This window comes from Oxyura jamaicensis, chromosome 1 (assembly GCF_011077185.1).
Source record: "Oxyura jamaicensis isolate SHBP4307 breed ruddy duck chromosome 1, BPBGC_Ojam_1.0, whole genome shotgun sequence".
Lineage (NCBI taxonomy): Eukaryota > Metazoa > Chordata > Aves > Anseriformes > Anatidae > Oxyura > Oxyura jamaicensis.
Genome location: NC_048893.1, coordinates 91,582,856 through 91,654,944, shown reverse-complemented (window position 1 = coordinate 91,654,944; position 72,089 = coordinate 91,582,856). Strand labels below are relative to the sequence as shown.

Here is a 72,089-nt window from a genome sequence, read left to right as displayed (position 1 = left end):
CTCCTAGTCATGATAGAGCTTACATGCTTTAAATTTACCAAGACAATGACAGTTTTTCATATCCTTAACAAAAGGCAGAACAACAAGTTCTTTCAGAAGAGAAAACCATTGGTACGGAGCACAAGACCCCAGGAGTAATGTCACTGAATTATTTAAGTAATGTGCTTAGAATCAGGACACAATCTAACTATAGCACGAACATAGATGCTACATCAAGGAGTCTCTAGAAGGCTTTAAATTAGCCACCAGCAGTGTCCTCGGGCCACTACTGCTGAGAGAGAACCCCACTCAGCCTATTTCAATCTTAACCTTTTGGGTTTGAAAAAGGTGAGTGATCTTTCATCTACCTGATGCTTCTTCTCCCACATGTACTGTAACGTCACATATTCTACACACTCAACGGAACAAAGTTTGGATCCAAATGCTGAGCGGATCCTGTTGATCAAGAAGAAGTGATGGCCGTCATCCATGGCATAGAAGTGATTGAAATCCAAGAAGATGACTTCCTTGGGGTGCTGGTCAAGAAAGGTGTTAATCTCCATCAGTCCATCCCACACTTTGATGCCAAATAAACCATGTATGAAGTAGATCTCATGGCCTATTTCCCCAGGTTTGGAAGATACGCGAAGATCAAAGTAGCGGATCCCACCTTCCAACTGCTCTTTGAAAGTCAGATTTTGAGTCACCGACCATTTCTTCATAATCTTTTTAACCAAGGAAATTCTGGCCAAGCGTTTGATGGCTGTGGCTTGGTCTGGTCCCACAGGAGATTTTTCATCAACCCAGTAGCTGAAAGAATCGTGTGACCCTGGAAAAAAAGCAAAGAATCATGACTTTTAGAAAAAACTCAGACTCTCCAACACACACACCCCTTGTAAAGTTAAACCGGTCGTAACTGCATGACAAGGCTACAGAAGAACTGTGCTCAACTCTGGGTCTTTCAGACTATCCTTCTGCACTTCAGTTTTCCCTAACTGAACAGAAACAATACTTAAGGTTCTCAGAGTTTGAACTGTGTTCTTGTATGAATAGCAAACAAAAGCGTTACGAAAATCATAACCATAAATACCAGTGATAAAGGTGCACTTGCTTCCAAACTCCCTTCTCCATTTACAAGCTGTCAAGCTGCCTCCAGGGATCTACCAGACTCTGGGAAAGCTTTGGTTTAAGATGTAACCCCGACTTCACTGAAAGAAAGCTGAAATAGATGCTCAGACTTAATTTTCATTCTGCCTAATAAATCCAATCATGACCTAATACAAAATTCTTAAAATAGGTATTCATTCATGTGATCGACAGAGGGGTACATACATGTGCTTCACCATGCCTCAGTTCAGCCCCAAGACAGTAAATGAGTAGTAGTTTGAGTATCCAAGGACTGGCTTAACTTAAAGGTCAAGCGACCGAGTACAAGGTAACACCAATTACTGTGTTGTTTGACACCATACAGGTTGATCAAGCTCATGAACTTCTGTACAACCTGGCAGTGCCTTCCAGTGACCACAGATAGGGTGAATAGAAAATTTATCAAAAAAGGAAAACCAACGATTCAATTTGTCAGTGCCTGGAACACAACCTACAGCCTGGGAAAGAAACTGCACCTGCAGTGTAAAATTTGTGCTTACTAGGAAAACCCTCCAACTCAAAAAATCAATCGTGATTAAAGAACAAAGCTGACGAGTATCAAACCCCTCCAAAATAAGGGCTTCAGAGACTAAGAAACATCCCTAGCTGAGCCAAGTCAGTGACAGAGCAAAGACTGACCAGTTACTCTTTGCCCTGCATCAGGGCAGCCAAAAGCAAATGATGGGCAGAAGCTGAGCTATCCCAGACAGACGATGACCAGGGATTTATAACCATTTAGTCTAGTCACCAGCATTCCTGCCAAGAAGCTGCAACCTGTCCAGCTCTGAGTTTTCTGTGAAGCCCCAGCCAGAAAAAAAATAAAAATAAAAATAAATACAGGAGCCCGAACACCCCTGCTTCCCCTTTTATCTTTAGGACAGCAGCTAACAGCTTTCCCACAGAGCCAAACCCCACCTGCTCCCTGCGTGCCTGCTTGGCTGCAGTGCAGGGAAAGCATCTTCTGCCCCGCTGCCACAAGCGACTCCTCTTCCAGCTGCCTCAGGGCTACAGTAGCACTACACCATGCTGCCTGCAACCTCCTGTCCTGCAGGGACCAGGGCTCTTGTCCCTGCTTCTGTAAGAGTATTTTCCCAGAATTTCTTCCTCTACCTCAGGCTGCAACTCTTGAAAAAATTCTAATGAGATTTTTAGATTAAGACAACAGTTGGTGCCTTCATAGCCTCATTTATCCAAACCTTTTGCTTATGGTACAAGCGTTCACCTGAAGACTGATGCATTTTCTGCCGTGCAAGGTCAGAGCTGTAAATAAGATTATGATCTCAGTTGGATTACCTTGACAGGATTTTTTAATTCAGATGGTGGAAGAGACTAGGGGCAAACCAAACATCAGATCACTACAAGCTGAAATGCACTCTTTCTGCGTGAATTTCAACTAGTTTGAAAGTTCTCAAAAGCAACTGTGAGATATAGTTTCCAGGCTTTACAAATGAATACTTAGAAAGTAATTCCTAATTGACTCCTCATGTATTATTCCCAGTCTTTGTAAAAGCATACTTCTGATGTGGCTTTCCATTCAGTCAGAGAAACAAGTGACAAGTAACAAAAAAGCTGGTTTAAAAAGGTGTCAGCTTAAACTATTTAGCTACCTGTCACAATAAACCACATCAAAAAGCCGCTGTCAGTTTGCAGGTGCCAGTTTTTTCCACCCCCAAATGCGTAACAGAACAAAAACTACACTAATAGAGGAATAGGCATCTAATGAAGACATTTCAGAAGATGCCATATAAAGGCCTGCTTATAGTGGAACCCGCAATTTGCTGATGTTCGTGTTTCATATACCCCCCTGCACAGCAGAGTGAGCCTTTCAATCTTCCGCAGTATTTGAAAAATAGACTTCATTTGCAAGGGGCATAATGCACCTCTGACTCAATCACTTGGCACTTTTATTATTTCGAGTTCTTAATTCATTTTAATTTCTTCCTTTACTTAAGTCCCTGTAGAAGTTTGGTTATTATGTTGCAACAAAAAGAAAGTGTCTCTTACGGCTTTTTTTCCTAAGTGAGACTGTACAACAGCCTCCGGAGGATTCTGGCTGGACAAGTCACTCACTGCTCTGCCCCCTCAGGCACTGTCACCGTCTGATAGATATGCCTTATGAAGGAAAGGAATGACAATTTTATCTGACATCAAATATGTTGTCATCAACTCTTACAGAGTTGTCTAAGCAAATCTAAGCCAAGAAGCAGTCTGTTTTGTGAAGTCTGATCATGTGTTCTTATAGCTACAAAAGCTTCTTTCCGTTGCAGATTGCCACACTTAAGTCACATTTAAAGAAACAAAAAGCAAATTCCTCCTTGCGCTATCACATACCATTCTATTTATATTCTACTTTTAACTGTAAAAAGCAACAAAGAGCCAATTGCACAGTGCAGCTTTTACAACACACACTTTAAGAACTGGGCTCCTCAGTACTGCAGCTATTTGAGAAATTGAACTACGTGACATGCTTCTATTTGAGGAGATGCTTAAATCTTCTGTATTGGAGCTCTTAAAAAAAATAGGACTTCTTTACAGTGAAGTCAAGACACATACATAAATAACCAAGTAGAACCCGAGGTGGAGCATCTAACAAACAAGCTTTCGTTCTGGATAGAGGACCACCTCCTGAGCAGCACAGGGCAACGTCATCTATATTGAGGCTGGGAAGACATGGCAGGAGTTCAGGTTCTTCAGTCACCATTTAGAGAAGGCCAGCCACCAACTGAGAGAAGTATCTAGGCCAAGCACAAAGCATTTTTAGTTCAGTAACAGAAAAACGTGAACTGAAAACCTGAAGCGACAGTACTGGATACTGGTTGGGATGAGAGGTAAGCGGGGATTGTTGTCGTCCACCAGGCCCTTCTTTAATTTAAGATCATTGGGTTATGTTACCAGGTGAGCCACTGGCTTTTAATGTAGCTTAGCTGTGATGTTGAGCTACATGCTAAGCTGATCATATCATGATGTCAAACTAATCCCTGCTCTCCTTCTCTCTACACCTGAGCTCCATGGGAGGGAGACCTAGCTATTCTGTAGCCATGCCATGAGCTAGGCTGGTTGCTGTGGCAGCATTGTTTCTCCTTGAAAAAGTATAACATAAAAACAGCAATCCTACACAATTCCAAAGGCAATGCCTATACCAACACAGAGCACACAAGCTATGTTTTGTAAGGAGCTCAGTTTTGCTAGAGCTGTTAACCACGTCCTCAGCTAAGGTCTACTCCAAAGGTATAACAAGATGCCCCAGTGCTGTAATTTGTACAACATCAAAGGGAATGGCAGTTGCTGTGGCATGCACAGACAACTCTTTTCTATGCATAAGAAGTCTTTTGCATTCAATGTTCCGCCCACATGGTGTGCATCTCTCCAAATTAATACTGACCACTTTCTCAATAAAGCTTGAGAAGTCACATCAAAGCATTTCAGATGATACCCGAGATATTAAATATACATTGCACCCTGTTATTGATTCAATAAATCCATTCCTTAAACCTGCTGATTGTGAACGAAGCAACCAACAAACCCATGCGCTCCCTACTTCCATCTTAGGTCAATAAACCAGAAAACAAAGAAGAATCAAGAAACTTGTCTACAGCTGTCCTTTGGGTGGACAGAGGCCAAACCTGAATTGCCTCAAAGGCCATTTTCTTGCACATGCAGCATGCTGCAGTCACTCAAGTGGAGTCACTGTACGTGGCGATGGATTAGCGTTTGGATTGAAGCTGCTCAGGAAGGTTTGCAGTGATACAGCACCCATCTTGCGCTCACCTTCCAGAAACCAAGCTAGGCACAGGAAGTAAATAAGGGATGATTTCCCATTTTGCTTCTAACAGGCCAAAGATGTGCAGCACACAGATGCAAGCTTACCAACCAATACATTAAATTTAAGCATTAAAGTGTTGGTACATTCAAAACAAGAACAACAAAGAACTGCAAATCCGCTGGCAGCTCCTACAACAGGGCAAGAGATCAGCTGCTCTGTTTGGGTTTAATTTATTCTATCTGACAAAGATTGGAAGCTTCAAGAAGAGCAGTCACATCAGATGCCTATCTATTTAACTGTCAAAGGCTATGAAATTGTTAGAATAGTATTAAAGAGGTATCTTCCAGACACCAGATTGTTAAAATGATGGATAGCCCTCTTGGTTTTATCCTAGCAAGTGCAACTGTGGATTAACTTGTATGCATATCTTTAAATCCCTTTTTATTCTCCTTACCTAATTTCCCAAGTTAATTGTATGTTAAATAGATAGCTACTCAATTCACTTTGTATGTTAAATAGATTGTATTTCAGTGTTCGGGATGACTTTTCTGCTAAAGTGTTTGTGCTAATTGTTAGAAAGCAGCCTTTTATCATCACATCTGTAGCCAAGTCTAACTTCCCAGTATCTATTTGTCACGCTACTTGGCCACAGATAGTCTAATTAACCCATGGTGTACCTCAAACAAATGACATTAATCAACAAGATGTCATTAAGCCTTGAATTTCAACAGTTACTAGCTGTATTTCTACATTATCTTCTCCTATTTCCACATCAGCACTTTCTCCACATACACTTACAGTGCAAGGACAGGATTCAGGAGCACATCACCAACCCATGGCATCCTTTTACAAGCTTGTAAATTTACCTTCAAGGCATGTTACAAGTATGAATACATGACACACAAAATGCAGACACCTTCCAGAAAAGGATACTACTTGCACACTGCCAGTTACGTGAAAACAAGACAGAAAGCCCTGTTTATTTTAAACCATATTGACAGTTTGTAACACTAGTTTCCCTGGTTGCAAGGCTGTGGACTAGTAATGATGCTGCAGTTAAAGACACTTTCTGCAAAAATCCGGCTAGCAAAGAAACAATAATGAAAGCAAAAGAGCAGGAGAATTTAGCACCAGAGTTTAACTGGATCAGGATAATTTGTTTTGATCTCCACATCAATGAAATATTAACATGATGAAAAGTGCCAGAAAACCTCTCATGTAATGTTAAACATTCCTAAGAAGCAAGGTCAACTTACTGTACCAACCCATTAAAAGCATTACAGGGTCATTTATGGGCAAAGAATCACCCTAGCTGTAGCTGACGCCAGACTTCTTAAAGCAAGCTTTGCTCACTCCCTGTACAAAGTACATTCCCCATATATTACAAAACACTGCAGATGACATAGAAAAGCAAACATTACATAGCCAAGACACTTAGAAGCACAGCAATCAAGTTCCAAAAAAATACAGGATGCAAACTCTAGCAAGCTAAGGCCCACAGATGTTCTTATAAACCAGATGTCCTACGTGTGCCAGAATTGAGGGAAAATGGGATGAAGAGAAGTGCCTCACAGAGCCCAGAAGTCCTCAGGATTCAGGTCATTAACAATCCAGATTTTCTAATCAAAAGATTAACATCTTAACAGCTCTTCACTAATGAAAAACAAATTGAACGGTTTGTTTTAACTTGCCCAGCAAAAGGACAAGAGGCAGGAATAACAAGCATCCTATTGATAATTAGTAATCTCACACTACTTAGATAAGTATATTTATATTTGAATAGAATCCTAGAATCCTTTAGATATTAATGTGGTCTCGTTAGAGAGGACAAAGCACAGTACAGACCAAATCCTCTTAAGAAAACTTCCTCTCCCTGTCAAAGGATTACTATGACTTCCTCCAACCCCAGCCCTTTCAGAGTGAGGCAGAGCTGGGCGGGGAGCAGAAGGTGTAAGAGAAACTGCTTCAGGCCATCCCAAAAGCACTATTGCATGTTTGTTTGCTTTTCCTGCAAGCCAGAAAATAATCAGTTTGGCACTCATTTGACTTATCTTCCTTACATTTTCTGCAATTTAGCAATGACTTCCCATTTATCACTGGTAACCTCAACTGTCTGTACTGGGAAAGCAGAAAGGGACAGTACCTCTCTACCACCACAAAGCCTCAATAGAGGCTTCTGCTCTGAAAAGCGCTGAATTAGATTCCTGCACACCTCTTTTGTGACTATGCAGTAATGTGTAGATCAAGGGCTGCCATTCTCCCCAGAGAAGGCTCTTTGGAAATTTGTTCTTGTTTTCATCACGGAGTAATTTTTTCCTCTTTTAAAATCTTTCCTGGAACAGCAGGCAAACTGGAACTTCCACACAATATTGAAAGAGAGCAACAAACATTTATATTGACTTTGAAATTGATCTTCTGTTTGAAATAAAACTTGAGCATGCTCCACATTCATTTGCCAAGCAGCCAAGTCTCCCTCTCTAGGGAATAAATGTCAATAAAAAAAAAAAGAGTTGGCTTATGAAAGAAACAGCCACAAGCTTTATATAGTGTCCGGGGTGATGGTGGTGGGTAAATTTGCAGAACAATTTGGTTTGGGCTAAGCAGACAACCACGGTCCACTAAGAGGAGAAACTGTAAGACCCCAGACTTGCTTTTTAGCAGAACTACTGTATAGGTTCAGGACAGTTATTTCACCATTTGCCACACCAGTTCTTTAACTTGGGATGTGCAAGGGAAGACTTGGTTACTTGAGAATAACAGAAAAACTTCTAACCGATATTCTCATTACTGCAGTTGGAACTAGCTTCTACAACGAAATAAAAGACCAACGTAAGGAAGTCACTCGTCATTTCAGGACAGGTTCATTCTGAAAATCCTATATTTACAAATCATACCCAACATCATATTTATGCAGATGTTTTCTTCGAATGGTTATGTCCTCAATGATGAGTAAGTGCCAATTAAACTGAAAATGAAAATAAAGCTCGGTGAATCAGAACATTAACCTCCCATTTCCTCTTTGAGCTTTAACCCAACATATGGCCAGTTCAGCTGATTCAATGATCCCTTTAATTAGGGCTCCAAAGGAGTACTGTTTGAAAGGGGATGCAGTCTCTAGCTCACCACTGCTTCTCCCTTCGGGAGGCACGTCCACATCACACCAGTATAGGAACAAAGACGCAACATGACCGAAGCATTAGCAAGTTCAGCATCTTGCCTCAGGGTCATGCAGGCAAAGAGAAAAATAAATCATGTCTCCTAAGACGGCCAGTTTTAAATTAGAAAGGGCTGCTGCTGCTTCATTTTCTTCTATGAATCACTAATTCAGCTTGGCCAGCTAAAGGCAGGCTGCCCACAGGACTTTCAGTAACCACTTAGGACAGCAGGGGTGGCCTGAGCCCATGGGTGAGGCAATGGCAACAGCCACACAGGGCCTCGTATGACTCAGGCACTCCTCACATGCGCAGCACACGAGCACAGCCAAGCCCTGGCACCTCCATGGCTATGGCACAACAGGGTCACCCCCAGCAGCTAGTCACCATGGGGAGCAGGCCAGGATGGATCTCATCGGCACACCCACCAGGCAGCCTGTGACCCGCTGGCACTGAGCTGCAGGCTCGGCCTGTCAGGCCACTCGCCATCAAGGCTGCCGGCTGGCTGTGCCCATGAAGCTCCCTTCTCCAGGGCTGATCATTTTGCAGGGCTTTGATCATTCCCATCAAAAACATCAGGTTTCTGCCTCGGGATTCTGGGGTGGCCTTTCAGCAGAAGGCGCAAACAGGCATGTTGTTGTACCAAAAGCTTTGGCCACACTCCGACTGACACACCCGGGAAATAACTATGGAAGTTTATTCAATTAGAAGGTACTAGAAAGGTATTTAATTAAACAAGTGCATGTTGTAGGGAGGATCAAGCAGCTTCACTAGTGCTGCAACTTGGAGCAGCAGACTGAGCTTTACTGTTTCAGGCAGCCAAGGACACATCTCTCTCCAGATATCAGCGAGGAACAAAGACACTTCAAAAATTGTTTCACCTCCCCAGTTAAATCTATTTTAGCTGTATGTTTTACACTCATGGAAATGTAAAACTCAGCTCTTCAGTCAGCTCTACCCACCCACAGCCCAGCATCCTTGGGCCAGTTCTCCACCCATCAGCCAGCCTGGTGCAGGCAGGAACTGAGCCACGCTGTAATTGCTCCACATCGCTCTGAAATGACACCCTGGCTATCCTCTCGCAGGCGTTCACAGGAAGGGCTAATATACCAGCTGGGATCCCTGAGAGAGGACAAAAAAGGCTCTGTGCACTGCCAAAAGCGATTACTGAAGAGCTGCTCTATTTCTCCCCTGAGAGGTGGGCTGCCTGCATGTCCCAGTCCTGCAGCACACCCTGTCTACCATTACGTACAGCTCTGTACAAATTTGTATCTCAAAATCTGACTTTTGGTGGCAAAGTTTTTTTTATATATTTAAGGTTGATTTCAAACATTTTACCTACAACACAGAAACATTTCTATTTCAAGAATGAAGAAATCTTACAGTATAGGACAGAAACATTGGTGTGAACTGACTTTTCCTATCCCACATTTTAAAGTGTGGAAGCATTGTACTTTTCTCTGAAATTCGTTTTTCTCCTCTCTCTCTTTTCCAGAGATTCAATTTGAAATTACTTCAGATTCAAGTAGACTCCAAGGCTTAGTTTTTCCTCAATAGCAGGTGTCTCACCAAAGTTATGTGAAAGAAAACTATCACCTATGCTTTCTAGATACAGCCATTCAACCTGTTCTTCTTTTCCTACTCATGTCTGCAGCACTGTGACGTATCAGGTTCTCCTCATTGCCTCATGACAGCTGCATGCTCCAGCACTTGCCCCAGGGTTTGTCTAACCATAGGAGCAGCTGTCCTGGAAAGCTTTTCTGGCTGGAACCAGGTCTCAAAAAAAAAAAAAAAAAATCAAAAAAAAAAATCCCCCAAACCATCATCACCACCAGTACAGACAAGTTTGCCTTCAGGCTGGCTTTCTGAAGGCACTCTTTCACACTGACTAAGCACATACCAATGAAAAGTAGTAAGCCAAAATCTGTCCTGGTCTTTTTTTCCTCCCCAGGAGGTGGAAGGAACATAAGAATGAAGGCAGGAGACAAGAGAAACATTTAGCTGGCTTGGCTATATTATTGAACAGTCCCCATAATTATTCTGGGTGCTCCTGCAAGAAAGGGCTTGCCTACCCTTGCATACACTAGTAGATCCCCACCATAAGTTTCTTCTAGAAGATAAGGGAAAGAATATCACAGAAAAACCTCACAGCTAACAACCTTGACCAGAATGGGGAATTAATCCAGGGAAACGCTTTGAACAAAAATCCCAAGTATGACATGGCTCTTGATTATCTGAAGACTGAATAAACCAGACAGGATTGAGTAAATACATGACCACCAACGCCTAAAGGAAAATAGGATTGCTACTACTCTGCTCATCACCTTCATTCCAAACATCAAAGCCTGGACTAACAGAAAACTCACTGGTAACATCACCTTGCTTCACTGTCTAAAGAAAACAGCCTATCATGGTCTCAGAAGGTGAATCTTGACACACAAAATGTATTTTACCTGTTCTAATATGGGTGTTCATGTAAAAGCATGATGAAACTGGAAGGCTGGGCAGCATCAATCAGTAGCAGAGACTCCTCTACCTCTAACAGCAGTTGGTTATGATGGTGCAAAAATTGCTTAGAAAGTCAAGTAATCAAAACAAAGCAGTACAAATCGATCATGCCACAGTGCAGTGAATTACTAGCATGCAAGAACAAGCAAGAAACAAGTCAGGCTTCCTCAGCAAATTCTTTAAAGAGCTGGTTTACTTAGAAAACAGACCAGTGGCAGTATCAGTTTTCTCTTATCCCATTTCTTAGAGAGAGAATAGGAAAATGAACAGGTTAAGGGATGACCAAGCAAAACAATGAGTCAGAGTTAGCAAAACAATGAAAGGTCTTAGAAGTTAGTTTAAAGTAAGCTAGCCTGAAATTAAACAAATGCTATACATATACAATAGTACACATCCTGCCAAGGGTCACATTCACCATCAAGATGCTGAAGTCTTTGTTTTTAAACCTACATTCAAAGAGTATTAGTCTGGATATAATTAAGAAATAAAAAACCCTGGAGTTCCACATACAGTCCCAACTTACTAAAAGCAGGTAATTTTGTTGAATACACTGTATACATACAATTTGATAACATTTCAGTTATTTGATATTTGCCAATTTTTCATTGGAAAAGATTTCTTCCCTTCTCACACTGCACATGAAACCTCATCTTTTTTTGCCCTGGATCATACCGTGCTGGTTTAGAATTTAGTCTACAGTTTTTTACATAGGAAACAATAGATAAGTTCAAACACACAAGCACTGGAGGAAGACTCCAAATTTTTCAACATTCCCGTTTTGAGCACAGAATTAAATTACCATGTGAGCACCAAACCGGTGGACATAATAAAGTACCTATCTTAAACACACCTTGTTAGCAGCCCAATCTAAGGACTGGGTAAATAACATATAATGGCTTTCTCTCCTCAGGTAGCGTGTTTTACAACATACTCAACGACTCAGGGAAACAGATTAATTTAGGTTGAAAAGGACTCCCAGAGGTTGCAGCTACCCTTAAAACCAAGGAAAAAACAACAGCTCCAAAGACAGAACAGTCGGCAACAAATAAAGAAGAATAAAACTTCATACAAGACACCCCAATTTCCTGCAAGAGAGTTACTTAGACTGCATTGTTTGTAATGCCATAGACTGATTTAGATCTATGCAATTTTTTTCTGTGTATATGATCAATTCTTTCATCTCAAAGAGTCTCACCTTTATGTACTTTATCCCTTAAAAAAAAATCTTTATCTCCAAATACCGCATTTATCCAGAGCGTAGTATGGTAAAAATACCAAAGACTTGTTTTAGGGTTTTCACAACTGACTTTATTTAAAGTTAAAGCAATGTTTAGGGTTTCAACAGCTCCAGTGCCTTCAGAATTGCATTTCTAGTCCTATATAAAAAAAAAAGGGATTGCAGAGAGAAGGAAAAGAAAATCCAGAAACAGTTGAGTCCATCACTCCTGTGGTAAAAACAAATGCATCCAGAGATGGAAAAAAGCAGGCCATATCTGTCAGATGCACACGCAGGTATTAAACACATGAAAACGCTTCTCATTTGCGCTGAAGGCTACCTTTCACATCTCTTGAAGATACCATTGGCCTTCATTGCTCTTCAACATCTGTAAACAGATGCCTGAACTGGAACCTGTTCTGTACAACCCTTCCCTTGCATGCTGCTAGTAACACCACCTTGCATCACGTAAAGGTTGCTTTGTCAAACACAACAGCAAAAATGCACTTCAGCAAAAGAACCACTGAACTATAATTAATAAATAAAAATCCTGAAGCATCTACTCATTACACCTTCTTCTCTATCCTGCTCACACCTTACAGGAGGCTATGCAAGAAATTGATAGAAATACACCAACTTTGACTAGCAATGAAGCCACACCACAAGGTTTTCCAAAGAACACTACTGATTTTAAAATCAGCAAGGCATTCCTGAAGCAATAACTCATTTTCTTGGTTCCTCTGCTACAAGCTTCATGCAACCAGTACTGTACAAGCACTGCTACTGTCCATCACTTAACCTTGTGCAACCGAAGTTACACAGCCCTTAAGCTGCTCTAGCAACAAATAAGTTCAGCTATTCACTAAAACTGAGAGCGACTCCACTGCCAGAAGCTTCAAGATCTGCAGCCAGCCTAAACTTAATATTAACACTGAACTTCCTCTCTGTCCCCCTCACTCTTCAGATGTACTGTGCTACAAGAAGCACGTTTGCTACCGTTAGATGGGAAGAAGGTGTTGCATTTTATTAAAACAAGACCTTTTGAACTGTTCTAGTCCAGGAAATACAGTAGATGCTGCAGCACACAACAAGAGAAACACATCCCTTTCTCTAAAGGCTTCAATACCATTTGGCTGTCTCCACTGGAGCAGAGAAAGTCACTGTTTCTAAAAGTACATCTCCCCACGTACTCTACAAATGTACCTAAAGGCTTTTGACAAGTTAAAGCACTAATACCAAAATCAAGCCTCTTCCACTAGTGACCAGAATCCAACATCCAGCACCAGAACAAACTGCCTACGGTAGTCACACCTAAGATTTTCCCTGTTGACATATACAAGCAACACTCACTTCCTTTTTGCCACTTCAACCAGAGTTCAGCCATACTCCTAGGTAACTTCAGAAGCATCTGTTGTCCTCAATTGTCAGGTGATCTGTCTAAACTCAAAGTGCTGACACTTGCCAATTTCTTGAACTAGAAGCCCTGTGGAGCAACTAGGAGCTATTTTCAGTTCAGCTGGCAAAGGGGACACATCAGTAATTCAGATATAAGTAAATCAGATGTAAGTAATTACAATACTTTACTGTCTTCAGTGTAACATAAGCATACCTGATGGTCATGCCGTATTTTTTTTCCTTGGACAAGCCATCCGTGGGCTCTGCTGTAGGAGACATTTTCATATGATGAACTGTAACGTGAATCATTTTCAAGCTAGTCATCAGAACCTCCAGCTATTAGGTTCAATATAAACAACATGGTCCCCTCACTTGCATTTAAGCTTTGCTTGCCAACCTGAGAAACCTTAAGAGCAACCTTAAAAAGAACTTCTCAAGGTCACAGCTAACTTCATTTTTATTTATTTTATTTAAGGACAATGAAAAGAAGCAGGTCAAAGGGTTGGAGATCCACAGCTGTTCTTACAGAAGATTAAGTTCTTCCTCCTTTCTTGCAAGGGATCAAGTTCATAGTAGTCCTAACTCACAGATAAGTGCTCAGAAATCAAACCAAACCTGAACAGCATCTTGGCAAATGTCTTCCATAGCTCTTGAATAAATGGGTACTCCACTTTTCCAAGAAAAGCTTCCCAAGCGACGCACAATTCCTAATTATGTTCGGAGAAGCAAAAGCATCAAGTCATAGTTTAGGGATTAACTGATGGAAGGGCTACTCAGGGATATATCCAGCATTAACACACTTAATCCCAAAGCCAACTGCCCCGTTCCACTTGGAAATTGCACTACACAGGAAACAAGGGGCCAACTCCTCAAAACAGGCCTTTTGTGTGTTTATTACAGTTTAAACTAACAACCACAGGAATCCCAAGCACAAGCAAACACCTCAGCCAAGCCTGAGCGCACAACACCAAAAAGATTTGGCCCAAATACTTGCAAAACGTCCACTAAGGTGCAATGGGAATGCTGTAGGTGACTCTGCAACCTCTTCTGCTCAATCTCCACACCCTGGGTCAACACATGAAGGAACCAGTGAGTTTCTAGGTTGTTCCTAGTAAGCAGTTCTAATGGGCTTCTACAGTTTTACCTGTTACACCTGCAAGCACCAGCTGTGAGGTGCTTGGGAGTAACAGCTAACTTCAGGCAGGCAAATCATTCCAGATACCAGATTAAACAATCCCCTTGCCAGATAGAGCAAGTATTAAACGGAAAAGAAATAAAACCAGCATTTCCACACACCGTCCTCCTACACTAGGCCGTATGGCTCAAAGCCGAGCCTCAGGGGAGAAAAAAAAGCCAGCAGAAGGCCGGGAGACCCAGCACACGCGGCCGCCTGGGAGGCCAGGTCAACCCCGCCGCGGGAGGCCAGGTCAACCCGGCGGCACCGAGCAGCCGGCGCCCCGCGACCCGTCCGGCAGCCCCATGGCGGGAATCCCGCGAATCCGCAACCGTCCCCCCGTCCCTGTCCCGCCGCCGACCTGGGATGGCCAGGTTGGAGAGCGGGCAGGTGCGCAGCGCCGCCGGCAGCGAGCCCATCCAGTCCGCGTTGCTCTCCGCCATGGCTCCCTGCGCGGCCCCCCGGCGCCTCCGCCGCCGCCGGGCGCCCTCCTTGCCGGCCGCCGGGCTCATCCCCGGCCGCTGCCGCGCCGAAGAGCCGCCCCGCAGCCCCCGGCCCGGCCGGGCCTCAGCGGCGAGGGGCGGCCGGGGACGGGGAGCGGAGCGGCCGCCGAGCCCCTTATGTAACAGGTGCGGCCCGGCCCGGCCCGGCCCGGCCCGGCACACGCCGTCACAGCCGCCCCGAGCCGGCCATTGGCCGCCCGCAGCCCGCCCCGCCCCGGCACGGAGCGGCACGGCCCCGCTCCGCTGGCAGCGCGCTGTGGGGAAAGGCGCCCGACTCGGCTCGGCGCGGGGCTGTCCTGGGAAGCTGGGAGTAGAAGTTAACTCGTGTCTGCCAGGGACACAGCCCCGGGACACGGCCCCGGGAATGCCTCCCGCAGCACGGCTGCCACTCTGAATGTCCTGAGCTGGGAGGGACCCGCAAGGGTCACCGAGCCCATCTCCTGGCTCCACACAGGGCCACCCAAAAAACAGACCCTGTGTCTGACAGCACTGTCCAAACACTTCTTGAACTCCCTCAGGCTCAGTGCTGTGACCACTGCCCTGGGGAGCCTGTCCCAGTGCCCGACCACCCTCTGGGTGCAGAACCTTTCCCTAACCCCCAGCCTGCCCCTCCCCTGTCCCAGCTCCATGCCGTCCCCTCGGGTCCTGTCGCTGTCCCCAGAGAGCAGAGCTCAGCGCCTGCCCCTCCGCTCCCCTCGTGAGGGAGCTGCAGGCTGCCATGAGGCCTCCCCTCAGCCTGCTCTGCTCTGAGCTGAACAAACCCAGTGAAGTCACTGTCACCATTGCTTTTCTTCTCTTTCTGCACCACCAAGCCAGCAAAACCAGCACAGTGCTTGCCTGTGTGAGAGGACAGGGGAGATTAACAGTGCAGCCTGGGACTGGAGATCATGTTGTGTCAGCTGAGGTCTGAATGTCATCTTGCCGCAGGCGGCACCACAGGGGGGTTCCATGTTGGCAGCCGCACGAAATTTCAACTCCTCTGAGCCAGCTGGCTCGCCTTTCCTTGTTGATCACACCAGCTGTGCATTTTTGCAGATACCCAAGGCTTTCTGTAACCACACTGTGCAGTGATACGCTGCCGTGTGCCTGCTCACCTGCTCAGTGTGCACTCACACATGGCTATACGAGGAAAAAGCCTGAATTTGGATAGCCACTCTGCTGTAACACCAGAAAAGCTACCCCCAACGCAGAGGACCAGTGCTGTTTTTACAATGTCCACTGGTTAATAAAAGTATTAGCTGGAGCAATTCACTTCCTGTGCCTGGCAGGAGCCAAGGCTGCAGCAGCAAATCTAGGCAGTAGGATGCAGCAGCCTCCTTCCCTTCAGCCGCTCCCTCAGCTGTTCTGCTCCCCTGGCGTCCTCGTGTGTGCACAGTCTGCCAGACATTTCTTTCAGCTGTCAGGTGAAGCATTTTGTCCAGAGCAATTTCTGTGTTTGCTTTGCTACATGAGATGGATCCTTGGAGATAATTTTTTTCTCCATAGCATTATTACACATCTTTGAAGGATAACATGTTGTGAGCAAATTCTCTTTGTAACTACTTCTTATAAATATGCGCAAACATACTATTTCCATACTCTTCACTCAGGATGTAGAGATGACTAGGTGTATACAGCACTGAGGTCTACTCCAAAATACGCCAGTGAAAAACCTTGCTTTAAAAGATACTTGTTCTCTGTCAAAAGACTGAAGGCTGAACACCAAGGGTATGCATTTCAGAAGTCTTTTGTATGTACTTTTTATAAAGAATAGGAATTTCTTATTTGGCTGAAAAAGCTCACCAGTTATTCACAGAATGCTTTCATTAACACGTGGTACAACTGCTAATTAAACCATGTATGTTTTGTATATATGAAATGAATGTATCTGTAAATACTTATATGATAAGTATGTATTTTCACATAACACAACCGGAATCTACATATTTTCATAAATCTGTATTTTTCTTTTTGAGGAAACTCACAAAGGTATTTTGCTTTTAGAGCTTTGACGTTTAACAATCTTTAAAATAGGGCAATTTCAGTAACGGGTTTTCTCAAAGCATTCCTGTCCTGGGACTCCTCAGACACAAGAATCATAGAGTCACAAAATCATTAAGGTTGGACAAGACCTCCAAGATCATCTGGTCCAGCCATCCCCCTACCACCAATGTCACCCACCAAACCATGTCCCCGAGCACCACGTCCAAGCTCTCCTTAACCACCCCCAGGGACGGTGACTCCACCACCTCCCTGGGCAACCCGTCCCAATGCCTGACTGCTCTTCCTGAGAAGAAATATCTCCTAATTTCCAACCTGAACCTCCTCTGGCATAACTTGAGGCCATTCCCTCTAGTCCTATCACTAGTTATCTGAAGGAACATCAGCAGTGGTTTTGCCATGCATTCAGCTGTCTTGCAGGCCAGCTTTCACTTCCAGTTAAGACCATCTAGTGTACTTGCCTCTGATGTGGGAAAGAACAGGCCACACTATTCAAACCCATAGATTTGGGGTCAGAGAAGTTTTGTCTCGTAATGAAGTTCATATTTTGAACTGAAGGGACTGCTGTTTGGGAGCCTCAGCATTTTCCATTAGTTACACTGATGGTCCGTATCCCTGCAAGTCTGTTCTCTCTGAATCCCTGCTTTGCTGTAATGCACTCTGTTTCTCACGTTCCCACCATCACAGCTTGGGACCTCCCAGCAAACCAGCATGTGTGAATTCCTTAAACACATTTAGCAGCCACGGCTGTTTTACAGCTTCGTCTTTCAGGATGGGGAAGTTCTGCAGCACAGGGGCAGCCACTTCACCATGGCTGGTATGCTCCACAGGACACCTTTCCCCACCTTGCGGCAGTACTTCACTGTGGTTAGTAAAGCCATAAAAACAGAAGTTGTCATCTAGAGCCAAAATGATCAGGGCTGACTGCTGATACGGCACCCTTGGTGTTCTTCCAGGCCCCACCCTGCATTTCCCCCTGCAGATGATGTGACGAGGATGGGATGTGTATGACAGACAGCGGAGTCTGGAGAGGGGCAGGTAGTGAAAAGGATTCTCACTGGCACTGCCTTGTGCTTTAGCCTCTACTGCAAGAGCAGTTCTTAGGGGTCCTTGGCCATAAGATCAGCTAGAAAAGAGGGGAGGGGAGAGAGAGTCTCTAATCTGCCCTCTTGACAGCCTCCCAAAATGCTCTGGCCCTTTGCCATGAAGCTTTAATAGTGCAGGAGCATGTGACAGCATCAGTACTTTGGTGCTGCCACCGCCCAGTGACCTCATTTGTTCTCAGCCCGTTTCAGCATCTCCACACTGTGACGTGCAGCATGAGTGCTCCCTGGCTCTCATGGTTAGGATTGTTTCTAGACCTCCAAGCTGCAAAAGACATTTAGACTTCTCAGGACGCCAGCAGCTCGCAGCCAGAGTGGTGCAGGAAGGGGATGCATCCATTCAGCTCTGCAGGGTGAAACTTCAGCTGTGAGCGTCAGATGCGATGCACAGATACTTGCTGGCAGTAACCCCAAGAATTTTCTTATGGTCCAAAAATCCTTCTCATGCTCTTCTAGAGATGAAGAGCATTAAATTGCATGGTCCCTTCCCTGAAACCTCAGCTTCTTTCTGTCTCCACAAAACTCCGTAATTTTTTTTTCTGTAATCAGTTCCAAACCCTATAATGATGTACCTTAATAATAAAGAGATGGAAGAAATGTAAATTAATAATACTTTTTTTTATTTTTTTTATCCCTCCCCCCCCTCCCCCCGCAGACTAAGCCCTCAAAATTATCTAGGATCTCATCACCTGAAACCCTTCAAAAGCTCCACTTCAAGCATGTGTTTAAGTGGCTGCAGAAATGAATGCCTAAGTACACAGGAAAAACATCTTATTATCTGTTTTTAAATTCTATATCAAGGTCAGTATGAAGTCGTATTTTTCCACGTTCCTGGTGTATTCACATATGCATCACATTCAGTGATCAGTGAGTACAGTGTGGCTAAAGCTTTACTCTCCATTTTCCCACTGACTGTACAACCATACTTACACCTTATATAGGCTTACTGAACGGGCTCGTCTATTCCCTTGTGCTTCAGCACAGAGCACAGTCCAATGTGACTGACATCCTGGGCAATCTAGCAGCTCAAATCCCATTCCCACACCCCTAACCCTCCTGTTTTCAAGTACCCAGTAAAAAGATGAGCTGTGCATCAGGCTGATGCTACTTAAGCACTAAAAAGCATATGTTTTTTGCTGTTAGCTAATTCCAAGCACACAAATGTCTTTTATTGCAATTTTAACATGTGGCTCTCGGGTTGCTGTACGCAGAATACAAAGGCAGAACAATGAACTTTTCAAAGTGCTTTAAAGCAACAGACAATAAGTTGATAGTATCAAGTGCTGCAGTAACCTTAGCCTCATTCTCTTTCCTCCATCGAATAACACATCTCATAATTCAACAGGATGCGCTGCTGCTGTTAAAAAGCTCTCAGTTAAGGCTTTTCAAAATCTTCCATTTTAGTTCCAAATCTACTGTGCCATGTAAATTCCAAAATCTTACACTCAATTTATCAGCAGACAATAGATCAAAATAGTTATTGAAACAGCTTCTGTGTCATCTGCTTATTTTAAAGGTCACTTTGCTACTGATGAGAAGAGAACTGCAGGATTCACTCGCACAGAGAGAAGCTAATTGCTCAACATTTCATGTCAGTATACTCAGACTCTTCCAAGCTGTTCATTACCATTTTTACCCTGACTCCAATGGAATTATTTAACATTTAAAACCATCAGACACACTCAATCTCAAAGCTCTGCAGACATTACTGCACTGAAAATATCACTTCTTCAAGTGCGGTAGACCAAATAACGGTGTTCATTTCCCATTTGATATCAAGTCAGAAAAACGCTGTGACTACAACAGCACTTTTTATATTTCCTCAGATCTCTGCAAAGGCTTAGATACCTATCAAACAATACATACTTTTTAATATTGACTGCCCCCACTTTTTCTGCCTACCACTTGTACTCTCGGTGTCAGCTCATATCAATATAATATCTGCCTCTCTCTCGCCTTTGTTTGCATGTTTCTCTTCGCCAAGCCCTGGCATCTGTTTGACAATAGCAAGCTATTCACTACTTCATGTACACCACATGAGGGTGTTTCAAACTGTGAAGGATGCCAGAGTTAATTTGGAAGTCCTCCTGTTTGGAAAGGAACCAACAGGCAAACAGCTACATTTTTTCCACTGATTAAAATCTTACTGGGGCAACCTGGTACTTTTCAAAGCAAGAGATGAAACATCATACACTAGAAAGCAGATGGAAGAGGTGTTTTAAAGACATAATCCGATGTTCCTTGAAATCAAGTAATCTTTTTTGGGGGGGCTTCCCTGTGCTTTGTCTTGTCCTTGAGGAATCATTTTAAATATAATATGATTTTGTATTATTTCCATTAAAATCTCCTTAGATGGGATTAACTAATCATTATTCGCCTGCAGAGCTTTTTAGAAGATTTCCCTGGCTTATTGCTGAAAGTTAATTGCAAAGTCAGGAAGAATTACCTGCTAACATAAACAATATATAAAACTAAATTTCTCCTTCATACACTGCTTCTTCTGGAGTTTTAGTGTACACACATTTTTCTACTGTTTGCCTGCTCTGTAAGTGATGGCTTAAAATCCAACAAAGATGACATGAGGTAATTAATACCCTGTTCTAGTTAGCGAGCGTAATTTCTGTGCACAGCTTTTTAAAACAAACACATAAATTAAAATGAAGCTGGAGCACTTGACAAGGCTTTCTGCACAGCTGGAGGAAGGGAAAGATCTACCTCAGAGTGAAAACCCTGTGGGTCCGTATCAAGACAGGCTATATCCCCAGGATATCCCGGGTGGCAAAACCAATGATCAGCAATTAGAAATTAACGAGCCCATCCACGGGACTGTCCCCAGCCTGCTCCCAGGCATCCTGCATCCTCCCCAGCCCCGGCCTGACTCAAGCACACTGTGCACACAGCAAGGGGGGGGGTTCTTAAATAACCAAGCCAAGCTTAATTCATTTACAGGACAAAAAGGTGTCTTGTATGAAGTTTAAAAAGGATGCGTGGTGCTGAGGGAGGCAGAAGGTCTGCAGGAGGACTGTTGCTTGGTGGGGTGGCCCTTGGGCACGCTGGTGCCAGGCCATCCGCTCTGTCCCTGCTGCCATCAGGGGAGGGTGGCAGGTGGGCAAAGGCTTAGGACAGACCCCCTGCCCCATGCACAGCCTGCCCCCTTCCCCATTGATCGGGGGCCCAACAGTGAGCTTTTAACACCTTGCTCTTCTGGAGAAGCTTTTATCTGACACTCACGTAGCCACCTTCAGGCATCTGATAACCTAAACTTTGGTGGTGGGCTGTTTGTGGTCCTCCAGAGTTAACAGAAGCCATATCTGAATGATTTAAGCCCACATACTGGGGGAGCTGCTGCTGGCCAAAAAAAAAAAAAAAAAAAAAAAAAAAGGCTTGAAAGGTTTTTGTTTGTTTGATTGATTTTGTTTGTTTTGTTGTTTGTTTTTGTTCTCTTTTAAAGAAGGGATACATTTGGAATATAATCATTTTCCTTGAGTAACTGTAAGTGTACTTGCTTATCCTGGTAAGGAGGAGATGAAGTCAAACAGGACTAAACTATTCTGAGCTCATTTTAGGGTGGAAAAATTTGAAAAAACGGTGAAGCTGTCAGGCAGGTTCTTTTCTCCTCTTTTCTTCTCTTTTCTCTACTTTTCCTTTCTCTTATCTCTTTGTCTCTCCTCTTTTCTCTCTTTTTCTTTTCTCCTCTCTCCTTTTTTCTCCTTTCCCTCATCTTCTTTTCTTTCCTTTTGTTTTCTCTTTCCTTTACTTTTTTTTTTCTCTTTTCCTTTTCATTTTCTTTTATTTCCTTACCTTGTTTCTCCTCCCCTATTCTCTTATTTTCTCTCCTTTTTTCTTCCTTTTTTTTTTTCTTTTGCCTTCTTTTTATTTTCCTTTTTCTTTTCTCTCCTTTTCTTCTCTCTTTTTTTTTTCCCTCCTCTCCTAATTTTTCCCCTTCCTTTCTTTTTTTTTTTTCCCTTTTCCTTCCCCTTTCCCCCTTTCCCTTTCCCTGCAGAACAGACTAGTTCTGTAGGCAGGGACCCCCGACGACCACCTCCCCCAGGTGCAGATCCCCCCCGTGCCCCCTCCCGTGCCCCCCTTCCCCGGGCCGCGGCTCCGAGCCCCGATTTCGGTCCCGACGCTGAAGGCGGCGGCCGCGGGCGCCACCTGCTGGGGCCGGCTCGGGGCCGTTTGCATCCCTCCGGGTCCGGGGGGGTCCGGGCCGTGGGATGGGGCTGCCTCTGGGGAAAGGCCCCCCGGAGATGCCGTGAGCAGTGCCTGGCAGCGTCCCTTGGCAGCGGATGCATCAGCTCTGCTCTTTGGGATCTGGCCCTGCTAAGGGACCTGTAGAAATCAATGCTAACCCCAAACCCGAATGCGTCCCGAGGCACCCTGCAAAACCTTAGTGCCAGAGGGAGCATCTCTGCTGTCAAGCAATTAGGATGATTAAAATATCTATAATGAGAAAATAACCCCTCTTTGACTGGTATACTGGAGACGGTCATCCTCAGCTGATGAGAAGAAAGAAAGCTGAGGCTCTCCATAGCCCTTGGAATATGACTATCCATCCTTTTCCCATATATATATATATATATATTCCCATATATATATATATATATATATATATGGGAATAAAAAGCAGCCTGCTTTTGCAGTGGCTGGTAGTATGACAACAGTTAAACAGCTTTGCTTCCAAAAACCCATACACACAAGAAATGCTCAGATTAGTAAAGTCGTCTGCACGTTCAAAGTCTATATAATTTGGAGGAAGGAAAGTGTTTTCTATTGAGCACAGATATTACCTTAACGATGAACTCAGGACTCCTTGTGCTAGAAGGTAAATAACACTATAAAACACTTTAAAATGTCTGTCAGATTGTTCTTTCCAGTAAGTTATGGAAAGTAATTCATGTGAAGTCACAGTAATTCATGTAAAGTCACAAGAAATACAGTGCTGTGAGCCCTGATACTCATTGGCCAGTGTTTAGCAGTAAATAACGCAAATCCCATTCCTAAATCAGAATACCAATTTTGTTTGACATGATTTAATTTTAGTTGATTTGCCTTAATTACAAAAAGACCATTGTGGTAACAATAAATTTTCAAACAAGCTTGCAGGGACAGTTTCTTGGCTTGCTTAAGTCGATGTAAGAGCACACTGCTGCCAAAAGCAGTGCTCCTGCTGCATCTCTTGCACTTTGCATTGGTAATCACACAACTGCTGACCCGAATGACATCCAGTCAGTGCGCTGATGTGACCCAACTCACAGCATGATCATTTAATCATTAGTGTCAATGCAAGGAAATACGCAGCCTGGGCAGGATGGGCTAAATCCAGACTACCCCTTCCACAGACTTAAGCCACCTGGGACACTTCCTCCAAGTTCCTGAAAAATCTGAAGATAGCAAATGACAAAAAAGAATGAAGAACAAGTTAAAATAAAAGGATTATATTCCTTTCTCTTCTCACGTGTACCATAAATATAATACTCAGAAAAGCAGACTCAAGGGCAGTTCTTGTTTCAAAGGCATGACTCTTCCAAACCGACTGTCACATTCCATTATGCTTGGGTCCGTATTCACTTCAGTCCTTAAGTCTCTGCTCGATTGATTACTTGTAAATGAGCCCCCAGCCGACTCTTTCCTGTGACTTCACCAAAGGCATCTGCATCTTCTTTGCCAACAGGTCCACTGGGCCTGCACAGTGCTCTTTTGTCATACCAGCCTCTCCCAGTGCTCTCATGCTGAAACCCCCTGGTGACAAATGCAGATTATTTTCTTTCAGTGTAAGCTACTGATTTAAGCTTTGGTGTTTTCTCTCTCTCTCTCTTATTGGTTTGGCTTTACAGTGATAGGATGTGTTGGGTCATATTAGCTGATGCTTGCAGAGTAAAAAAAAAAAAAAAAAAAAAAAAAAAAAAAAAAAAGTAATTGTAATAACTGCCTCATGTAGGTCTCAAAAAGCTGGTATTAAGCCAAGGTTTTCCCATGTAATCATGGTGTCCATACAGCAGAGCTGTCATCTCTATACACTCGGTAAAACAGAAAGCTTCAGCACTCTTTAGGCAGGCTTATGGAATGATGTGTTAATCTACTCCCATTAACAAGACAGCAAATTCCCAGTTGATTACCCAATTCAAATTAAGCACATGTAATCTCTCTGTGACACTCACAACGGTGTTAGTGTAATGCATACCGAGAGAGAAGGGATGAAGTCAGTGTGCTCAGGAGTGCTCAGCTGCCAACATTAATGTCATTTAGGCACTCTGAATTTTAATATGGGTCATTAACACCAAACTCCTGTAATCACTGCTTTAAAGACAGAGCTTCTTAACTGTTTCAGTCTTCTGCTGTGCTCTACAGAAGCAGTGCAGGCGATGTTACAGGTTTTCCAGTTCGTGGTAGGACGGAGGAGTCCCATCAGACTCTACCATGGACGTGTACTTTATGGGAGGTGGCGGTGGCTTGAAAGATGGAGGTCTGTTCATACTGCAGTGGAAGAGACAAAATATGGTATAGCACAAAAGCCACATGAAAGACCTTTGTAAAATGTTCATAAGAGAAAGTAGACAGGCACTACGCAGAGAGTGTGTTATAACCACACCTGGCATTTGCTCTTACACGCTGTGACTTCACTGTTTCTGTTTTACAGCCCCAACACACCTCCTGGTGTTGATGTGGTTTTCTGAGCTCCCACCTCACAGTTTTACTTTATTCATGTTTTAAAAAAAAGATCATTGCCCTGGTGAACCATTCAAAGCTATCACAGGGGTCTTCTGCTCATGCTGCTCTTTGAAGATATATTTAAAGACTCAGAACTTTTTTCTTTTGTCAGTTTATAAGCCAAGATAAAGTAAGGTCCTGTCCCAAATCAGTGATAACAATCAATTCATTTTTACTTTGATATATAGGGTTTGCTCTTATGTTTCAAAATGATTTTCTAGGACAGCAAATGATTCATGATCTTCATGATTTTTCAAACATTTTAGTAATGGTAGGAAGATTAAAAATAATTGGCTTTTAGATACCACTTTCATCAGTGGGTCTCTGAGTGCTTTACTAAGGAATTAAACTTTGGTCATAATTACTAACTCAGTGCTTTTCTGACTGGGATTGTGTATCAGGTAGCCTACTTTCACATATATTATCCACAACTCCTGTAGTACCCTAGAAGTACAGTTTCATTCAAGTATGTCCTCAAGTAACCATGCAAAATGAGAGAGCAAAGGCAGCTGGCAGGGAGACTAATACAAGTGGGATGCTCTGGGGAAAAAATAAAATAAAAAAAATTACTTGCACTCTTCTCTCATACCCTACAGCATGCACCAAAGCTGTACCACAGCTCTTTTTTTTTTTTTAAGGTTTATTTTAGGGATAACCTACAGAGTGGATGAGAGGACTGAGACCACTCTACACTGCATACCCCTGTATAAAAAAGCGGCATTAGTGATCCACATACTTAAAGGCCTTGTACGCTATGGATAGTTTCAGATGGAAACACTTAAGTCCAAACACTGGAGACTGGAGTTTGTGCTGTACTACACCTCCCACCCATTCTGTTCTCCTTCCTGATACTTACATCTCTTTTTGGTACTGACACCATTTCCGGATGACTAACACTATCAGAAAGCTGCAGAAGAGGAGCATGACTGCTACCACCGTTGGCCAGGGGAAGCGACTGGCTACTGTATTCTTCACGTTGCCTGCAAGGGACACAGTAATGAGACAAACCTGGTCAGTGGGAGAGATGCTCGTGCCTGCTGCCTTTGGCTTGCTGATCCTCCCCAGCCCTGCGGACAAAGCAGCCCCAGCCCAATACAGGATGGCCGGGTTTCCAGGTTGAGCACATTAAAACCTGAGCATCACTGCTCCAATTCATGGACTTGTGTTCTGGCTGGGTTTGCAGGCTGATTTCAGCCACTCCTCAGTGGCTGAATTAGGATATTTAGACACAGCCGGACAAACACTTCATTAGAAAACCACTTGGTGTTCTCTGTTCCCCCATGAGGCAGCATGTCTCAGGACACCCCAAGCACTCATTCCCACTGCTTCGGATTTGTAGGATCATGTCTCACCAGTACTATTGACCCGTGGGATGGTGGTAAAGAAACCTTTCCATTTGGTAGCTGAAACAGGCTGGGCTGTTATGCTGAAGGACACATTACCTGCAAAAATATGGGTACAGAACATGTTTAGTAGCTTACTTGTTCTTTGTTTTATTATTATTTAAACAGATAATATGTCCAAACCATTCTATGATTCTGTGTTTAGAATCCACCATCATTTACCCTGCTGAGGACTGGAAATCAAATTCCAGAGTCTGTGTGTCTAAGTTCACTTCGTGGGACAATTGTGGTTTTGGCCTACAGGCTACTGCTAGGCAAAGAAATGTGCTTTTATCAAATTAAAGAGCATTAGAAGAAAGAAGGAATACTGGTAAATGTCTATTAAGATATTCCAGCAAGCCAGCACTGAGCTGCACAGCAGTCTGGGAGAACGATAAGCTTTTTGCCTCTTTGATGGTAATGAAAAAGCTAAAGATACTGAGTGGCTTAGCAGCAACACAGAGTCTGCTTCTGCCGTGACTGCATGAAACCTCAGTGTCCTGTATCAAGAGATGTGTCTGAACCACAAAAATAACATTTCATTTGTTTGTAGACAGACATTTTCCCTTTCCTAATACAGTTAAGCTACCAACCTTTAAGACCAGTGCTGCCTAAGGACACATGCCTGTTTTCTCAAGCTGCCTTTGTGTTCATGTCCTCCAAAACAATAGCTAAAATACGCCGCTAGACAACTATATGGTATTTGCAGAACTGTCACAGCACTTACTATGCACAGGGGTTGTATCCTCAGATGAGCGCGTTGCATTCTTGAGGCTCTTTGGGGATTCAGTGGTGGAATCATTCAAATCTGTATAAAAGCAGTAATAACCTTAAATGATCGTAACAGCCTGTACGTGACTGCTTCATTAGGCTTAACTGTGGCTATTTTATATCATTCACTTTTCCCTGATGCAAACAACAAATGGAATAACAGAGATACCTGAGAGTCTTTCATGTAATTGCTGGTTTAAAGATCCAAGAAAAAAAATATCCCCCTGTTTAAATGATGTAGATGAGTAACCAGACTGAGCCAGGAAAATCTAGCTTTCTCATGAGATGTTGGTTCTGACTGAGATTAAGCAGTCAAACATACAGATATATAATATATATAGAGAGAATTTTTAAAAAAATACATATATGTGTGCATATATACATATATTGGTACATATTTTAATACATAACTAATATATAAATACATTTAACAAAACCCCATAAAACCCCTACCACATATATATATATGTTTATATATATATATATATATATGAACTCAAGCATATATAAATGCTCAATTACAATCAGAAAAAAATCAATCCACTTTTAGGACACTCCAAAACTTCACTAAGTTTTTGATGTTAATTCAATTTAATTTTTTTTTCCTTGTTTATCAGGTATTAAATTCTACAGGGGCAAGCATCGTAAACATGCCATTTAGAAGAGGATAAAAGAAAAAAAAAAAGAAGGACATACACTTAGAAGTCTCATAGCACTGTGCTCTATACAGCATGCCAATGAAAGCTATGTATTATTATTTACATAATGGCTTGTGTTACAGCCTCAGAGAATTTAGCTAATAGTGATAATCCCCACTGCAGGAGCCCACTGGCTCTGGGAGGACATACTGGAACACATTGGTATGCCTCAGCAAGCACACCGGTGTTTGTGTGCTCTGAAATTGTTCTCAGTTATAGCTGCCTCACAGAAGACCCTTTAAGCTCATGCCTCAGCTAGCTGTCAGGCAGACGTGGCTGTAGGGAAGACAGGGAGTGGTGCTGTACCTCCCTTAAATAAAACGTGGTTCAGAGTGCTTTTTAACAAAATTGCAACGGGCAAGCTGTGCAAGAGAGGGATCCCGAAGCAAGCGGAGTTGTCACAAGGTTTCAGTCTAAATGTGTGGTTGTGGGTTATATGCTGGTATATAACCACCAGTGTGCTGCAAAAATATATTCAGAATAAAGAAAGTAGCTGTTGTATTTGTGCTTCAGCCAGAAGATGACTGCCATACAAATACAATAGTGCACTGACAGGTCTTGCCTGTCCTGAAAGCACAAACCAAGATGTTAAAAAAGAAAGTAATTTCTGGCATTCTGATGCCAAACAAAGATTTTCTGAAGGGAAAGATTTGAGAAAAAATGTCCACCCCCACCTTTTTTACATTCATTGGTCTTTAATGAAGCTGCCTTCCAATGTTCTATTAGCCAGCCTTTATAGCCCTACATTAGCTCACAATTTCATTGCTGCTCTGTGATTTTATTTAGCTTCTCCAGTAATTTATTTTGTCTATAAACTGCCCTCAATACTCACTGCATTTGCCTAGTTACCCTCCTAATTTTAATATTATTAAATTAAATACATCTAATAAAAACAGTATACTGAAACATTTTTCATTCCTCTTTCACTGCTGCAAATCCTTAAGGCTTGGAAGACTTGAGTCTTTGTCTTCTAACGCAGTGCAATTCAGCAGACGAACGCTTCTGTGGAGCATTAAAAAGCTAGTACAGATGACACCACTTGATGTATGGTCTTTGTTTGGACACTACTTTTCCATGTTTAGTAATGATTTTTGGATGGCAATGTGATGACTATCAAGTGACAACTGAATGTAAGCACCGCAGATGTCATGGGCTTGGCAAAAAGGCATTGCAAACTGAGGGCCACGTAGAGAACCTGCTGCTGCACTTTTTGCCAGGGACTCCAGGCCACCACAGATGTGCAGCCTAAGTCTGTACCACATTTACACTTTGCAGCACCTCTTATTAGCTTCATAACATCCCTGCTACAGTCCTGTCAAGCAAACGAGATGTATCATCTACTCACATGCTGTTGTCACATTCTCTCCGAATGCTGTGATGCTGGTATAGCTTTTTGTCTCTGGGGCAGAAATCAGCTCTCCTGTTGAAAAACACACATGCTTGCAAAAATTACTGTTGAGAACCCCATCGTTTATTCTTCATTTTTTTCCTCTTCCCTAAATGTCACGTAGTTGTAAAATACTCTCTGAAATTTTGGCTTCCCCCAGACACCACCAGAAAATCCTGTGTCTCGTTTTAAAAGTCTGTCACAAGCTAGAAACTTAAGAGGAGCTTAGGGAGCTGTATGAATAAACTGAGAAAACACGGGGTATTTAGGCCTGAATTTTTGGCTTTCAGCTGAAAATCAGAAACTGTGATTGTACTGGCTTATTTCAACCTGAAATCAATGGAGAGTGTTAAAAAAAAAAAAAAAAAATGTAAACTTGAATTTAGATAGGGTTTTACCAGATCCAATGGGATTAAACTATTTTCCATACTAGCAAAGAGAAGTTTTGAGTAAATTAGTACAGGGGATTCACACCTACAATGTACAATGGCTGGCGCCAAATACCAACTTCTTTAACATTTTTCTTGAATCTTCTTTTGAAGCAGTAAGTGTTCTGGAGATGAACTAGCTATTTATCTGATATTCAGGTGCAGACAGATGGTGGTTAGCAAGTAGACCTCTATCTGTCCATGAGGAATATTTCACATTTACTAAAAAGAGACCATCTTTCCTTACACCTGTCTCATTTTTGGAAAAGTGTCATTGTGCCATCTGAACAAACTTGAGAAAGAGAAATGCAGCTTTAACTTAGCAGTCAAAGCCTGAGGTTCTCTAGCCACAGAGATGGAGTTTAAGGAAAGACCAGGCTGTGGATTTAAGAGCCTTCACTTTGCCTCTCCTCCTCCTTCTCCCATCTATTTCTGTGTACTATACTACTATATTCTTGTATTAATTCCCATCTGCCTCTTGGGTTTTCATTTTAAAAACTTGCAAAATAAGTGGAACTGAAACACCACCCCCACTCCACCCTTTTTTTAAAAATAAATAAATAAATAAATAAATAAATAAAATAAGTGTCAGGCTTGGATTTAGCATCCTGACTCAGATGCAACCCTAAAGGTCTGACAACAAATGCCATGGTGGGACTGGTGTGGAAACCAGAAGCAAGCCAGAGATGTGCAGCACTAACCCACGCTCAGGACAGTGCTCCTGCCACACGTTGGGGACACTGGTTAAAAGGCAGTTGTTTCCTGGGCTATTCACAGCAGAGAAATGGCTCAGCTTTGGCTTGCACTATGACTTTGACATTTTACCTCCCAAAGCGGTTAAGATGTACAACCCAGTGAGGGGAAGCATCTCTGTTCACATTGTATATTTATAGCCTTCCAGACAAAATTATTCCCCCTTAGTGCCCTGCTGCCAGCCAGGTCTCTGCTTCAGAGGGTGGGGAGCACAACCCAAGAAGAGGCCAGTTTTAATTTCACTGCTGCTGCGATCTCTGTTCCTGCCCTGGCATACATATAAATGTAACCTCCTCTTTGCCCCGGGCATTATATGAAGGTATTCACCTCCCAAACAGTGCTCTGCTGGGTCAGAATCAATCCTTTTGCTCAGCCTTTTCCTCCAGTGCTGCTTCACATGTCACCAATTGCATTGCACACTCATGCCTGGGCAAATACTGCTGTAACATAATGGTGGTTGCTTTAAGTGAGTTTGCAGGGTTGAATCACACAGAAGAAGGAGGACACAACACCTGACAGGCTCATGAAAGTCAGCCTGTTGTAAAGCATTTTTTTTGTCTGGAGACTATGACTGCTGCAGATACCATGGACTGTATTTATTCTTGCTATGGCTACTGTGGTGCTATGGAAGGGGAGGCAGTGGTTCAGCACTGCTGAGCTGCATCACCTCTTCCTCATGCTGGATGTGCTGCCATTTTGTACGTGCCATTTGACTCCAAAATGGGAGTTTCTCATGCTGTGATTCATGCTGAAGCAATATGGAAATCATTTTGGCCAAATCCATTACCTTGTGTTGTGGAAGCGTGAGCCAAACTTGCTCGAGTTGTGAAATCTGGGGAGGTCGAAGATGTAAACTGATGCTCTAAAGAAGTACAGATTAAAGCATCACATTTAGTTGGTAGAATGATTAAAAATTAAAATTAAGAAACCATAGAACAACTCAGGTGAGTATAGAACCAAGAACTTGCAGCAAGCATTGGGTAAACACAGACTATGTGACAGGGGCCTACTGTTGGGATGGCTGGTTAAATGCTCAGGACATGTCCCACCTACACAGCAGGCAATGAGTAGAAGTCAAGGTTATTAAAGCAAACTCTTTCACATGGGCTAGCTGATATTTAATTGTGCTTTTATACATAGGGCTCAGTTTAATGGCCATGGGGTGGATTATTTACATGCCAGCGGTACTCCTTGGCCTAGCTGGGGCCTGTCCAGAAGTGGACCTTGAAACATGTCACAATTGTATAGGCCTGGGTGATCACACTCTCTTGTGGGTTTTCCTATCAGTTACAGAACATAGTTTAACATGGTTATCCATATGCTTCCTCTTGTAAAGCAGTGACACTTATCCCATATCATTAAAGAATAAGGACGGTATGCTACTGTCAGGTCAAGATAAAAATGGAGATTTAAACTTCTTTTCTGTCACTCCATCGTAACAGGATAAATTTATTTATGGTTTTATGGATTTCTATTCCATTATATAAAAGGTATAAGAATAATATTTGGTATTCATCATGCCATTTTACATGCTGTTCTAATGTGACAGAGCCTTAGGAGGATTTGTGTTAGCTCTCTTCCTGGTTGACTTTGCAGCTCACAAATTCCCATCCAAGAGCATTACAGGTACTGCCGGTGTCAGGGCACACTGACCTCTCGCTGACATTCTTCTGGCTATGTGTACGTGGCATTTAAGAAAAGGTCAAGCAAAGATCATTCATCTATTGACTGAGTAATAAGGAAAGCTTTTTTAATTTTTCCTTACCTGAGGTAGTCATGACAGCCGATGTAAGTGCTGAATTTCCAAGGTCTATAACAAATCAAAGCAAACACCTTTACTAAAGATGAAAAAGGTATTTATTCTGCTTTAGAAAAGAGGGTCATTCAAGGGCTCAAGGGTGAGAGAAAGTACATCACACTTAATTTCCAAATAATCCTTCAATGCACAACCTAGTCAAGTGGTCCAGCAAGAAACAAGAAGCACCTGAGGTAAATATGCAGTGTAACCCCTAGGGAGAGCAAAGGTTTGGGGGCCAGAGGGTCTGGAACCCCTGCTCCCTCCCATCTGCACCTCACTCAAAAAGCAGCAGTGAGTTACATAGTTTTAACCCGTGCAGACAAATGTGCCTTATTAGCATGCAGGTTGAAATAACATATGTGACCTGGTGGTGGCATCTGCATGGCTCCATCCATGAGGCATTTCAGAGGCTGCAGCTCTGGCAGGAAATATCATGAACACTCCCCTGAAAAGTGCTCACCAAGTCCTCAAAGAAGTGGACAGTGAGAGGGATTTATTCCTTGCAATTGAAGGGCTGTTAACCAGCTGGCCAAGCACAACAGAGACATCATCCTGCCCAAGTAGCATTTACATCCCAAGTAAGAGGAAGCTTTTTTAGAAAAACACACCTCTTTCTTTGCCATTTATCTACAACATTACTCTGACACAAGCACATAACCCATTGCTGAAAAACAGCTGTCTCCTGTACAGAGCAAAGCAAGCTATCCAAGGAGAGGCATCTCCAAAGCACTTCAGTTGATGTGCGGGGAGAACAATTTGTCTATTTGTGATAAGCTGACAATAAGACAAACTTGCAGGGGCAGAGCACACATTTTCCAAATTTACACAAATTAAGAAACATTCCATCAGTTTCTTAATTAGGCAAAAGTGTTGAGGATCTTGGCTGTGTACTTAAGCAGAATGTCGAACCATTAGTAGAGAAGTTATTTTTAATCACCAGCTCAGTGCTGAAAGAACTATATTCAAATGCTAGCTGAAGCATCAGAAAGAACATTAAGCGCCCCTCAAGGCTGGAGTTTAATTATGTTTGGGTTTAACTATGATGGATTACATTGCCAAAATATCTGTGCATTGTATTTGCTCTGAAGTCATAGCTGCAGAAATAGATACCTTACTATTCACCCAGAAGTAAGTCTGCAAAGCCATTTCACCAATAGCTTTAAGAATTTATAGATGCACCCCTATCATAACCCAGGTTATTTTGTCTTCTAATTTATCCTATCTTCTGAAGCCATGTTGGTAAATGCTTGGGATGAGGCTTCATTAGATATATCGTCTGTGAGGGGGGAAGAAAAAAAAACAAAACAAAACAAACATGGAAAGATGAAAGCAGTTCCTAAAAGAAGTTACGCTTTTGTTACAAAGGTTGAAAATTTAGTCTGGACTTTGTGCCATTAGAATGGCACCTTCACAGAACATTGCCAAGAATTAATTTAATTTTCCTCCTTTTTGTCACATCTAAATACATTAACATTTTTATACAGAGTGGATCTATATCAGTGTTAGTATAGCCCACAGGCAAAAATGTAGACTTCTTTAATTGACATCTCTCTGATTTGAATACATTTCTACAAAACTGCAAATTGGGTGAAATGAGTCATTTTGAATAAAAATGATCATTCATCTCCCCTCCTTCCAAAGCTATATTTCAAGTGACTAAGCTTTGGGTTTTGATGTAGTCTTTGTTGAAAAACATACCAATAATGTATCCAGAGCCAAAAGCTAATACAGGTGCAAGTAGTTACCACAGTACATGGTGTACACATGAAGGCTGCTCCAGGGCCAGCAGTTCTGTTATATTATCTGTGCAGCAAGGAACATACATAGTAGAGAAAAAAAAAAAAAAAAAAAAAAAAAAAAAAAAAAAGTGTAACTATGCATTTGCACCTGAAGACAAGGTGTGCACAAGAGGGTGCTAAAGGAAGTCTGTCTGCCCTTCTTGCCAGCCACTCTGCAGGACTGCTCAGTGAGAAATACATGGTTGTAACAGCTCACTTGTGCTGTGTAGCTAGGTTAGTGTACTTTTGGGTATGGGAATTGCAGCAAGATACTGCCTAACAAATACCAAACATCTTATGTTTGTGTAGGAGTTTCTTTTCTTCTCAACTTGATGAGTTTACTCAGGCATTTTTGTCAGGTTTCTTGGCTCATTTAGAGACTTGAGCTAAGAAACCTGCCAGAAAGCTCAAGCTGTGTGATGAATGTGTTTAACAAAACTTCCATACACTTCCCATTTCTTCTGTAGTTTAAATAGCTGAGAATACATGTGTTTGGTACTCTTAGCATTTCAGATACGTCCTATCTACGAAAAACCTACCAAAAGAAAGAAACATTTCTTCTGATGAAATATTCCATGTTTCATTCCTGAGGAAGGGAAACAGACATACACACGAGAACGTTGTATGTGCCTGGTGGGTCCCTTGTAACATTAGCATAGATCTCAGCTGGTAGAAACCATCACTGTCTTGTGAGTCTTCTTGTTCAACAGACATTTCTGGAGAAGAAAAAACAAACACACACATAAAAAGAAAAAGAAGAACTGCAAACCCTTTCCATAACACTTCAAATTATAAATCAGAGTTGTGCAAAATGCCAGTACTGAAAAGCAAGCTTATATAGCTGAAGGTTTCTTGGCTGAGATGCTATCCAAAGCAGTCCACCCAGATGGACACCTACATGCTCCCACCAGCAGGAGTAGTTTAGCAACCATTGCTTTTCCTCTGAATCATTTATACAGTTATGTAATTGACCTGTTAACGGGACTTATTACCTTCAGACTGCTCCGTCAGTCTAGCTCGGTCAACATACCACACAATGCTTGGCTTGGGAAATGCCTTTCTCACGATGCAGCTCACATTAGGCTGTGGGACAGTAAAAAACAGTTAGCCTCCAGTGTTCTCACCTGTCTGCCACTGCTAACATACAAAATCCACAACGGACAGAGTTGCTCCAACTATCTTATATACACACCACCCTCCTTGGCCAGGAAGCACTCCCTCCTCATCGCAATTCTTCCCCTACCATTTTCCTAGTTGAAGACACCATGAAAGGAAAGTTAAGGGACACCCCCATCACCACCCTGGAGAGACTGGAGAGACATGGAGTGACCCCCCAAGACCCAGCCCAGCACTTTGGGGACAAACACCCCCATGTAGGAACACTGGCACTGGTAATGTGTAGGGTAAGGGGGCAAGACAGGGACACATCCTGACTGTCATGCAAATATTTCATTTGTTGTGCAGACAACGAGACAAATCCCATTAAACAGGCTGCCTAGCACACTGAATACACAAAATGAGATACCTTTGTAGAGGGCATTGTACTTAAGAGTTTTCCAGAAGTCACAAGAAATTGCATGCTTTAAACGCAGTAGACCTGACTGCATGCTAGTTGTTCCAAAAATCTGCGTGCTCACCTTACTTTCTCCTCAAGCAATAGAAGAGAAGAACTGGAGGGACCTCGAAATCAAGGCTGGATGAAGGGCTGGGCACTAGCAAGGTGCAAGGTCTCATCTGCATGCTGCCTGGATGTTCCCAATTACATTTCCTTAGTAGCTTATGGCGCTAAGAGAAATTACCTTGTCCATTTAAACAAAAGACCTTCATATGTTACTTAATGCAGCACAATGCCCTCTTGCACCCGCATTTGAAGTGGGTTGCACACAACACATTTAGTTGAAAGTAGGCTCGATATATTGCAGGCAGCAGAAGTCAAACATTTGGTATGAAGACTGAAACTATCCAACTGAAATTCCTTCCTTGCTGTTGTAAATAGTCACAAAGTCAGTGTAATTGCTTTCCCCTCTTTTCTCTTCATTGTTCCCTAATTATTCAGCCACTTTTAGTTCATAATGTTTTCATAGATGCTTCCTGTGAAGAAATACAAATCTGGCATCCAAAGCGGATTTAAGCCCAATGAGAAAGGGTAGAAAAGAGAAGGGAAGCATTTGGTGTTTGGAGATGAAGAATGGACAAACTCTTCTTTGAAGAGTTTCTACTGCCCAGCCCTACAAAAGCAGCACCCCTTCCTCTGCTCAGCAGGACAGTACAGACAAACACCTGCAGAGTCCAACACCACAAGGGAAAATAAGTCATCAGGGAGAATGTAGTGGTTTTACAGAATGGCCTAGCTCAGGCCTTGTCTGAAAACAGGTGGGTATGGTGAACACAAACCTCTGCCTGCCCACAAGCACTCCTTCTGAGGTAAAATTCCTTAATCTGGAATGCTTACAGATCAAAAGTTTCAACCTGGATGGATGCAACAGGAAGCAGAACATCATAACAAGTAGCAAGAGCATTCAGTCACAGGTGCCAGAAATATGTTTTATGCTAAGTACAGCCAGAGCTGTACAGCAGACTTTCTTTTTAGGTTTTACTCTAAGTAAGCAGATGATAAGAGATCCCCAAAACACGTGTAAGTGCTCAGCTCTAAACAAGGACCCTCCAACTTAGATCCAGTCACTCCACTGATATTTGATTACTCCAGATGAGTTGTGCTTGGAGCACGTTGTATTATGCCTGGCAAGACCATTGCTTTCCCCTTGACTCAGCAGGCAACTTGGTAGCAGCCTGGAGCTGTCACCAGCCCAACTCTAAGTCAGAGCAGCACCACATCTGCTTGAACTACAAGGCAATGACTCAGAAGGATTTCTGCCCAAGACAGATATCACAGAGGGATCAGCTCTCATTTCGGTGATGCTGAAGCTCATCTCAGAGTTACAGAGGAAATTTTGACAAGTTGTACTAGAAAATACTTTACTAATGACCACCAAGACTCATCTCCCTGCCCAGCACTAGAATCAGTGATATTCATGTTATTCCTTGCAGCCCCAGTGATGGTGACAAATGATCTGCTCACCCTCTCCTGGCGTCCTTACCAGCCCTTACTATGAAGAAGGCTTTCCCAATGTCTAATCTGAATCTTCCTTGCAGAATCTAAGCCTGCCACTTCTGGTTCTGTAAAAGTGTTTAATGCAGAGGCTATTCCTTTCACCCGTCCTGCAGCCTTTCACATATGTGAAGAATGATAGCCTAAAGAAGAAAAGTGTGAGAAGTCCAGAAGAGAACAGCCTTAAATTCTTTCCCAAGAAGATTTTGCTTCGACCCCTGATTTCTCATCATTGGCAAGAATGGCTAATGTGGTCCAACAGGTTTTCTAAGAACCTATCTGAACTTGCGTGTTTCTTCACACTATCTGCAATCTAAAATGGATGAGAGTGGGGAATGAGAACATTTCCTTGGGTACTTTCTATAACTGGAACATAGCCATTAAAATGCCATAAGTTCTTTACTTAAAACTTAAAGGAAAACCTAAGTTTCATGACTATTTCATAGCAGTTTCCATGTCCTGGTGTGAAGAATATTATTGTGAAAGACTAATGCTAACCTCATAGATAAAACCAGTGGCATTTTTTGACTAGCTGGTTGTAAACCATGTTTAGCTCAAGCACAGGGAGTGGACCATCCACAAATGATTTGTATTTGCTTTCTTGCCTATTCCTCAGAAGCTGACTAGTTACAGTGTCCCTGCTTCTTTTCATTTCCTATCCTATGCAATTTTATTCCCTCGGGTAAATATCATGTTTTTCATAGTTGCATTTTTATTTCAAAAAGTCACATTTACCTTCAGTAAATAGCAACTTGCTACTCTAAAAATGATTGAACTTGGATATAACAGAATTTCTAAGATTTCCAACACATCCCCTGTGGGACCCGCAGTCCCCTGCATCACCACCTACCCCTCACAGCCTCTCCTCCCTGTCTCAGAGCCCTCCCTAATGCAAGGTCAGAGGTTACCCAACCCACAGAGGAACCCTCAGCTAGCTCCAACATGCTCTCACTGAATCAGCATACTGCTGTGCGGACGGCAGTCGCTCAGAAGAAGGGATATGAGTCACGGACATTAGCTCATTGACTTGGAGGTCCCCCCTGCTGCCTGGCACAGCACAGCCTGCCTGGCCCTGCTTGCCTGGAGCACCCTGAGCAAGCCGTCACGGTCACGGCCATCCCTCTGTGCTCCAGCACTGCTCACCTTCTGTGAGGTGCCAGCTGGGCCTTCCTTCAGGCTAGCAGAGATTTCAGGGTAGGCTGGAAAGAAAACAAAAAACATATTATCAAAATGGCTACCAAAGGTCACGGTAACAGCTTCTAATGAGACTTAATGGCCTTGTTTTGTAAAGAGAGTGCAAATTAAATCCTACATCCACCCACATACCTGGCAAGATAAAAGCTTGCACTGCTCCAATTTGAGGTCAAGGAAGTGGTTTAGAAGCACACAGCAGCAGCTACTACCGCAAGATCTGCAGTGTATTTTTCTGCCTTTCAAAGATACTTCTGGGCGGCTTTGTTGAAGCTAGCTAAAGCCATCCTGCAGTCACAGCTCTGATAGCAGGCCATCACCGTTCCAGCTGTTGATTCCTCCAGGTGTTTGCCATCAAAGCTATCTGCAAAAGTTTTAGCCATCCCTTGCCATCCCCCAAATTGTCCATTGATCTTGGGTACCACCTTTCCCCACGCTGTTGTTCTGGTAGATATGTGACAGTCTGATGCCACAGGCTCTTCCTGCCCTGGCCAGGAAACCCAGAGATCTCTTTTACATCAAAGCAGTGGCTTTCTGATGACCACATCCACAAGAAATGGAAAAAGTTTATTTTTTATTTTTTTTTTTCCCTTTGCACAACATTTCAGTTCTGGGCACAGCTGACTATAGATGCAATTTTCAGGTACCATAAGCCTCTTTAGCTGGCATTTCTGAATCAGCCATTGGATTCCAGTAATGCTGACTATTAAGTAAAAACTGCTGAAACTAGGGTTAACAGCAAGTCCCAAAAGCCTTGAATAAATCATGCTTTGGCCCTTTCTGGGCCTTAAAACTGGACTGGAATCAAGCGCAGAACCTGGATCCACATTCTTTCTCTTTCCAAGCTAAATCTCACCTTAACATCTCACCTTAACCCCCACCATTAGTATAATTTTCCTTTTTTTTTTTTTTTTTTTTTTTCCTTTGCCTAATTCTGTTAAACCAGTGAAGGGCCACCTTAGTTCATTACTTTCCCTGCTGAGGTGATGTGTGCAAGTTTCCCTGTCATTTTTTAAAGCCAATCCACCTAGGACTCTCTCTCCCTCTTTTTCTAATTTCCATTTTTCTGCCAATTGTTACAGAGTGGTTATGCCTGGACTGACCTATATTTAGTGATTATGGCCTTGTGGTTCTCTAGACTTTTGGGTGGAATTCATTAATTAATTCTTTCTTTCTTTTTGTTTGTTTGGTTCATCCTTCCTATCAGAAAATGAATGTCTTAAGATTTCTGCCTCACCCAAACAGCAATGGTTGTAGTGGGGCTGGCAGATAGATTAGATACACCTTTCAGGTGTAAGAAAATGTATGGTGAAGTGGATCTTTTAATATGAGCCAAAATTTGGCTGGAAGATTAAATAATATCAAGTCTAGTGCCTGTTTTTCCTTTTGGGTTTTGATGAGAATGGGAATGCATCTCCATTTCTGCACTGGATGTGGCCTCTGCTTTTTGAGAAGACGTGTTTGCTCGATAACTATTCGCTAAGGCAACTCTCAAGCACAGCTCAGAATGACCTAATAGATCTTTTCCATTTAACATCTCAGCCCCTGTTAACACTTCGACATTCATTTGTCTTGCTAGGATATTTACCAATGGTTTGGGTCTAGCAGAAATTCAATATTTAGTATAGTGGTTTCTGCTGCTGAGCTTTTACTCTTACAAAAAGGAGAAATCAATATTTGGCAAAGTTACATGTGAAAAGGCCATACATTTTCTCAGAAACTTGTACCTAAAATAACTCCATTCTGGAAAATACATATTTTTAAGCATTGCAGTCTAAAAGTATCCCCTCAAAAAAAGATCTTGATTGAACATATTCTTTTATCCAGCTTATCAAGACCCTCAGCTTTATACTTCTGCACTTCCCATGCTTCTCCTACCCAGCTGTCAGTCATACCCAGGCCACCTCAAGCATCTCTGGAGAAGCACCACTGCCATCCCTCAGATTTGGATTGTCTCTTATGTTCACACTGCCCAGCCCATGGGGTTGCACTTGATCTCCCCCAGCTCCTGATGGCCTGGCACTACCATCAGAAGCAAGCCAGTAGTTTCGGGAAGCATCATGAGATGTTCAGAAAAACCCACAACCAAAGTCTGTGGTTTCTTTCTCTTGTTTGTATCTCTCTCTTTACCAGCTTATTAAGTTGGTGTGGGTAACATATGACACAAAAATTTAAAAAAAGAAAAGGGAAGGGAAGGGAAGGGAAGGGAAGGGAAGGGAAGGGAAGGGAAGGGGAAACACAAATAAAACAACCTCTCTGGTTAACTGACACACAAAACAAGGCAAGAGCATCAGCCTGGGCAGAGAGAGTTCAAGTATCTTAATATACTTCAATGATTACCCAAGTATCTCTGTAGCTGCTTGACAAATGTTGATTTTTTAAGAGTAAAACCCATGTCTGAATCATGCAAATGCAAGAGGAAATCTAAGATCATTAACTTCTATTTTCATTTCTCTTGCGTCAGTGACTGACAGCCCTCCAACAGAAGTTTTTTTTTTTTTTTTTTTTTTTTTTTTTTTTTTTTTTTCCCACCACTGTACCCTGCTGAATCTTTCTTTGCATCCCGAGCATCAGCCGTGCATTACTGTGGCACCTGTGAGCTGTGGGCTTCCTCAGACAAGCAGCTACAGTCAAGGGACTGTTGACAGACCCACTGGCTAAAACCCATTCATTTTAGGAGACTTGTAAATGTGTTTTTCAGACCCACTGCTCTACAAGAAGACACGGCCTCATTTTCCCTGGGCAGCATTGTTCTTACCCATTTGTAGAGTGATTCCTAAACCTCTGAAAAGGGAACAGAGCAAGAAACTGAAGATGGGGAAGGCTTCCGGCATGAAATACCAGCCCACATTTGCAGTACATGTGCCCTGCCCCTCCTGACCAGTTTGAGACCCCCTAGGCAGGACCTCATTTTCAGAGCCAGAGCCTTAGGCAGCAGTTATAAATCACATCTCCAAAGGACGTGACTTTGCGGCAATGACAGCTCCAAATCACATTCCCTGTCTAGCAAATGCTGGCCATGAGTTCCTAACCATGGGCAGCATGGTCATTTTGTAACTGGGGCACAGAGATCTCGATGACCAACACACTTACCTGTAAGCTGAAATGTGTCAGTGTAGCCTTATACACATGGGTGAGATCGTGGTAATTTGCATGTCAGCATTGTTATGTGCTCAGTGAAGTAGAGCAAATATTTTTGATGCCAGACACGTGAAGAATGGCCTCAAATTCTTTTTAAGAACTGCAAGGTTATTTACAAATATTTTAACTTACTGCAGCAGAAAAAACAACAACATAAATGTGTATGTATATACACACACATATATATGAATATATAAAAGTGTATTTCAAAAGCTACTGCCTTCAGAAGCAGGCAGAAGCTTTACCTTTAGAAAAGTATGAGGACAGTTAGCAGAAGGCCCTTACCAAACACTCTCACGGTGGTGCTGCTCTTCCGGATCCTCTCTGGGTGGTAGACCACGTGGCAAGAAAACACCTTGCCATCATCAGTGATCTTGGTGGGAAAAATCTTCAGAGCATTATTCACACCCAGGTGGACTCTCTGTCTGTACAGCACACTGCCATTCCCATATACCTCAGGACGGGAGGGCTCCTTGGTTATCAGTTCCTCCTTCTTTCCATTTTCCTCCTGTGAAAAATATCATCCTGTATATCTTGTAAAGACTGGATATCCCCTGCTGTATTTGTAGGCCAACACTATTCCCACTATGAAAATCTTCCCTCACACCCCTAGCACTTAGTAGGTGTAAGAGGACGTTTCCAACACTTATTTTTCCCAAATACATTGTCTTTTTATGAGGAGATCCCCCAAAACTTAAACTGATAGCGGTCATCATCTTACAATGAACTACATGGTAAATAGCTGTGTCTTGTGAGTCCTGGCCCCTGCAGCCCTCACAGAGGGCAACAGAGCTGCAGGTCTTGTAGTTTTTAAACAGTGAAAACTTACTAATAATAGCTCAAAGTCATCTCCTCTGAATGCCTGTGTGCCAGTCACCTGGACATATAGGTGCAACCAGCACATCCTGGACATCTGTGCCTTGGTATATATTTGCAAGCTGTCCTCTAAATGATGCATGGTGACCCATGTGTCATTGTGCTGACCTTTTGTGGTTTGGTTTTTTTTTTCCCTTTCCTCTGCTGCTTAATTTTGTAGGGCGAATGAGTTGCACTGAAAAGTGTTAAGGGTAAACATGCTTCCTACAGAAAAAAAATCATAATTTTAACATTAAGAATTCACTGCAAAGAGATCTGAATAGGTAATAACATGTGACAGAATATTTGAAAGTCACCTTTAAGATAATCCTCAACAATTACAACACAGTGACACTAGATAGAAACTAACGGGCAAAGCTCAAGCACACTGCTTGCTGATATTCATATGAGTTAATGAAAAGGTTACTGTAAAACATGCATACAAATATTTATCCAGAAAGTGAGGTGAAGAACAAAAACATAACTAGCTTTAGATCTCGCAGCAAATTGCTGTTTTATGTATGTGGTTAGCTAGATAACTGGGTTTGTGTGTCTTCAGTGTGTGTCTGTGACATGGAGGTCAACAGAGCACAAAAACATTACAGTCAACCCTTTTTTTCCTATTTCAAAGCAGCCTGATATCTCACTAACCTACACAGTAACGGTATTTTTCAGAGATATTAAAGCTTCACTGCTGCAAAAATCCCTGAGAAATCTGATGCAAAGAATATTTACTTGTTACATTTGCTAAGTTCTTTGGTAAGACCGCTCTACATGTCCTCATGAAAAATTAAAAGCAATTAAGATGGGATTTTCCTTCTTTGTTTGGTTAACAGCTATTGTTCACGGTGTCTATGTTGCAAATCCACAATTATACTTTTCCCTTTCTTATTACTGTCCAAAGCGATGGATAGCTATTGTTTAATTCATTCTGCAGGATGCAGTAAAATCCAACATTTTCTTTCTGCAAAAATACCCTGTAGTTTCTTCCATAATTTGTACTTGAGAAGAAATAATATTTATACTTACCACTACCCACTTCAGAGGGTAATTGGACAAGTTTGCTGAGGTCGCGTTCTCAAGGCATGGAATTTCTAAAGCCTGGCTTAACTGCACTTCCTTCACGTAGCGCTGCTCCTCTTTTAACATCGCAACAACCGCAACGACGACAGCAACAACAGAAAGCCCAAGAAGGAAAATCAGAAACATGGCGTTCATTGTGCTTTAAGAACTGATGCTGACTGCTGTTCGAGGCACAGGCACTTTTTTGAATAGAAGGGAACTGTAATTTTTAACCATTACCCAGACACATTTGTTAAGCGAAAGCCCTGCATCCCGTTCCAGATGTAGTTTCAAGACTTTACTTCATGACTTTACCCAAATTTTTGTGCAATTCATAAAAACCTTTGCTTAACTGCTGGATTGAGACATTGTCTTTTGGAGCTGAGCTTCAAATTTTCTCTTAGGATTTTTTCCACTAAAATAAACCTTCACATCAACTTTGTGCACCTGTATTTCTTTTTCTCTGCAGAATTTCTTTGCACTAAGCAAGGTGTTCAGCTGTCAGGCGGGTTAAGATTAACCCTGCTTTTCAGCGTAAGTGGTCCTTTTATTATTTTCAAACCTGCCTTCTGCCAGGAGCAGAGAGCCTCTCACTCTTTCCTTTGTCCTCTATTTAAAAATGTATCTCAGCATCTCCTACCCTATCCATTCCTGCTACAGGGCTCGAATCCACCTGTGGGAAGACAGAAGTCATGCCTCCAGCAGAGCACAGCTCTGATCCAAACGTCAGATCTGCCTGCATGCCCGAGTTTAAGCAGGAAGAGCAGTGGTGCGGCTGGGTGATGCTGCCAGTGCTCTGGCAAGCGCTGAGCTCTTTGGCTAGCCTCTTGGCTGCAGCCTGCCTGGGCCCTCTTGAACTTTGCTCCCCTGGTAGATTTGGCTTATGTGCTGAGACAAACCAGATAAGGTACTGTACAGCATACAGCCCTCAGAAGTACCAAGATGAACATTTGTCCCCAGAGCTCAGCCAGTGGACAGCCTCTGCCTGCTCTCACCATCACGTCACAGCTGCCTAGTTTCCCTTCCCTGATTTTCATCTCCATTAACAGCCTGGTGGTGATGGTACTATGTGTTTGCAAATCCTACATGTGCCTGCTGCTCTGTGTTTTTTTGTCTTTTTTGTTTTGTTTTTCTTTTCCAGTATCTACTAACTGAATCCATCTGGATTCACTTCGCTTCGATGCAGCTGGGAGCTGTACTTCATTGATGACTGCTGTCCTTCTCCATCCCGCTCATAAGCTACATTAAAGTCTTTTGAATGGACGAGACTCATTTCAAAAGATCTAATTACTTTAAAATGCAAACTGGCAAGAGGTATGTTGCAAATTGAATTTTTTGAGTTCTCTCTAGGAAGTGGCATCAGTAGCACCAGTTTCTACATCGCGCGGTGGCTGAAAAATCCGCAACAGTGCTGATATGAATGGCAGCTGCCCACGTTTAACACATTAACATGCAGAGAACTGCTAGAGCATTGAACATGCCAGCATCAACCAAGGCACCAGCACAGGAAGAGGAGCAATGCCTGATGGTCACTATTAGGGAAAAGAAAGATAAATTGGGCAAAGAACAGAACTGTACCCATAGACACTGCTGTTCTCCACTAACCCTAACATCCCCTGCACCTACCCTGCTCTCAGCCCTTGAAAATATGCTGCAGATACAGCCCTGGACACCACCAGGCTGAGCATGCTGGCTTTGAAGCTCTGAAATGAAACTTGGCTGGGTTTGTTGCATTTACTTTAATCCTCCTCAGCTTGCTAGCAGGAAAAAAAAAATGGGCCCAAAAGAGGTTTCTGAGGTCATCAAATCCAGTCCCTCTCCAGCACAACTACAAGCTTGCCCAGATCACCCAATGTCCCTGCCCAGCTCCATCTTCATGGCAATTTCGACTCTTTGGTCTCACTGCTGGCATTAAGCAGCTGTTCCCGAAGTTGCTGCACCAGTGGTCAGCACTGTTGCTTAATTTGTAGCCAAATCCATTCACATCCTATTGAAAACCATTTATTCCTTTGCCAGGATATTTAAATATCCTCCCAGCAGTTCATGCTCTCCCCCAAGGCTTACTTACCAAGAGCAGTCACGCTGGTTCCCAGCTTCCTTTTGGCTGACAAAAGGAGCCAAGCGTCCAGTCCCATGACCATCCTAAACAACCCTCTGCTTTGCTCCACTTCAGTTTTGAAGGCGGGGACACACATCCATTGGCTGTGCTAACACCCATCCTTGCAAATCCCAGCCCTCATTTCATTTTCCAAAATGGAAGCATGGACACTGTCCATCTGACCATCTTTTGTGCATTCACCTCTAACTTCGTGTTCCTCCAAACAATGAAGGTTTCCTAATCATGAGCTGGATAATGGCCAACGAGTGGCTGGGACATAACAAACTAAGCAGCAGCATTCAGTGGCACTGTTGCAAACATCGAACAAGCCACTCACATTGACCAAAGAACAATGGTCTATCCTGATATCCCCCCCTCTTTTCCCTGCTAGGAAAAACATCATCATTTGTAACTACTTACCTTCTGCCTTGATGATAAGTTGAATTTTGGTAGCTTTTGTCCCAAAGGGGTAAGTAGCAAAACTGCACTCATACTGCCCGCTGAGGGAGATGGTCACATTTCTCAAGTGCAGAGCCCACTGCTGGCATTCAGATGAGGAGTCTGAGTCAGGAAAACACGAGGCCTCATTAATGTCCCAGTTGCAGCACTTCCTGGTACTGAATGACACGGAAAAGTTGGAACAAGTCTCAAGAAATTCGAAGTAATGGGTGCCCAAAATGGGGTGATGAACTGCTATTCTGGACAGACGGTTGTCATCGGTCTTGGACCACTGTGCCTGTACTATGTAGGTGGACTGTGGTTTGGGGAAGGTGCACAGCAGGGTCACGTCGGTACCTGGCAAAGCGTGGACCACTTCTGTGTGTGCAACGACATCTCCAGCTTGGCCTTAAAAGCAAATGGGACAGTTTTCAGCACAAGAAATATTTAAGCAAAGCTTACTTCTAAGCTGCCTCAGAAATTATTTGGTGCCTTAGCCCGAGATAACTCTGGAGGCTCACGCCTACAGCTGCAACAACCCTCTTTCAAGTAAATCTCCTGATTTACAGCTGAGAGATCCTGCAGATCTCTGCTGGCTGCAGAGGGGGACCTGGAGGGCAAACCAGCACTTGCCCGAAGGAGGGTGGGGAGCTCCCATCGCTCTCACAGTGAAGTGCAACAGAGCTCACAGAGGCCCCATGAAAATTGAAGCCTTTCAAGTGACATAAATGAAGCATAAGCTGGGACCATTCATTCTCCAGCTATGTTTTGCAAGAACAAATGAGGCATCCCTGCTCGCTGGTCCTGTCTTGTGCAGCTGCCCCTGCCCGTTCCCACTCCCGTGGCGCTTCAGCAGAAAGCCATTCTTTCACCTCTCTGTTGTTAAATGGCTCCTGCATGGCCTGAACCGCTGCCCGCCTCAGTGTCAGAGGGAGCAGCCCCGCTATGAATGGCTTCTTCCTGAACTAATTTCATAAAGCACGTTGGCAGTCCTCCGTGTGCCATAGAAAGGAGTAATGGATCGGTGAAATGAAGGGGCTTTCAACACGAGCCTCCGCTGCTTGTTTGCTGCTGTAAGATTGATTTCTCTCCTTTCCTCCTTCCTGTGCACAAGAGGTTTGCAGTTCACAGGCTCCGTGTGCAGGGCACGGACAAGCTTGAGGAGATCGGAAACTCAGGGATGGGGGCAGTTGTGGTGAGCCAGGTGCTGTCTCACCCACAGAGCCAGACACAACCTGCCCTTTCTCCAAAAAAAAAAAAGTGCAAAAATAAATTTGTACAGATGTCCTCAAGTACAGACTTGTCGCTGAATTTTACCCTCCCTGTGTTTCAAAACATCACCGTACATTTGCTCAGAGGACTTGTCCTGCATCCCACCATAAGTCCCCAGCAAGGCCAGCACCTGCTGCTCCCCGTGCGTGCCTGCAGAAAGCAGGTGCCAAATTCTCGCCTTTAACACCGGCTTGGTCTTTGGCAGGGAAAAAAAAAAGGAGCAGGTTCCCACATCCCTGCAGAGCCGGCTGAGGTTTGGGACACAACTGCTGAGGAGTGACACGAGCACACAGGGAATATGTGCATGGAAAGCAAAGCTACCCCCTGCTCAGGGCAAATTTTCCATTCCTTTTTTGTCCCTGTGCATGCGCCATTCAACTTGTAATTCACTTCCATGAGATGGGAACAGATAGGAAGGTAGAGAAGAATGAGCCTGATATGGATTTGTGCTGTGAGAACAAATTACAGAAAACTGTCTTTGCAGGACTGAGGAGCTTATTATAGCAAATGCTCATTAACTTCACTGGAAGTTTTGCATCAGTAAAACTAAAATGCAATCAGACTAGCAGGCAAGAGACACCCAGCAAGCTATCTGTCATACTTTGGACTGATGCTGTATTAGGTCAAAAGACCATGTAAAGAAGGCCCACAAAAATTATCTCAATATTTATAAAAAGATGAAAAAGTTATATATAAAGAATCTTTTATTAGTAGTAGTAGTAGTAGTAGTCGTCTACCATGTTAGGTTATTTTAAGTAAAACCATTTCACACAAAGGTTTTTAACTTCATGTTACCATTTCAATATAATTAATCTAGTTTTATTCTAACTTCATTTTTTCCAACTCAAATGCTATCCGTTAGCCCATACTTGGGTTCCCAGACATTTACATGTCTGATCTCCACAAAGGGTCTGGTGGTGGCCTCTTTCGCCTTTAAGTGACCTTCACCTTTCAGTGAGGGTTGCATTCTCAGGGGAAAAAAGCAGCAGTCCTACTTTTGTCTACATAGTATTGCACTGAACTTTCTTGCATGTCTTGAGGCTTCTTTTTTGTTGTTTGCATTTGGGGACTTTTATTTTCTATGAAAACTCCTATGAACTATTTTCCTGTCTTTTAAAATCCATCTGTCTCACTGACATGGACAATACAAACAGTCTATGCTGGATATTGAGATGCATTTTTTTGATGCCAGTCGAATGCATGAACCATCATTTTTCTGTTCTTAATCAGAAGAAAGGCTCAACACACGAAATTCTGCTTCCTAGCTGGCAATAAGTGCGCCTGCATTCGGGTTCGTCAGCCTGTTGGGGGCAGAGGGGCTTGTGAGCATCATCAGGCTTTTCAAGCCTCTTAAGTGGCACGTAGGGCTGGACGGGGAAAAGGAAGAGTCTACTTAAAGGGTTGCAGCTGTACAACATCCTTGCCTTTAAGTGTTTCAGTTCTTTCTCTCAGGGAGATTTTTATTTGCTCTTTGAAAGCACAGTTTGACTTTTTGCCGACTGGGGACGAGCACACATTGTGCTAAACACAAGTGAGATGGTCTCGGTAATTATTTTGGTGAAAACAGGTTAGACATTTTGAATAAATGACTCTGCTCATCAGCACAGACCACTTACTCCTTATTAGCTGCACGATATTACCAAGGTTATTAGAAAGTTGTCACAAAACAGAACATCATGGCAGTTACAGCTTACTCTAGAGAGACCTATTAACAAGGCTTTCACCCTCGGTCTGAAAATGCCACCCTCCCTCCCCAGCACCCTACTCTGCGAGCCAAGCACAGGCATCCTACTGCCACGTTTACCTGCAGCGCTGTGTGCAGACAGCAAGCCAAGGACGAGGAGGAACCATCTTCCCATCTTGTCTTGGCGAAGCTTAGTTAAATACTTCGGAGCTCTCTTGGCCTGTTCCTGGCACTTTCTCAGAAGAGGAAGTCAAAACGGCCTGCCCCTCGCAGACCGGCAGATGTGCAGCGCGGTTATGCTCATTGCTCTAGCATGACTTCAAAGAAATGCTTCATTAAACGTGAAGGTTTCAGTTTCCTGTCTGAGCAATAAAATTAGTACACATTGTGAAACCTTTATGCTGAAAACACTGCTTACGCTGTAAGCCCCTGGTGAAGACTGTAATTTTTTTTTTTCCCTCTGTCTTTTCAGATGAAGTCAGAGTAAACATTTTACTGGTTTAAGCTCTCCCTTGAAAACCTGGCAGGTGTCTAAGGCTGAATACATGGTTCATAACATATGAAAATGTTGCTTTTTTTTCCCCTCACTTCATTTCTTTCAGGTTCTTCCCAAATAGCTCAGATATGCAATTTTCATAGTCTCTATTCTCACTGCCTTAAAAAAACCACACACCCCAAACAACAACAACAACAGAAACACAAACAAAAAACACCTTCATCCCCAGCAAAATAACAAAACCAGTCCCCCTAAAATAAACCAGAGCAAGCCAAGAATTTTCCAGGTTCACTTTTTTTGGGCACAGGAGAGCACTGATGGGCTTCCGTGGGACAGAGGATCCCAGCACTGCAGGTGATAGCATCACCTGGTGTGGTTGATCCTCTACCCCTCACCCAGTTCAGCTGGTAGTTTTTTAGGAAGAAAACAGATTAAAGTGCTTCCTTATCACACTTCATCCACTGAAGGCAGCCCCCCAGGGCAGGGGCAGCTCAGCAGAGAAGGTGACTGGCCTGGATGGCACCACCCCGTAGACAGGTGCCTCTGCCCACCCCAGGAGCCTGCTCCATCCTTGTGTGGCCCACATCCTGATGTTTCTTTCCTGACAGTGTTTTTGTGTTTTGGGGCCTTTTTCAGCCCCTTGATTTATGCCACCCCCCCCCCCCCCTCCCCCGGTGCTGGGGCAAGGCCTCCAAAACCGCCAGCCACCACCTCCAATTTTATTCTAAATACTTTTCTGTTTCCTTCCCAACTATCAACTTTTCCTGGCCATGGATCTGTCTGCACTTCCAGCATGTAGGGCGAAAAGCTCAAGGAGAAATTTTCACACTACCCATTTCTCACACTACTGGATGCTAACAACATTTATACCACTTCCCTAATGTTTGCACGTGCGATCCTTTGGTAGCACCTTTAAGCAAGCTGAGGTCCTCCAGGTGGAAGAGCTGCTGGAGCTGGCCGGGATGCCGAGAGGTTTCCAGGCACGTGTCTTGGGGGACAGGTGCTGCTGCACTCTTCTGCTTGCATTTGTTTTATTCCCCTACCTGAGAACATGCAATAGAAGTGGTTGTGGAAAAGGTGTTGGATGCCTGGGTTACTGCTAAGTGAATACTGTCTGGGGATGAAATCTCGGCTTGTTATGCAGAAGCATGACAGAGAAATGCACGCCCGTGAAGCCCCGAGGATGAGCAGAATATCAAGCCATTGTATTTGCAGCCACAAAAAGGAATAAAAAGGTTCCAGGTATATGTTCTGGTTTCCAGTTCAGATAAGGGACCACAAAGAACCCAGATATTTTTTTCCAGAGACTGGACTGCAAGCAAATTGGACTTGAATCTAGAATTTGGACTTTCAGTCATGAGTGGAATTACCTTACCTTCTCTGCTGATCAGTACACGCAAGATGTGCCATTTTGTGTAACATTTGGGGAAAACGAATTTCAGATGAGCCCTTTTATTGATCTGAAACATGCATCACAGTTCTACAAGGCAGCTCAAGTGCCACGTGGTATATTCAACAGCCACAGAAATCCCTGAGCAGCTTCTTTGTGTTACTAGCTCACTATGTCTTGCTCTTTGAATTTGTTCCCCGTTCCCTAAAACGATATCCTAAAAATACACTGCTGCCATGTCACACTGCTGGCTGAAGGCAGCCACCCAGCATTGCTGCCGAGCTTAGTAAGAAAAGAAAGATATGAAGGAAACCTCCCATCCCCATGGATTTTTTCATCGGCAGGCCACAAGGTCCCACTCACAGCAAAGCAAATTATTGTGAGCGAAGCTCTGCCAGGGTAGGAGGCACATATTTGTAGGGGATCTGTGATCTGCAGCATTTTCTGTTGGGCTGGGCCTGGCTGACCCACGTGGGCCAGCATCCCAGGGGGAGGCAGCAGCAGGGGACCCCTGGGTGCAGTGCCTGGCAGCTCTGCCCGCTGCTCAAGGACATCTCTGCTGCCTCCTACAGCATCCAGTTTTTTTCCTTTGGGTGGCGGGGGGTGGCAGTGGGGGTCCTCTAATTATTTTCAGCAGATCTGTTCACCACTGGCGGAGGCATTTAAACGCTACAAATGTCTCTTTCCACGGCAATCACCTCTATTATGCGTCAAGTTCACAAAAACCTCAACTGCAATACCTTTCTTCTGCCTCAATTACGGTAAGCTGCACCTAAGGAAGAAGCAGAGCCACAGTTAGTCCCACAGAAAGAGAAATCTTGAACTCCAGAGACAAATTCAATTATTCACAAAGAGAGCCTTCTCAGAAATACTAGTGTGTGAGCTATTCCTGCCAGAGGCGAGGATGATTACCCTTGCAGACTAGTGTCCTCTAAACATTGCTTAAAGAAAGTGCTGCTCCCCAGTGAAAAAGAAGCAGAGGCTTTGAAGCTGGAATTGCATTAAAGAGCCAGCTAACCTCCCAGCTTCACCTGATGCTTCACACAAAAGCTCCCCCTTTGTCATTGTGTTTTGGTCTGGAGCCTCTTCGAAAGCTGTGCCAGTGACTGCGGCTGCCAGGCGGTTTCCATGTGGCACCGAGGACTTCCTCTGTGCCCCCTTCCCATCCCAGACCCTTGTGCCTCTCGCCTGTATGCAGCACTGTCCCCTCTACATGGGGGGGAGAAGAGGAGAGGGGGTTCTCGGTATTTAGTCCTTCCTCTTCTCCTCCTCCCTGCTGTCTGCATGCAGTGTCTGACAAAACGGAGCACTAGTTCCAGCCGGGGTGTTTAAGCAGCATGCCAAACACCAACACCTCCTCAACAGGGATTTTTCCAGCCTAAAGTTTAAAGTCTTGGTCAGGCTGTTCATCCCCTCTGCCGGGCAGCTCAGACAGGGGAAAGCAAACAGGCACAGCCCCAGCTTCATGCCTGCACCTCCGTGGTCCCTGCTGGCTCCAGGGGTGCTCCCTCTGCCTCTCCCAGCCAGCTCCAGCAGGATTGCAGGCACGCCTCTCTATGAACATGTCATTTGCCACGGCATCCTGTAGACTTTTCAGGGCCAGACCCAACCAGGCGACAGCTCTTTAATTATGCCTTTTGCTCATCCTGCTGGTAACTGTTGCTTTCTTCCCTGCGTCAGCTGGGAACTTGCTTTTGAATGGCCTCACTCAAGGCTGAGTCAAAATGAATGGTTAGGCAAGGAATACAGCCCTTCAGTCCTCACTGTTTGCTGTCCATGGGAAAAAATCTTTTCATGGCTGCGGTTTACAGAGCCTTTCAGATAAAGCAATAAGGTGTCTCTGGGGGAAAAACACAGGGAAGTCTTTTATTGGGCTGAGCTCCTCCAGCTCTCCATTTCTGTGACCAATACCTGGATATAAGAAAGGGAACGCAAAAATGGGCACTAACGTTTCTAACTAGTTCACATTTTGGAGAAAAAGAGGGTAAGTTTGGGAATAAATTGAAGTCAACAAGCTCCCTCACCTTCTCTGTCATTCCAGCCACAAATCCCTGTGGTCCTCTACCATTTAATGCCCCTTTACTGATCAATGATGGTCAGCCACTGTAAAATGCTGAAAATTGCATTGTGCAAAGCACAACTTACTGGAAAAAGAGTATATAAAAAAAAACAACAGAACCAACCAACAAAACAAAACAAATATAAAGCATGTTGACTCAACAGCTATACACCAATGAAAAACCACTGTGTGGTAGCCAGCCAGACATGTCCAAAAAATTAAAGACTGTATAGAGTCATTATTTCCAAAATGACATGCAAGGCACATGTGAGACCAGCCCTGCTTTCCTCAGTTGCTTTCTCTTTTCCAGCTACAGGACAAACCATATTTTCCCCCCATTTTGCACAGCATCTGCTAAGGCTTTTCACTTATCTCATCCTTACAATTCTGTAAGAAAATGAACCTAATTAGATGAATGGCCGTGTAACAAAATGTAACCGCACCCATAGCTTTAGAAAGGCATTTGTTAGGCAAGGGTAACCTACTACCAGTGCTGGAAAACATCTGCTCACGTCAGAATACAAGCCTGAGCTTTCCATGATGCCTTCCAGAAGGGCTGTCATCTCCTGGTCGCTCTGGCAGGACCTTCAGAGACGGTGTTTGGAGCAGCAGTTTGTCTCTTGCCAGCAAGAGACAATAGGTCTCTGCTTGAGAAGGGGCTTCTGTAAACTTTACCTTCCGCTCTCCATGAAAGAGGGAGTTATTTAGACAAGGGACAGACCACTCACGCAGAAACAAGAAGTGCTGCGAACCTGGAGGGTTTGCGCACCTCATTATATTGTGCAGACTGCTTCTGCTGGATTTTGTTCCCAGGTTAATTTAAATTCCTCCATGCTATTGTATGCAAATACCATCTCGCAGACACACAGCCGCCTCGGCTGAGCTGAACACAGCAGCCTGGTTAGAATTCACCACTGAAGAAATACATCAAACGGAAAAGATTAAAGGTGCAAAAGTTAAGTTCAGATACAGTAGAGGTGACAATCTGAGGGAAGGAGCTGCCTTTTCACTACACACACACACAAAAATATAATAATAATTTACAGCAATAAAAGGCCAGATTACAGTGACATTGAGAACCACAACCTGGATGTTTTTGATAGAATACTACGAAAGCCTGAGACGTTAATGCATTTGTTTGCACACAAGTAGCCCTCTAAATACCTCTCAGGCTATCATGTTGTCAGAAGCAAACACAGAGAAGTGACATCTCTCTTGTCAAATCCGTCATCAATTAAATTGTCCGCCACAGCCCAACTCTATATCTCTTTAGAAATGGCACAAATGAAAGAAGTGGAGATTGTTTTTCACGTCGGGTTTGCGGAGAAGGGGCTGCACCGCCGTGGAGCCTGAGCTTGGACTCCTGCGGTGCTTTAGCTCGGAGCACCGTGGGGCAGGAGGCCTCACCTGGGCCATGGAAAGAGGGAAAGAAGGCAATTCTGAGGTGAGTGCACCTTATACAAGGGCAGCATGGGGCGGGTGCATTCCTCAGTTTAGGCATCTCAACGGGGTTAGCAGCCTGCAGGTAAATGAGATGAATCCAGCGCATGAATAGTTAGAAGCTGAAAAGGAGAATGGGAAACTTCTGGGGTATTTTTGCATAACGATATTTTCCAGGCCATCATCAGAGCAACATTTGGCTACTTCAGATGTGGAACCTCCTGGTTCACTCCGTGCTCAGAGGCACAACGTGAGCCTGCCTGAAGGAGCCCGCGAGGACTTGTTAGTGCAGCAACGTGCGCTGCACACCCATCTCCTCCCAGGGCACTCCTTGGCCAAGCAGCTGAAGCAAAGGACGAGGAAATAAGATAGTTTTCAACAGATAACACTCGTCTCAGTATAAGTTCCTAAAGTTTCTACCATCACTAAAATGATCAGAGGTTTCTAGCTTGTGTGTGCTTGTTTGGTTAGCTTGGATGGGTATTTGTGTTTCACTACCCACACGATATAAATGCTCAGCTTCTGGCTGAGTCTGTCACCTCCTGAAACAATACCAGAAAGGATCTGTACTGCTGCCCCTGTTTCCACTAAAACACCACATCCAAATTTGTGGTGGTTTAAAGGAGTCACGGATCACACGTTTGCTGTCCAAAGCGGAGGGAGGATGGGAGAATCACGCTGTGAAAATCATTCTCGAGTGCCACCAGCCGTGGAAGTGTGATGGTGAAGCAGGAGCAGGTTGGCAGTCACCTCCTGCACCCCTCTCCCTCCCCTGGAAGCGTGCTCCTGGCCTCCTGCTGTGCCTGCACCGTGTGGCTGGATGCCTCTCTTCCTCCTCCGACACGAGGCTGTGCACTGACTGCTGCATGACCAGCTGGGCTTAACAGCATTGCTGATGGCAATGAAATCATCCGAGACCTCTAACAGAGCAGTTAAATTCTATTTTGCATGATTGCATCCATTTTGAACTGAACACGCAGTGGCTCAGAGGGTCTAAGGGCACTGCCTGAGATGATGGGTGGCACCTGGATGCTTCCAGAGCACGTCTCCCAAAAAGAGCACCACTGTGCAACAGGGGAAGCTGCTTATGGTCCGCAAGCCTTGTCTCCCAAAAGGCTGAAGGCACCTTCTGCCTCTTGGAAAATCAATGGTTCAGTAAATTAATTTCAGCCTGCTACTGTAATTGGATTATAAAAAGCGGCGTCTTGCAAGACTTAAGGAAAGTCAGTAAGCTGGAGAGTTGCGCTGTGACTGAGCACAAATCAAATACCTCTAACGGTATTTGACATTTTAATTGCAAATCAGGAAAAACTCCCTCATTACAGAAGCAGAGCAAGTTGGCTCGTTGTGAATCAGACTCTCCAGAGGACACTTCCCCGCCCTGCGCCCTCCTCGGCAGCACGGCAGCCGGAGCAGCAAGCATCATGAAAACGAAGGCAGCTGCAGCCATCACCAGCCATCCTTTCTCCCTTCCAAATTGCACCGTCTCACATCGTGTGTTTCTCTAACAGGTGTGGCTGTTCGGCAAAGAGCTCGTCAAGGAGGAAAAAAAAGCCTGCCACAGAGTTGCACAAAACCGAACAAAAACACAACAAAAAGACCCTACCAAGTTCAGAAGTGATTTGTGTGTATGAGTGCTGGCTCAGAATCATTTCAGGCTCATTTCAGTGATTTAACTGAATACTCCAGAGACGTGTTTGGCTTGCAGTGTTTCTGCAAAGTCTTGGCTCTGGTCTTTCAGGATGCAAGGGAAAGTACCGGGGCTGAGGAGCGGAGCAGCTGGCCAGCTGCTCAGAGCACAGGTACAATTTTAGAAGTCTGATTTAATATCTTGTTCTACTAGTGACGCTGCTGGCTAAATGGGAAATAGAACTAATCTGCCCTTATTAGATTTGGGCTGTAATCTCATATCACCCTCAGATATTGGACTTCCCTCGCAGCCTTCCTGCTTTGCACTGGATCTAATTCCCAGGAAGCAGAAGAGGTTAAGGTGGATGATAAAAGAAATCTAAGTTCAAAGAAAATTCATATATAGCTCAGTGGTTTGAACAGCAAAGAGACTTATCAACCTGTATATGAAACAAAAAGGGAAAGAAATGGTTCATGGATGTGGTCCGTTTGCCCAGAATAAATGTTTAGTTATACAGTCATACCAACGAGGATCCTGCCCGTGTTTGAAAACGCTCAGTGCAATAAATGTATTAAATTACATCCCAGGGAGAGCTGCCCACTGGTCCTGATCAAAAAAAGTAGATGCCCAGCTTTATGGGATCAGCACCTACATCATATGCTCATTGACCCCAGGAAATAAGCAGGTTTTATATATATATATATATATATATATATATATATATATATACATATATATATATATGTAATTTATTTATTTTGCATTGTTTTAGGAAAGTAATCTGCCATTTCAAAAGGAACTGTGGGCAATACTGAACAATGCAAGTACATTAGCTATCTTATATTTAAATTGTTACGCAGAAGATAACAATTAGAACAGCAGCAGCTCACATAGCCAGGTGGTCCTCCTGGCAAGGAGCTCTCCAGGCATAGATGAGAGGTACCTCTGTGGGATCATGTCTCCCACCAGCTCTCAGAAGACAGAGGTGACCTCCTGTTTTGTTTGGTGGTTTAACACCCCCACACCAATTCTCAACAAAACTTTCACCAGCCATCGTCTGTACAGACAGACAAGTTCCCGGCTGACAGCAACAGTACCACAAGCAACTCTTTCCTAGGCTCTGAAGCATGCCTAAGAGCTCAACATTTTTTCATTTTGTATTTTTCAGGAAGCAGGGGATAGCAACCCATATTCAAGCACCATGAAGAAGACTATATATTTTATTTTTCCTTGTTCCTCATGCCACGTACTTTGTGTTTGGGAAACCGCCAAGTCTGCCTCAGAAGGTTGTTATTTTGCTCCAAGAGACCAAAATCAATCAATCAGTCCATGGCTTGGCAGCACTGGAACAGAAGATTAGGGTTCTCAGAGCAGATTATAAACACAATCCCTTCAATTAACTTCCTTGGGATGGGCTGGAGGTGGTTAGATCCTCGTTAAGTCAATTAATAACAAAGATGGTCAATATGCTATTTTTTTTTTTTTTTTTTTTAAAAAAGTCAGATCTCATTAATTTCATGTGTAAAGCTGTATACCCAGAGACAGATGAAGGTAGGGGGTTGCTGTCCTGCCCACTGGGGTGCCAGGGACAAGCTGCAACCATGGGAGAAGGTTTGTCACAGGTCCTACCTCACACATCACCACTAATGCTCTCAGTTTGGAGAAGGGAGAAGCTTGGCACCTCTAGTACCACATTTCACAGACAAATGGTCTCTCGAGCAAGGATATTCAACAAGCACTCACAGCCCCTGCCTTTTGCACAAAGGGCCAGTCTAAGGAAACATTTTGTGCCTACTTGCTTTAAGCCTCAACCCCATGACTCAGTTAATTTTAAGTGAATTGTTTTCTAGGCCTGAAAAAGCTTATAGTTAGACAATTATTTTTTTGCTGCTGGAAAGCAGGCACCAAAAACTTGGTCTGAAATTGCTCTGACAACTTAGCCCTGATATAGTTCTTTTCTGTCAACATGCTCATCATCCTCAGAAAGCCCTTCCATAAAACCTCGTTGCATTTTTAACAACTCAAATCCCCATCACCTTCCGGGCCTTTTCAGGACTTAGTCTTAAAATGGTGGTGGCTATAATTGGAGAAATACATCACATCTTACTGCAGAAACCAGTTACTTGTCAAGAGGATGGAAACTAAGTATGCAAATTAGTCTTTGTGGGGTTCAGACCCAGCACGTAAAGCCCAGTTTCTCCTGCTGTTACGTGCCATGCCCGTGAGGCAGCTTCCTCACCTGAGCTATGGGATCAGCCTCTCTACTTGAAAAATGGAGGCATTCAGGGCTCTGTGAAAGGCAGGAAAAACACCCTGTAACACTGCCTGTAGGTAGAATTCCCCTACAGTAGTTCAAAGGAAGGAAGCTGAGCTGTGACCCAGAAAGGCTGAAATGAGCTGTAACCCTCTCCAGTCTGTGACACAGCATTATAGCCACGTTCTCTGCTCAACAGTAATTTATTACAACTTCTTCCTGTCTGAACAACATCGACGTGCGGCCAGACAAGCAGTAGCCTTGGCAGGCACCACCCTGCACTGTTCTGGTGAGTAATTAAAATGATGCCAGGCAAGGATCTGACTTAACCTTTTGTCAGGCTCCCATAGGACCTATAGCGTCACTTCACACCAGATACAACACTACTCCACGAAAAGAGCTCCAAATTGCTTCCCTGTGAACGGCTAGCAGGTGGGACTGGCTCCCTCCCCAAGCTCTGGTGGCCAGTGCACTTGGTGCAGCCTGACAAGGAGCTGGAAAGTGGCTGGAGATGCCCTGATGCTCTCTAGAAAAGGAAGAAGTCTTGTCAGCAACCAGTGCAGTACGTGACTGGCCAGGAGTCATCACTGCTGAGGATCGAAAGCGATACTTGCATTCATTCTAGATAAATATTTGTTGCTGCTCTGTGTGACCACCAGTGCAAATGCATGATTAAAGCATCTCTAGTTTGCAGAGCCTCCAAATGCAGTCAAGTCATATTCTCCTACCTAGGGCATGAATAGCATTTATAAATGCTGAATCTTGTTCTAATTTTAGGTATTATTGCAGGTGAAAATCAGATTATTTGTACTTTGGCAACCTGTTCTGCACATGTTGTCATATGATGAAGATTTATATGTGCATCTCTAATGCCAAATCAAGCTCCTCTTCCCAGTGAAAAAGTAATTGGTACAACTTGACAATAGAAAAATACAGTAAGCATTTTTTTGGGAAAAGGTAATCTATCTCACTTCATTCATCTTTTCAGTCTCTGGCCCTGATTTAGCACCTTCCCTCCCCCCTTTTTTTTTTTGGTCTGCTCAGCATCCCCAGCTTCACAGGATTTGGCATCTGATGCACAGGACTAGAATGCCCACCTTACACTGATGTCTGCTACCAGTGATAACATTTTCTTTCACATAACTCTTTCTTCCACTCTCTTTATATAGGCTAAGGTAGCACTACCCAGACCACCAGAAAAGCAGGCAGCCTAATTATTGGAGCTGTGCAACTGAAATGATGGAGTTTCTTAAGACTACAACTGAGATAAGAAGCTGCCTAATAAATTAAAAGGCAGGATGCCTGTAGTCTGTCAGAGGAGTAATCGAAGACTGGATAAGACACTTGGGGTGCTTTAACACAAGGCTGTGCAGACTTGGAGAAGCCCAATTACAGCATCTCAATTTATACAGAATAAATTGAAGACGGCTGATGGTGAAGAGAATGAAAGCTGAGCACTTGGCAGAAGGCAGTGACTGACAAGGAAATGCATAGCTCCCTCTGTAAAGAACATTTTTAATTTATATAAAAGGACAAGTTGAGTCCAGTCTTCAGAGAGGAATTTCTACACCAAATGCAATGCTACATTTGCTATTTTTCAGCCATTCTACTTGAATGAAGTGAGTTGGGGGTGACAAATACAGTACTGAAACACGTTTGTGCTTAAAGACAGCTTAGTAAATTAGGATTCCTGGCTGGGGAACAGGAGGAGGCTGAAGGGGCAAGGACAGCCTGCTGAACGCTCATTATCGCTAGCTGGTGATTTACACTGGACAGCCTTGGCAGGGCTCATCAAAGCACCGCCGTGCTGGTGGTGACCAGTGGGAGAGGAGGCTGCTGGCAAGAAAGCAGCAGGCGTGGCTGCACATTGGTGCTGGGAAAGTCCAGCTTTCTGACAAACAAAGTTTGAAGAATTCATGAGTAGACAGGCGGCACAGATCTAACACTTTATCTATGATAACTTCAACTGCAGCACTTTCCAGAAAATGTAGTCAGGGCCACCTATTTTTTTTCCCCTAAGATAAGAAGTAACCTAGATTTTTTTTTTTTTTTTTTTTTTTTTTTTAATTTCTCTGCACGTATGTCTTTTATCACAAGACCTCTAGTGGTACAGAGAAGATCTTGAACTAAAACTAAAACGCCTCCCCCTGGCTTCCCATAATTGCTGTTATACTTACAGGGCTACATCAAACTCCTGGGATGTCTAATATGACGATGGGGGAAACAACGTGACCCCAAGCATCATGTCCTGCTTCCATCCTAGCTTTCAGTGTCCCCACAAATTGCTCCCCAGCTTTGTCTTCAAAGCCAGGTTTGAACTTTTACCCTCCCAGCTAAGGTTAAAACATATACTGCCTGTAACAACATGTTACCACACTTTAAACCTTTACTCAGAGAAGTAAACTCTTTGAAGGGCCCCATAGATATTTTAAGGCCAGCATAAACCAAACCTGTGTGGCTCAGCATGCCCCTTGGTACCCCTCCAGCCCTCCTGTTTCTAATCAGCACTTAAACAAGGTGCTAATGGGCAAGGTGAGCATTTCTGGGGCTTAAACTTTTTTGCAGCTGGTGATGCCGTTTCTCCACAATTATAGGCAAATATCTCAAAAGTGCTTAAATCCTTGTTTGCTTCTAAGACAATTGCACTTCTTGGAATGATAGGGTAAAATCTTTCAACACAGCTCATGTTGCTATTTCTCTTTCATTTACAGGTTTTCTAGAGATTTAGCAATTGCTATTCTTCAGGTGAAATAATGTTAAATAAACAAACAAACAGAACACCCATAAATCAGAAATATTTTACTTCAGGACAGGTAGAGTCTTTAATAATAGCAACACTGTAATATATGTTAATTAGATTTTTAGCAAAAATTTTCAGCAAAAGTCACACAATGCTCTGCTGCAGCCCAAGTCATTAACACTGAAGTTTTTATATTTAAAATAGAGGCTTGGCTAAGAGGTATTTTGCCTGGCTGTAGCTTGTCCCAGCACCCCTGCAGGGCCATCAGCTGGCTGCTCTGGCAGTTCTGTTCATGCTGGTGACACTCTCTGAGATGGTGATAGGCTTAGATGGGCTGCCTGGCTTTATGTTTGTTTCTCCACTTAATTCTTTCATGCTCACCTTATCCTATATTGTTTTAAGAGCCAGTGAGTGCCTCACTACTTGTTACTGTATAACAACCTCCTACCATTTCCAAAACTCTCCATCTTCCATCCTTGGCATTCATTGTCGAGGCCTGAGGAGTATTTCATAGAAACTGGATTTTTAATTACTATTATTGGTTCCTTACAAAGAAGGTTTTGCTTTCCCGTTCCTTCAAGCTAGGATATTTTAGCATGGGAAGCTTGTTTAAAATTATCTTTGCATACAGCTTACAGCAAAATCAGCCTAGCTGGACTTCAGCTCAGCTTTCTCTAAGCCCACCTGAAGAAGTACAAATGCTCCTGAATGACACAAACCAAGCTGAGTTATTTTATTACCATTCATCCTATTATCAAGCACTGTTCTCAAACCAAAATCTACAGAACATAAATCTGGCAAAACCTCCATGCCCTCAGTGCTTTGCAGAGAAATGATGGCCTGTCAAGGGAAGTGATGACTTGCTGTACACTGCACTGGTGTGGTCTCACTTCAAGCACCATGTGCAGTTTGGGCTACCACAATTTAAGAAAGACAATAAACTATTAGTGTCCAAAGGAGAGCTACAAAGTGGTCAAATGTCTAGAGGGCAAGATGTCTGAGGAGTGGCTGAGGCCCCTTGGTTTGCTCAGCCCAGAGCAGAGCAGGCTGAGGGGAGACCTCATGGCGGCCTGCAGCTCCCTCACGAGGGGAGCGGAGGGGCAGGCGCTGAGCTCTGCTCTCTGGGGACAGCGACAGGACCCGAGGGAACGGCATGGAGCTGGGACAGGGGAGGGTCAGGCTGGGGGTTAGGGAAAGGTTCTGCACCCAGAGGGTGGTCCGGGCACTGGGACAGGCTCCCCAGGGCAGTGGTCACAGCACTGAGCCTGAGGGAGTTCAAGAAGCATTTGGACAACACTCTCAAACTTATGGTCTCATATTGGGGTGGTCCCGTGTGGAGCCAGGAATTGGACTCAGTGACCCTTGTGGGTCCCTTCCAGCTCAGGATATTCAGTGATTCTATGACTGTAATTATCACCAGACTCTCATCCCAGCAAGCAGCAGCAAGACAGATAAGTAACCCCGTGAGTGCCCACTGCCCTATCCACAGAGAGTCCCCAAAATTTCAAGCCCTCTGGATGGTGTCAGGTCACCAGAGAAGGAGCACCCATCTGAAAGCAAAGCACAAGAGCTCATGGTGACACAGGCTGGCAGCCTTGTGCCACTGCAAGCCTCATGTCTGTCTTGAAACAACTGGCACTGGTGGATATATGCTCAGTAAGGTCTGTCAAAGAAAGGGAAAAAAAAGGCTTGAACCAAAAGTCCTTTCCAATCCCAGCAGCACGCTCTCACAGGCACAGCTTGGCAGTAGCAGGGCCAGTGTGTTAGAAAATGAAACAACATGAAAAAATAATCCTACACTGCTTTTGCAGGTGGGCTGGCTCGCTGCCTCAGGCAGCAGCACTGCAAGGGGATCAGTGTTAGGGGGCAGTGTTAGGGGGCAGTTAGGGATCAGTGTTAGGGGGCAGCAGCAGCAGCAGCGGGGCAGGAGCAGGGACACACCAGATCTTGTGGGCCGCAGGGGAGGCATGGCTGCTGCAGCAGGCTGCTGACACTGCGAGCCGGGGAGATGGGGTAAAAACTAAAGCAACAACACCCATAAATAACCTTTTGGAAATCAGGCCAACAGTTTCTTCACAGACACAAAAAATCAAAACACATTTTACAGGAAAACCTTCCCCATTCCTCCCTCAAGTCTGCCTTGCTGGCCAAGCGCAGGCTGCCTCTAAGCTTAAGGTTCCCTGATCCTTGTGGTTTTTCAGCCACAGGCTTTTCGCACCATCATCCTTTGTGTGGGCCTTTGTCCAGAGCAGATACGTGTGCCTGTCCTGCAGCAGAAGTTGCCCTTCCCCTTTCTGTTTTATCTGGTTTCTGGCAGGTCCCATCTCTGAGCCCATCAGTTATTTTCTTCCCACTTGTCATTTAGCAGTCACCTCTGCTAGCTCTGCAGACCTAGCAACAATGCATTTTAAACAGGCTTAAAATTCAAATGGACTCAAATTATCCCTAGGTACTTTACCCATAAACCGCCAAGGCAAGAGCATCAAGCTGTCCAGGTGTCACCAAAGTCAAGAAAAAAAGCTGCCCTGAGCACACAGGACCAAGTTCCTTGGCATTCACCTCTGCAATCGCTTTTAGTCCAGCAATTCACCTGAAAGCAGGCAGAGAGCAGAATGTCATCTGCATCAATGGCTGCTAATGCATTTTGCAATGTATTTGATTTTAATATCAGAATATTACATTTTCCAGTACCAAGAGATAATAGGCAAAACACAAGGGTTTCATGGGACATGGGTGTATTTTGTCTATTTGTGCTGTGCTTTGCTTTGGTGGTACAATATGCTTATATGCCATTACCATAAATTCAATTGTTTGCAAATTCTCTCTCAATTTTCCATCCTCTGGCAATAAAACTACATTTAGAAAGGGCTGTCTTTAGCAATTGCTTGCCATCCTTTTATTGATGGATTCTCTGAACATCTCATTGCACTTTTATTCTATTATCCTTTTAATGGTTTTTCATTTCCTTCAACACAGAAAGCCACATTTTTTCCCAAGCAATGTTTTTACCTCAATGGGTACCGTTTCTCCTCTCCATCTGGGGGGTATGGAGTGAGGGGGGGCACTTTTCTTTTCATGAATTAATTTGTGAGATGAACTCTGCTTGTATATACAAAATATTTGGTGCCTTAAAGAGTCTTATTCTGTAAGAATATTCCTTATTGTTTGTCCAAAATATATTGGTACTATGTATTGAAACAGACCTTTAAAAATTTTATTGCATTAAACTGTAGGTGTTGCCTGTTTAAACATACGTTTTGTTTAACAAAATGAATAATTTATATTGACAATTATTTCAGCCTGCTTTAGTTCACTAAATTTAGCCAAAGATACTGTAATTAGTGGTAAAATTGTGTGAAACTTGGAGAATTATTACTATTTATGTTTAATTTCAACATCTCTCATGTCATCTGGTTTCCCAAATAAGATGTACACCTGTTCCTTAGAATCAAGGTGGTCTACAAATCTGCAGAGAAAAGGGAATATCTTTCACAAGGACGGCTGATACAGTTGGAAAAAGCTAGCAAGAACCAGACACGCTGTTGAGAGCACAAGGCCTTGGGTACACAGGGTAAAGCTATGAACACTTCATTACAGTACAAAAAACTTCTAGAAACATAATTACAGCAGACAAACCTCAGTTTCCTTATTCTCAGCTTATATATTTTATTAAGCCAAATTCTCCTGTTGTTTAATTAATAGTCTAATAATTTCTGGAGAAGTGGTTATCTGCTCCTTCTATGCTTTCAACAAAACCCCACACTCTGAAGGTATAGTTTTACTTAATTAATCCATTTAACATTCATCGCCATGAATATCAACATCGATCTTTTCATGACAGCACAGACATCTTAATACTGTTTTGCTGATCTTGCACAGAGATGGCTTTGGAACATTCAGAGAAAATGCATCTGTGCTCCATTCACATACATACCTGATGTGTACTTCATCAGGAGGCTCCGTCCACACACAGTACTCCAAAACTTTCAGCATAAGGAACTTCTGTAAAGTAACAGGAGTTATTCAAGGCATTTTCAGGATAAACCTGTCTTACTAAATGCAGCTTAAAGAAGTTCTTTTCCAACCCAGTAAAGTACCATGAGCTCCACCCCAGTTATCTCCCAGGCATGCCGGACAGATGAGATTTCCCTTCAGGTCCACGGGAACCTCAGGCACAGCTGGATGGTGCCATCAGCCTCCAAGGGACTTGTGCAATGCAGCCAGATGTTGGTAGGTTTCCACCACACAGGGTTTAGAGAGAGCAAGTCCTGCCCATTAGAAGGGCACATTGCCCCAAATGTACAGCACAAATCACAAAGAGTTGTCTCCTTAAACCCCAAGTAGAAACAGGTATGAATTAAATCTGGTATATTGAAGAGGTACAGTGAAATATTGGACATCAAAAATAAACAATTAAAGCAAAAGTAGGCAATTAAATCATCTTAAGTGATCACCAGTTTGATCCAATAATGTTTGAATTTTGGATTAAAAAAACATCCACATGGCTGAAACTAGAAGTAGCCATCAAAATAAATCTCTTTTTGCTGCATACATTTGTATGTCTTGTTTGAGATTTTAATTTATTCATTTTTTGTGTGTGTGTGTGTCATTGAAATGCACAGTTAAGGCACACTCTAGATATCTCCTTCAAAAGTTTTCATAAAAAACAGCTGGAGGCTGAATAATTGTCCCCAGCATTGTGGTTTAAAAAAAGGAAAAGAAAAAAGAAAAAGCTAACCAACTCCAAGAAACACATATCACAAGGAGAACTAAAATAACAGAATAAAAGGGAAACAACAACAACAACAACAAAAACTACAACAAACTAAAAATATCTCCTTTTACTGCTTTTTCTAACTCGCAACAAAATGGCCTCGCATTTCACTCATTCCACGCCTAGCAGAGGGACGTGCTCGGCCCTGCCACCACATTCTCAAATCAGTCACGGGGTGAATGGAAGCTTCTGCTAAAAAAGGAAATGTATTCTTACCAGCAAATGGTAGGATAATGGTAAAACTTAACCTGTCTGGTTTGAAGTCAACTGTTTATCTTCTGTGGAACCGTTTAGAAGATGAGTTCTTTTACTGGACAATCCTGCAAGACAGGGACCACCTCTTCCCACCTTAGCCTCAAACTGCACAGAAAATGACTGAACCCCAAGAAATCAAATCTGCAAAGAGCTAATAATTTTTCAAAGACTGGACTCCCACAGGATCAGAAGTTTCTGTCTGACCACAGAGAAACCTCTTTATTTTCTTTTCACTGTTCTGCAGCTGAGAAAATCATCATCTTGTCATGAATTTCCAGATCATTTCGTTCATGCAACAAAAGAAAAAACCCGAGAAGCACGATCTCTTTGTTTGAGCTCAATCATTTATTCTGCTCAATACCAGCCTAGTCTGAAATTAAATATTTTCTTCTTCTCCACCTAAATAAAATGTGATCCAACATATTATGCAGTTATAATCTATTTTGGCCAGCTACATTTTTATGCTGATAAGGGAAAATTAATTTAACCATATATGCACAGGAAAACCATCACATTGTGCATGGAAGATAAAATCACACAAGGCATTTGGCTTGTGAATGCAGCTTCCAGCAGAATGTTCATTTCCAATTGCATTTTCCCCCCAATAGATTCTTAATTTGCCTTGTTCTATATGGTTTTGAGTTATCATTTTGTATGGCAATAAAAACCAGTGAAGCAGCAAAAGCTTACAGGCCTGTGCCTAGGTTTGATTTATATAATGGATGGCACAATATTGCTGGTCTTCATAATTGAAATTCATTCAGCTCCCGCTGTTTATAATGCACTTTTAAAGTACTTTGTGTATTTATTGATAAACAATCATTTTATTTGCAATAGTACTGGAAAAATAAAGGTGTCACCTCCATTTTCTTATTCTGTATATGCTTCATACTTATGAAACTTAAATTGTAGTGCTATGTAAAACTGCTTATTACTATCAGCTTCTGCTTCATAGCCTTAAGGTAGACTCATAGTTCCTTACAAAGCACAAGTGGTTAATGAAAGCAGGCTGTGGCAAAAAGTCAGAATTTTACATCTTGAAGTAGCACTCATTGAGAAGTAAAAAAATCTGAGCAATGGTTAAAATTTAACAGCTGACCTGAACATGTCCCAGATAGCTTGGGTTCCCCTACAGTAAGAAAGCTGCAGCTCCAACCACTTTCCTGAAGTTCAATGTTCCCCTATTCAGGGAAAAAACAATCAAAATGTCCATTTTGGAGACATCGCCAGTAAGGATTTTTAAATAACATTCGTTTAAACAAAACAATTAAGTTTTCACTCACAAAATTTCTAACTGTCTCTTGCACAAGTTTAATCAGTGTCTTAATCCTACTGTCAGAAAAAATAAATAAATAAAAAAATCTCATACTTTTATTTATTTCTCCCCTTCTTTAGAAATGCTATATGCTATATTTATGCCTCTGAAGGCATCATTTTAAAAACATATTTTCACCTTTATTTTTCCCTTTTCCTTATGGCACAATTTAACAAAATCTTATTTTCCATAAAGGCTGCATCGGTTCTGGTGAGGGTCATTAGACTGACAGCTTTGAGGTAAAGAATTTTTCATTTACCCCACAAGAAAGCACAGTGTAAAAAGCAGAAAAGCAATAACGTGCCTGTACGCTATCCCTGAATGAACCACTCCTGCAAATTGGTCAGAGAGTAAATATCATCTCGGGGGCCTTCTCAGTTCATGACATCTCTCTCTGAGTGCTCACAAGGATCAATAGCATTTCCTGTATGAATGAGAATTCAATAATGTGTCCCTTTCTATAAAGGATGCATTTGTCTCCAAAAAACTTATTTCACACCGGCCAAATATAAGTCACTGAAAGGTTATCACTTTAATTTACTTCCCAATTGGCCTTGTATGTTACAACTCCCATTTTCCAAAAGGTAGCATTCTGCCGCACCAAAACTTGGCTTTACCGCATGAAGGTTTTACTACGTGGTCGAAAAGCCAACTGATTTATTGGGTTTTATTCCATGGCTTCAACTGGCACTCTTTTAAAAGATTCAGATTCTTCAGTCCAGCATCTGGAGCTGGCAGTCTCCTGCATGGTTGCCCTCACCTTGGGCTCTGCAATCACAAAGCTTCCAAAGCATTCTGCTTCTCAGAAAAAGTCAAAGATGAATTAGATGGAAATCAGTACCTTTGGTGCCTAGAAATAGTACTGACACACAATGCAAGGTGAAGGTGGAGAAAATTGTGTCCTTTGCTCCTTATTCGTGTTTCTTGTTTGGAACAGATCTGATGGTGAGAGGAAAGGAGTATTCCCTCTCCATAGTGATTAACCTTACCTCTCAAAAGCATCAAATGAAGGATTGAAAATGAACACATGCCTTTAAAGCGGACTATTTGCAGTGCGAGTTGCAGGTTCTCTCTTATACTGCTTCCTGGGGACAAAATAATAATAATAATAATAAAATCTTTAAAAAAAATCTTTAAGATCCCTTCTTCACCAAGAAACTTAGAAAATGACTCTACTATCCTAATATTTCTCGCTGGAAGTGTTCCACCCATGCAAGGCAGGTGCCTGTATGAGTTATTGCAGCTTAGGCTCTCTTCACATCCTCTGTCCAAACATCCTCTCCGTCCAGCAAGAAGGATTGAATTGATTTATGGTGTTCAAAAGCCATTCCTGACAGATAGAGAGTCATTGGTATTGGCACACAGTGCTATTTCAAATGGACCTTACTATTTTTGCTCTTTTAAACATAGCAGGCAATTGGATTTATGGTCTCCTATGAGGTGACTTCAGCTGTTACGCTCACGAGTGTACACAGACTACACTCCTTGCTTATTTACCTTTGATTTCTTGCCATTGAGCAAAAGATTTAGGAGGTATGTGGGGGACTGATTGAGGCAGCAGGGCACCACATTACTATTTTCAGGTACCAGGTCCCTCTCTCGGCTCCTGATATTTGTGTGCATTGTGTCCTGCTGATTTTTCATGTCATTTGACTGCAGTTAAGTGGTGCCAGGGCCTCCCCTCCTGTACTGGGCCTGGCCTTTGGCTGCAGTGATGCTCCAAGGACAGTGAAAGCCCCCAAGCATCTGAGAGCTGGATGCCAAGAGGAGAAATTCCCAGGACAAGAAAACCTCAGGAATAAGCTGCTCTGAGAGCAACGCTGCTCCAGCACTGGCAAGGAGCCACCGTAAATCCCTCGGTCATGGAGTACATTTATGACTCGGGGAGCTGCAGGGATTGGGAGGTGAGGAAACCAAAAATATGTGGGGGAGAAGAATGTGGGGGGCATAGCTGTGGCCTGGTTGTTCTTCTCGCAGTGGCAGGGTGTAACCACCACAAGCAAGAGATACAGGTTCCCTCTACCATTTTAATTTGGTCTATGAGATGTCCGAACCAAGGTTGGGTAAGCCCATCTATTTTCTAGCTAAAAAAGTCTGAAAAACAAAAAATCCTCAGTTCACCCAGCTCACTAACAAGGGGGGCAGAAAGGGGGAGTTGGGGAAGAAAAAATAAGTTTTGATTCTCATAAAGAAAAGTATCCATTTAGAACATTTTTAAAAATAAAAAAGGTTAAAGTGGTGAATAGTAATGTCCTTTTTCACATATTGAACTTTAACATGTCAGTAGTACCAATATTTTCCTTTTCCAGGTTAAACTAAAAGCTGAATATCTCAATTACTTTGGTCATCTTTAAATTACTTGGACTGTTCAAACGTTCATTTGGATCTTCTCATGTGTCTTTTTCTAAATTTTGATGACAAAAAATAGCTTTTATTTTGCTTCCCAAGTGTTGAAATCTATTTCACCTTCTCATCCTTGATTTGATTTTCTCTTTTGAATCCTTACATCTTGTACTTGTCAGCTTCATTGATAAATGTGTTCATGAGCAGCTCCCTGTGATTTTTGGCTCAAGGAAAATAACATGACAGAGCATACTTAGTGCACGACAATACTGAGCACAGAAAATTATATGCGAAGCAGCAGGGAATATACAACCTGGAAGGGATATTTTAACATCTAGATCTTAAAAACAGATACCTGAGATCAGGGACTTCTTTCTGGTGCATGTTCTTCTCTATCCCTAGAGAAAATAAATAATTTTTTTATAGTTGTAATTCAAATTTATAGCAGGTAGATTTATTAGTGCTTACCTTTCTTTCCCCTTCTTAACTACCAAATTTTGTTGCTTTGATATAAAACAATTCTCAAAAGACTTACTAAATTCTAAAAAAGTACTGCAAGAAATGCAAAATTCTCCTTCCTCACCTCCATAGAATTTCAAGAAAGTTTCCTTCCTTGCATCTGTATGAGAATAATATAAAAAGTCTTCTGGAAATTCAAGTATATTGCAGATTGTTGTAATTTATCATGTAGTTCTCAAGACACTCTATCATGTATTTAAAAAAATCTGCTTTCAATAATGTGCCAAAGAAAATATGCATTTTTAATTTAAAAGAAATATGCTGCAGAAAAAGACTGGTAAAGCTTAATGGTGAATGTTCTCACACCTTTTCAGAAAGCTTTTAATAAGAAAACAAAGCAAAACTAGTTACACACAAGAACTATTAAGAATTAAAAACCAGTGGGGAGGCTTTTCTCTCTAGTCATGACCAGTCCAAGTGCTTGGCTTAAAATTTACAGCACTATGTAAAGCAAGAATCTAGCCTTTGTAGCCCATTTCTTTAAAAAATAAGAGGAACGAATTGAACAAATTTGAGCCCTTTACTGGCACCACGACCAAAAGTAAGAAACATCCCCCTGATATCCATCTAATAAGGCTCACTGACTGCATGTACTATTCACAGATGAAATGGTCACAGTCTAGATGTATCTGATTAAAGATGATGGAAGTCATGAGAAACTAGATTTTTGGATGATTCATCACTTTAGAGACTAACTGTGACTGGATTGAGCAGCCATAGCAGTAAATGGTTATATGAAATGGAATTTCAAGTACGCTTGCTAGAAATACTTGTCTGTCTTTCAGATTATCAACGAAAGTCTTGAATTGGTTAACAGGTGAGCTGGGAAAACACTGTGACTGTGAAGCTTCACAGGTTGCATTCAGTCCCTCTTTCTGGGTGTGCGTCACTAAACGTGTAAAGATAAATGAACAGAGATGCATGTCCACATATGGTGTGAGACTGGAGAGCAATGAATAGCAAGCTGAGTAGCACATAGAATTTTTTTAAAAAATATATTAATATGACACCCACATTCTTGATTAACTACTGACTAAATACAAGGAAAATACGAAGAAAAACAGAATTTTTAAAAGCTTCATTTGTGATTCTACAAAGGGACATTCTGATTCTCTCATCTCAGCACTACGTATTTGGGTGCTGAAGATGACCCAGTGAGTATCCTATCGCAGCCTCTTTTGACTGAGCCACAACATCTCTTGAATTCTGAATGCAAAAATGAGACGTATCCACAATAAGAACTGTTTGCAATGAATAATTCAGCAAGCTCCAGTCATGAAACCCACAACAAGCACTGCAAGGAAGATGAAGTATTTTTGCTGCCCATCATTATGTATGTTCATGCCACAGGGATTTTTCAATTATTGAACAGTGTAGAGTTGCCTTTGTTTGCAGAAAATGTCAATTTGAATTGTGTGGCTTCTACACATTCATTTATGTTTGCCAAAGGCTGCTTTAACCTTAGTTTGGCTTTTTATTCCTCTGCCACATGAAGTTGCAGATCAGAAATACTGAATGATTACTAACATTTTAGGAAGCATCTTAAGTTTGGATGCTTTAGCTGTCAAGACAGTTCCAACAATTTCTTCCGCTGTCTTTGTACCAGAAAAAGCTCTATTAAGTTTCTTTTTATTCACTAACTCAAACATTGTAAACAAGTACTAATGATACAGAAGTATGCTATAAGTGTTGTAAATAACAAAAAAATGAAAGGTGAAGTAGCTCATGTTAAGTTTACAAGCCAATATCCTGGAAAATACTGCTGCTTTTATTTAGTACCTATTGAAATTCAGCCCACAGTTTAAGAAGGAACTGTCTGCACAATTTGCAGAGGCAGTACTTTGAGCAGGCAACAACGCTTTGTGTGTGGATATGCTGAGCTTCAGTTTGGTGAAGTAAATGGCTAATTTAACTAGTGATGACAGAAATTATGGAATTTCTGATGTGTAAGCTCAGAGGCAAGAATCTACCACTTCCTGGGGCAGCAGCAAGTATAGAAATACACCTTGTACATTACCGTTACATGTGGTAACAGCTGTTGCATTTTATTCATTTGTGAGATATGATGAAGAAGATCGTTTGTTCTGTAATTATAATTGTGATGTAGTTGGTTATCAGGGCTGTGCCTGCATGAGTATCCAGTGCACTCATGCCTTGATTCCTCGGCTGCCAAAATTTTAGCATATCCCTGTTTAGTTTCTATAGAAGAAGCAATGGACTGATATCAAAAAGATGGGATTGAAGGCATGGTGTTGACTGAATACCTAGTTACCATCACAAAACACATGACTAACTTTCACAGGAGCTACTCAGGAGGGAATTTTGGACAATGTTAGAGATTCCTCCAGGTATGTCAAGGCTGCAGATGGGGCAATCTGTATGCTTCTGTATGTGGAAGA

General features: G+C 42.9%; 2 protein-coding genes across 7 annotated transcripts in view; both read right to left on the bottom strand.

The window, feature by feature from the left end:
• Positions 1–14,907, bottom strand: part of PLCXD2 (phosphatidylinositol specific phospholipase C X domain containing 2) — a 25,420-nt gene extending 10,513 nt beyond the window's left edge. Inside the window, exons 1-2 of the mRNA XM_035315137.1 lie at positions 14,695–14,907; positions 348–808 (exon numbers count right to left, since the gene is read on the bottom strand). Of these exons, the coding sequence (XP_035171028.1) occupies positions 348–808; positions 14,695–14,845 (612 nt within the window). The 5' untranslated portion in view covers positions 14,846–14,907. The remainder of the gene's footprint in view (positions 1–347; positions 809–14,694) is intronic.
• Positions 14,908–22,936: 8,029 nt separating this feature from the next.
• On the bottom strand, positions 22,937–49,376 carry CD96 (CD96 molecule). 6 transcript variants are annotated; one of them, XM_035315132.1, is made up of 16 exons: positions 49,339–49,376; positions 48,596–48,837; positions 45,502–45,927; positions 42,951–43,060; positions 41,352–41,574; positions 37,878–37,933; positions 34,618–34,708; positions 34,165–34,341; positions 33,070–33,123; positions 31,815–31,859; positions 30,837–30,911; positions 28,827–28,901; positions 26,740–26,820; positions 25,983–26,072; positions 25,487–25,610; positions 22,937–24,396 (listed from the first exon to the last, which is right to left on the bottom strand). In XM_035315132.1, the coding sequence occupies exons 2-16, from the start codon at positions 48,648–48,650 to the stop codon at positions 24,288–24,290; spliced, it is 1,791 nt and encodes a 596-aa protein (XP_035171023.1). In that variant the 5' UTR covers positions 48,651–48,837; positions 49,339–49,376; the 3' UTR covers positions 22,937–24,287. The 6 variants fall into 6 exon arrangements, with proteins under 6 accessions (XP_035171023.1, XP_035171025.1, XP_035171027.1 ...); XM_035315134.1 differs by lacking the exon at positions 49,339–49,376 and having other exon boundaries at positions 45,502–45,779; positions 45,877–45,927; positions 48,596–49,217; XM_035315136.1 differs by lacking the exon at positions 49,339–49,376 and having other exon boundaries at positions 45,502–45,698; positions 45,877–45,927; positions 48,596–49,217.
• Between the last annotated feature and the right edge of the window lie 22,713 nt (positions 49,377–72,089).

Coding starts and splice junctions, on each gene's coding strand:
- CD96 (XM_035315132.1), bottom strand. CDS start 48,650: ATGGGAAGATGGTTCCTCCTCGTCCTTGGCTTGCTGTCTGCACACAGC. Junction 28,902..30,836: donor TCACGCTTCCACAACACAAG/GTAATGGATTTG, acceptor GTTTTTCAACAG/GAGAGCTGATTTCTGCCCCA. Junction 26,821..28,826: donor AGAGAATGTGACAACAGCAT/GTGAGTAGATGA, acceptor GCTTTTATACAG/ATTTGAATGATTCCACCACT.